This window comes from Adiantum capillus-veneris, chromosome 7 (assembly GCF_014529385.1).
Source record: "Adiantum capillus-veneris isolate H3 chromosome 7, ASM1452938v2, whole genome shotgun sequence".
Taxonomy (NCBI): Eukaryota; Viridiplantae; Streptophyta; class Polypodiopsida; order Polypodiales; family Pteridaceae; genus Adiantum; species Adiantum capillus-veneris.
The window spans coordinates 45,156,025-45,228,113 of record NC_140937.1 but is presented as its reverse complement, the minus strand read 5'-3'; positions in this window follow the sequence as shown (position 1 = coordinate 45,228,113).

Below are 72,089 nucleotides of genomic sequence, written 5' to 3'. Positions count from 1 at the left end.
GTTCCTCGCTCACCAAGAAGATAAATGTTGCGAGCCGAGAAAGGTACTCCACCCCCAACTTGCGCTTCTTGAGCGCTGACACCCCAGGGGCTTGCTCGTCCAAGTAATGGCCTGCATTGGTTGCAATTTCTTGGAATCGTTGCAACCGCTTGGAGAATGGGCGATCACCTTTGTGTATATAGTGCAAAAGATCGCAAGGCACCCAGATCCCTGCATGTGGGGGGATAGATACAGAATATATTATGATGTGCTCCTCCATGAACGCAAAAATCTCCTCAAATGCATCCATGTGAAGGGCAACTGTGGCGTCAAGGTCAGGGAGACGAGTAAAAAAGGTGTGGAGGTCCAACTTCCCTTTGTATTTGGTGTCCTCGAGGAAGAGGATGAAGCGTGACAAAGGGGTGGATGTGGGTACAGATGCAGAGGCTATGGCAGCATCCATGTTTAGCCTGGGGTGTGGATAGAGAGTGGAGGAGCTCAGGAGTTGCAAAAGTGAAAATAGTGAATGAGTTAGGTGGCCCCCCTTTTATAATGTACCCTTTTTTTAAGACATTAAAAAAAAGGCACTTTCACCAAAAAATGATATCTCATCCCAATGCAAAAAATTATATTCAAAGGCATGATTTGCCGAAGCAAATCATGTTGATTACATCGGGGATCAATATGAAAATTGCAAGAGTTACAAAGTTATAAGATCGATAGCATAGTTCCATCTATCTCCCAGTCCTCCTCGACCTTCAATTTGTCTTCCATTCTCTTCCCAATCTGCGGACATTCATTACAATAAGCATCTAATGATCGACAAACCATGATGTATTGAAAATGTGGTGGAAGGATTCTCACCTTGTGACCTTGTAAACGAAATTGTGCTTGTTGAAGGGCCTCAAAACCCATAATAACCAAATGTTCTCGAACATTACTGAGAGTCCAATGCTTGTTCACTTGGACTGCCTCCAAAGCATCGTTGGGCATCTTCACTGCAATGTCAAAGCTTGCAATAGCGCCGCCTACACTCTGTAAGGGAGTCCACACTCCAAGCTTGCACATCCAACGATCATAGTGAAATCGTATGTACAAGGAGGTGCGGGATTTCAAATAGCGCATTCCAATACCTGAAGCTCCATATATACAACGGTACTGGTCCCCGTTGTGCATGCCCTCCACAAAACCCCAGTCCTCTTCTAAAAGCCTTCCTAATTCCTCGTAATACGCATCTTTACATACGAGCATTGTGGTAGTCTCCACAAATCCAAACTCTTTAAAAATGTGCACAAAACAATGAATAGGCAAACACCAGCTCAAGCCCACAGATCTAGAAGCTTTAGAGTATTTCAAAGAGTTTTGGACATCCATTATTATCTTTTGCTTCAAAGATGCTACCGACCACAAATCTGGGACCGGCCACTCCATACTTAATAAGGAAGTTACTTTGATGGGTTCAAGCGTTCCAAATGCTTGTGTAGAAGTAGGGACAATATAGGAGTGAGAATAGAAGAAAATCCTTCTTTGAACCAGTTTGGTTGGGCAAAGATGCGGGAACATTATTGCTCCAATATCCGCATGTATAGCATTGAATGTGCCGGAGAGACTATGTAGTGGCTGCTCCTCCACCAACGTGGATGGAAATATGACTATAAATGCATGACAAATGTTAAGTATAAATCCATAATAACATTACACTGTGATTTCACACCTAGCTTTGTATTCTCAAAACATGTACTTACAATGTGTTGGAAATCGAAGTGGTTGTTGCAAGTGCATGGTTGACATTGAGAAAACATGTTGCACAATGGCTATGGTCCCCTTGTCTTTGCGGTTCTTGAAGCCAAGGAGCTTTCCTTTCCAATGAAGATCCAAGTTTGCACGATTCCGCACACGATGAGGGCCAACAACAGATGGTTGCATGTATACCCAAGCACCTTTGGTGAACTCTTGTGGCACCCACTCATCATCTACACCTCTAGTGTTGTGGCATGCAAGTGCTGTGACCTCATCCTTTGGTCGCCTTTGCGAAGTAGAGTTGGCCATGGTTGAGCAAAGCAAACTAGGAGGAGGAGAAGAACCTTGCTTGTTGCTACAATGTAGGTGTGATATGAGAAAATGGTCAACCCTTGTGGCAATGGGAGGAGAAGGTGGACAACCCTTGCTTGGTGTGGCACTGGGAGGAGAAGGTGGATAAGCCTTGCTTGGTGTGGCAATGGAAGGTGGTAGGGGAGGAGAGAGGAGCTTCCTTGCTATAGCAATGGAGATGGTGTAAAGAGAGAGAGTGTTGGAGTAGAGGATGAGTGTGATGGTTGCAACCAAGGAGGGGTTGGAAAAGGGGTTCTAGAGAGAGAAAATCTCTTTTTGCCTAATAACTAATTTTGGGGGAGCTCTGGATAGCAAAAAAAGATTTTTTAAATTTTTTAAAAAAATTTTGAATTTTAGGGTTTTTGGATGCACGTTTTGACTTTTTGAGATTAAAAAATGCTTTTTTGACCATAAAATAGTTTTAGGGGGGTTTTCAGAAGATGAAATTTGAGTTTTGAAATTTTTGAAAAATTTCAAATTTTTGGGATTTTTTCAAAACCGGATAAAAAAAGAGGGAAGTTGGAGGTTCCATATGGCCCACCCACCCCCCACCCCCCCCCCCCCCCCCCCCCCCCCCCACCCCACCTTCTCACTAGGTAAGAGCCCATTTAAAAAGTGTAAGACTACTTTGTCCCCCTACATTTTTGAGGGCATAGAGTGTGTCCACCACCCTCTTCTCATTGGCTGGCCTCTAATTAACCTTAATCCCAAAGGGCCCCTAGAGGGTTCATATTTTTCCTAATGGCATGTGTTTATACATGTATAAGTATATAAACAAACTTTCACGCGCATAGAGGTGGAGTTCTACATCGCCTACAGCTTATCACTCCGTGCGCGAGCCGCTTGGACGCTGAAAGCTTCCAATGCTATGGTTATCGCGCACGGGGTGTCACCATCCATTGCCAACACGGCCAGAGCCTTTTCTATTGTTATTTGTGAAAGTATATACTATGAGGTTTTCTTTTCCTACATTCCCATCATCTATGTATGTACATATACATTTATGTATGTATACATATATGTATGTATACATAAAGTTATGTGTACATATGTATGTATATTCAAATATATGTATGTCTGTATATATGTTTGTATATTCAATAGATTTTCTCATAATAGGAAAAATTATATATACATCTTTTACTTTTATTACTAATGTTTGTTGTTTGTTGTGCAACAATCATTTCTATTCCTTTTGAAGATGGCAAGGACCAAGAAGACTGCAAGGAAGGTGGTTGTTGATGAGCCTCTATCCAAAGATGAAGAAGAAGTTCCTCAGCCTAGCAAAGCTTCAGCTAGTACTTTACCAAACCAACCATCCACTTCCAAAGTTCCTGGCAAACCAACCTCTGCTGGCACAAAGAAGAGCACATCTCAGAGGAAGGATTCTTCTCTACCTGACCAAGGACAGGAGACTTTTCCAGACATGGGCTCCACCAAGGATGACAAGAAAGAAAGTCTTAAAGAGGAGCCACAAAGAGAACAACCAAGCAAAAGGAAAGCTACACATCAGAGGAAAGCTTCCAAGCCTGTGCAGCTTAAGCCTCTCCTTACAAAGAGAAAGTTCAAGCAGGGGGTCAAATGTCTAAGAGAGATAAGGAAGGCCATGAAGGCCATCCAGCTTGCAATTCCCAAACTGCCCTTCCAGAGACTGTGCAGACAAGTTGCAGAGGAGTACAAGATTTCCATGAGGTGGACTAGAACTGCATTGGCATGTATCCAGGAGGCTTCTGAGGACTTTATGATTGAGATTTTCCAAGATGCCTATATCTGTGCAGCTCATGCCCATAGGGTTACTTTGATGGACAAAGACATGATCACTCTCAGGAGGCTGAGATACAGGTTTTCAAAAATTTTGGAGCCTGTCCCTATGCATGATATAAAGGCATTCAATATTCTCAACATTCCTCCATGGAGGAAGCCCAAGGAGCCTGAAGTAGGAGTTGTTGATATTACTGAAGAAGAGGAAAGGAAAGGAAAAAGAGAGCCAAGGAAGACAAGGAAATTGCAGAGAGAAAGGAGCTTGACCTGTTGGAACCTCAGCTAGTGCCCCTCTTGAGGAGTGTCAATCCTATTGGTTTTGTTGTCACTCTATTCAGTGAGGAGGATCCTAGGGAGGATTACAATTCACTTGACTCTGAGACCTTGGAAATTCTCAAGGGCTGGACCAAGGAGATCAATTCTCCACTCCTTATCACATGCCTCAGGTTGTTTTTGTTTTCCTCTGTATTTTTGTTTATAGCAAGAACTCTTTATATAACAATATCCTGTACCAGGTTAATGATGCATACATATGAGCCAGCAGACCTTCAACAAAAGGTGGACTTTTTAGACCCTTCTATCTCCCACTTTCTCAGGACAGAGACAAACATTAGAGAGCTCACAAAGTGGTTGACTCATGTGGACTTGGAAATCTGTGAATTTTTCTTGATTCCTTATCATGAGAGATAAGTTTCCTACCTACACCTTGTGAAGAGAATTTGCTAATTCATGTTAGAAGGCTAACTGAGGCTTGTTTTTATAGCTCACATTGGAGTTTAATTGCAATTGATATTGTGAAAAGAAAATGCTACTTTGTCAATTCTCTTGCTGGAGTACATGGTCAAGCAAAATTGTAAGTATAGCAGTAGACACATTTTGTAAACCACAAGCACATACTTTTAGTAAAGCAGAACCTCATTTATAAAGAATTTTGGACAGTGCTGCTACAAGATTTATAGAGACACTGGAGAATTGTCCACCCATGCCACAAATGCTGAATGAAATCCAATTTGCAGTTGTGAAGGTTGGAATTCTTTATGCTTTGTTCACTTCAATGGATTATCCTCAAAGATTTTTTCCCATAAATACATGTAATGAATTGCAGGTTCCAATCCAGCCTGAAAGCCATTCATGTGGATGGAGGGTAGTGACAAATGCCAAGCTCCTCTTGGACTTCATATACTGCAATGACAATCAGGATATAGAAGTATAGCATATTTCATATTTGCCAACTGTATTTTTTCTCATTTTATTGTTCCTAAAACTTGCTTTCTATTGCCTTGTATAGATCAACAAAGAGTGCTATAGTGAGAACCATGTATGGTTGACAAGAGCAAGGATTATCAAGTATATGATTGAAGCAAATGGACAACTGCAAGAGGTATTTAAAGATGATGATGTTGAAGAGAAGGGGAAAGCAAAGCTGGAAGAGGAAGAAGAGAGTGGTGAGCAGGAAAAGGCAAGTGAAGAGATGGATGATAAGAGAAAGAGGAAGTAGCCTTCAAGCACTCCTTCCAAAGAGCCCACTTCAAAAAGAAAATCTCCTGCAAAAGCACCAACCCCATTAAGGAAGTCCCCTAGGGACAGGAAAACTCCTGGCAGAAAACTATTCTAGCTTATTGTAGCCCACTTGTATCAAGCTTCCCAGTTCTCTAGTGTATCCAATTGTCTATTCTATAGCCCACTTGTAACCAATTGTCCCTTGTATGGACCCTTGTATTTTAGTGCAAATATTTGAAATTGAATACATTTTGATCACCTTGTTTTAAGACTCTGTTACAAAATCAAATCATTGAAGTAAAATCAAATCATTGGATGTTTAAAAAAGTTGCATTTCAATAACAAAATAAAGATCCTTTTAGATCATGTGATACAAAATAAGATCCTTGCAGGGCATGTGTTACAAAATTGCCTTGAAGGATGTTTAAGGCACCAAATGTACAATGCCATCCAAGATGTCCTTGCACTGTAGCCTCTTTTCATTCCTTTTTGATACCTACAAAAACAATCCAAGTTAAATAAAGAACCAATAAGAGAACAAGAGACTTTTAGGCATAACAGTTACCTTTCCACCATTTACTTGAAAGAAAAATGTTGTGGGCAGTTCAATTTCATCATTTTGCAGGTCCAATCTCAATTGCTGTAAGCTACACATGCCTCTTATCTTTACAATTGAGAGATGCTCATTGTTTACCCATATATCAATGTCTTCTATTGGGCTGTCAATGAAGTCCTCCATGTCTTGATCAAGTGGAGTTAGCTGACCACCAACATAGTGCCATCTTCTGTAATAAAATGACATAATGAAGTTTTGTGTCCCTATCATGTATTTGCAAGCAATTGAGCCAGCTTGCACATTACAAGTGATTCCATTCACTGTTTTGGTGTTCCAACCCTCATCCACAAATTCAAGTACATTTGCTGAGTCTAAAGTCTTCACTGAAAACATTGTTCTAGATTTTCTGACTTCAGCATTAGAGAAGAAGTGTACAAAAACTGTAATGGGCATGAATATAGAAATTCTAATCTGTTTGCTTGCTATGTTTGCTTTCAAACACTTTTGAATCTCACAAAACAGTTTGCACCTGTAGCCCTCACTTGTATTTGAGCTAGGGAGTGACCATTCTCCACTTTTGAAATCAGGCAAGTCTAGATTGGTTGTGGCTCCAAGTTGTCCAGTCCTTCTAGGTGGAACATAATAATGGTCAAAGAAGAATATTCCATTCTCTGCCAGTGAACCCTTAGTCCTTCCCTTGTATATTTCTTTACCAATTGATCCATGACACACATCCAGAATATTTATAACACATTCTACTGGCTGCCATTCCATAATGTTTGAAGGATACAAATCTGTACAACAAATAACATTATACAACATGCATTACAAATAAGAATTTAAGTTAAGAGACTTACAGCTTGGTCTATGTAATGGCAAAGCAGAACTCTCTGAGTCAATATGCAGATCTTTATGCATGTACACATGCTGCACCAGCACCTCTTTGATTGATTTTTTGTTGTCGCCAAAGCTGAAATCTTTAACAATACCCTTCCATCCCGCCAAGAAAGAGTTTTTGGTGGAAGACTTTATTCTCTTGTTCTGTTGCATCAGTATCCACGTTCCTTTGTGTATAGTTATTGGAATCCATTGTCCATTTTGATCAGTCATGTTGTAAGTGACAATGGCTTCAATGGAAGTTCTTGGTCGTTTTGATCGTGATGAAGATTCCATGGTGAAAAAAGAAATGAGCAGAGAAGTCTAGTCTGAGTTCAAGAGAAGAATAAGCAGAATGTGCAAAAAACGGTTCAAAAGTGGAAAAGATCATGAGATAGAATCCGAACGTTGTTTTATGATGGCGACGTGCAAAATGAAAACAATATAATATGAGAAGTACGTCTTTCTAAAAGCGACAGCTATTGAATGCCTTTGCACTTTTACTTGTTTACATTGCTATTTACCAGCTCAAAGTTGCAGTAAAGATAGAATATTTGCTTTTTTTGTGAGTTTTCAAAAATAGAGGTTCCGTAACGGAAGCTCTTCAACCATTGGTTGAGACCACTCTCTCTCTACACGCTAAAAGGCACAAAAATGACCTCAAAAATTCCCCTAATGGATAATCCACACAGACTCTGAGCTTTCCATTCTTCTTTGGTACTACCACAATAGGGAGTAGCCAGTCACTACTAGCAACTTCTGTGACGAATCCGGCCTTCAGAAGGTTGTCAATTTCCTCTTTGACCTTCTTATTATAGTTTAGATTCATTCTGTACCTTTGCAGATGCGCTGGTCTGGCATCTGGCTTCAGAGGTATTCTGTGTTGGCAAAGCTGTGGATCTACACCTTTTAAATCAGTATGTTCCTATTCAAATACGTCTGTATTTTTGGAACATAAGTCGGGCTTTTTCTTTCATTCCTTGATTCAGATGCTTATTTACTTTGATCAATCGAGGACTTTCCTCAGAACCTAGATTCCATTCTTCAATTTCTTGATCATCTGGAAGCAACCAATTTGGCCCACCTCCCTTCCTTTTGGTTGACTCCTTCGCATAATCCCAAGACGGCGGACCTGTTAGTTCTGGACTGTCATTCTGAACTCTAGTAACTTCTTTAGAGTGCACCTCTTCAGTGGGCGTTGGTGTACAGGAATCTGAGAATTCTTCTTTAGAGTCAGCTGGTTTCTCTGGCCGTCCAGTTAATTGAACTGGTCTTTTTCCAGGATTCAGTTCAGTGAACTGATTTGGAAATTGCTTCCTCTGCTTTTTGGCCCGATCCTTGTCAAATAATAATGCATTTAAGTCTATCTCAGTCAATGGAAAAATATTCATTGTTGCCAGCATCCTCTCAATCTTCTTTACCCTATACTTCTAGCAAAGCTCTTCTGGTTGTAGTCTTCTTCCAGCTTCTGGTGTTTTTTGTTTGGATCTAAATCCTCCTACTGGTGCCCTATATTATCAGAGTCTGATCGGCATAATCATGAATAGCCTGTGCCGTCCACAGCCATGGACGTCCAAGTAGTATCCTATATGCTCCTTGAACATCCAATACTAGAAAGATGGTTTTGAATTTTTCTTTCCCCACCCTTATCTACATACTCTCGATCATACCAATTGCTTGAACAACTTTATGATTGTCCATTCGAACCTGAAAGGGTGCTGGTTTCATATTTGTGATGCCCAGCCTTTGCTGAAGATGTGCCCCCATGATATTCACACCTGCTCCTCCATCCAATATAACACCGGATAGCGGCTCCCATTGTTTCTCGACTTTGTAGTCTACTTGGATTACTAGCACTTCATCATCTCTGACAGCTGCCAAGTCAACTGCTCTGGCATCGGCTTCAACCTTTCTTCACCGTGTCTAATGAATTTTGGAAACAATCAGCAATTAGTTTAGTAGTATTTTGTGTGGGATATGTAACATTTTATGGTCTAAAAATTTATGTGTAGCGGAAATTAGCATGAACATAGTGGGAATTTCATTAGAATAGATTCCTAATGAGAATTACAAGAGTGCTTGGGTGGAGAGAGCAACAAAAAACATAACACCTAATTAGATAGCATCAACAATACTTTCAAAAGAGAGAGAAATTAAGCTATTGACAACAGTTGAGGACCGGATTTTCATGGAGCCGGTCCCCCCTCCAAAAGGCTTTGTACATCCTCCATTTCTACACCCTATGTGTCCCCCTTTCTCTCTACATATATGTCCATATTACCATACTCTCTTTGTAAAGAACTTCAAAAAAACAGCAAAAATCCAAGGATAACCTCTGCAAATGAAGGCTTTTATCATTAATTTTCCAAGGTTTGAAGATAACATAGCTTCATCGACACGCGCTACTTCGCCATGCTGACCGCTTCTTCTACCGGTGCTGTAAAGAGGTGAATGTCAACTTCTCCAAGCTTCAACCTTGCTTTACAAGCTTATCCCTTCTCTAACTTTTCTCATCATATATCTCACCATTTGGTGAATGATTTTGTAAATATTTTGTAGTGATAATTACTAACTACTAACCACTAACCTTATTGTAAAATGCACCCTCTACTAGAGTAGGCACTCCCAAATTATTCACTCAATCCTCTCTCCTTTCATCCTCAATAATTCTCTTCCCTTGAGCCCACATCTATGTGACTCAAAGGACAAGAGAGGCCCACCCTCATTAAAAAAAATAAAAATATGCATAATCTTTTATTCCTTCAAATAAACTTGATTAGGCCTAATCCAAATCGGGGCTTCTAAAACCTATAAATAGAGCCCTTCTCTCCCTTGTAAATCATCACATGATCACACTACACCACACCATTCTCAACACATAACACACCACTCTTCAAGCCTAGTTGTGTAGAGTGTGTGCATCGTGAGTGCTCTATTCCATCATTACACATAGGTGCATGGAGAAGCTTGAAGTTAGTTATGCCATCTAGAGGAGTGGAGTGTATGCCATACTCTTCACCACACTTGTAGCCTACTCTTGTGCATAAATAAGATTTATAGTTTTGGGTGCAATTGTATGCTGCAACTACGACTCTTCTCTCCAAATTGACTTGATAAGTTGGCTCATCATGTGGTTGAAGGTATATTGTCCTTGAAGTTTGTTGTTCCATTTCATGCTTGGTGGTTTGAGGGCTTGTTGAATTGTTTGCCTAAAAGGTGAATTGTAAGAGGGTGCTCGGTGAGAGGGCTCCCATGACCCTAAGACAATTTGTGTATTGGCGACAAGGTCAAGTTTTGTGTTGTCTCTCTATTTCTCATCAAGCTTTGTGTGTATCTAGTCTTTAAGGCTAAGACTGAGTTGCTCAAGTTGATTTGTGCTCTTTACCTCTCTCTGGCGTGGTGAATGTTTGTGTTTGGTGTGTGTGGCTATCTTGTATTCCCCTCTCTTTGTGCGTTTGAGTACAAGGAGATATCACGTGCGTCCTAGTTTGCATCTACAAGTAGGTGGTGCCCCTTTTCTTGTTTGGTTTCTGACTGTGGGTTGTTGTTGTCTCTGATTGTGCTTGCCCCAGCCCCAATTGAGCAGCACGGGAGCCTCGAAGGGTGTTTAGAGGCCGCTCTTCTTGTTGCCCGCCCCGGACCGCCCCAGTAGCATAATTGATAGCCTTCTGACATGTGTCCCCCTTTCCCCTTTTGTGAGAGCTTTAGGTAATTTAATAATTAAACTAAACTCTCATTGGACCCCTTTGCCTCCTGGCCAATAGGAATCAGGAAAGCCATTGGGATCCTGAATGCTCATTGGACCCCTTGGGAGACTGTCCAATAGTCTTCTAGGAGACTTAATTCTCATTGGTTCTTTTATTGAGTGTTTTTAAATTAATTAAACTAGATTTACTCTAGACTAATTCTCATTGGTCCACCTCCAAGGCCATCCAGTAGGAATTGGGCACACCTTGTGGGCATCTGGGCTTGGGAGATGACATGTGTCCCTAATTCCCTTTGTGTAAAGGGAGCATGTGTGTGTGTGTGTGTGTGTGTGTGTGTGTGTGTGTGTGTGACTTTCTCTCTCATCCCCTAGAAGAAGGGCTCTCCCCCTCCCTTGTAGGGATATGCAAAGACTTTTTAGTTACACACAAAGCATCCAATTTCCCCTAAGGTTGACCTTTGGACACAACCTTTGAATTTTGGAACCTTAGCATTTTGGAAGTCTTAATGGGCTGAACCTTAGGGTCTTTTTAGCCCATTGTTGCACATGGATCTTTTGTAGATGGCCCCCCCTTTGGATGCCTATTTTCCCTCCTTTGGATCCCTACTGTGGCCGGTCTGCTAGCTTAACCAATATTCTAGCTTTTTCTCCCCTGGCACTTCCCCACATTAAATGATCATTTTAATATGAGAAAATCATTTAGGAGAATTAGATATTGATTATTATGACATTATCTCTCTCTTGAAATCATAGTCGTCCTCGACTATGGTGTAGGGAAGATAAAGCATATTCATGAGTCCTTTTCTTAGCGGGTAGAGGATCCCTATGTTACCCTACGACATCATTCCACAATGGATGACTAGTCCATTTGGCGCTTGAGAGCCTGAGGCTGCCACAAGCATGTCTGCACATTAGTCCTATCAGTCTTCCATAGTAGAGTGACAAGCTCTACTGGGTGTTTGGGAGACGTCGTCTCCACAAACTTGATCTAAGCATGCATACTACTTCATTTTTGTGCACAATAAAGAAAAAGAGAGTCTTATAAGACAAAAAAACTTTGTTCATTTTTAACATTTTGTACATTTGCTTACTCTTGGGAAGCATTGTAAGCATTGAAAAGGTTTAGGTTATCCTGTAATTGTATGCCTTGCATCCATCTAGCATCTTCAAAAGGATAATTCTTAAACTTAATAAGATATCGTCGGATAGTCTTACAGCCTCTTAATACCTTGTCTTCATGTCAGAGAATGGAATCGGGCTGCAGCACCTCCTCTTGGTCCTCGATCTCCGGTGGGTCTTCAATAGTTGGTTCTTGAGGTGGCTCTCCTTTGTAAGACTTTAATAGGCTCACATGGAAAGCATTGTGTATGAGCCAATGATTGGGCAACTTGAGTTGATAGGCCATCTCATTGATTGGTCTAAGAATCTGGAAGGGACCATAGTACCTTTTTGCTAGTTTAGCATAGTACTTTTGGTGGCCCGTAGGATTCTTGCCCATCATGTGCCTTAATCGAGCCTTGGGAAACTTTAACAAGACCCAATCGTTTTCTTTAAAGGCTTGGGCTCTTCTGTGCTTGTCAGCAGCAGCCTTTTGCCTTTGCTGTGAGATAGAGATAGAATCCTTAATCTTTTGAAAAGATTCTTGTAGGTCTCGGCTATACTCATCTGCAGCGAAGATCTTCCCATGTACCTTAAGTAGCAAGGGACTTTTTGATCTTCCCTCAATTACCTCGAAAGGTGCTTTTCCCGTGGAAGTATGTACAGTGTTATTGTAAGCATACTCCACTAAGGGTAAGTACTTCTCCCATTGGGATCTTTGATCTACTTCCGTTACATATGCTTTTAGTAGATCGAGAATTGTTAGGTTAGCTATTTCACTTTGGCCATCCGTTTGTGGATGATAGGCCGAAGAGAAGTTTAGCCTTGTTCCTAAATTCTCAAAGAGACCCTTCCAAAAATTACTGGTCATTCTAGGATCTCTATCCGACACTATAGACATTGGCAAGCCATGGTACTTGAAAATTTGTGAAATGAAGAGGGTTGCCATTTGATGGGCTTTGATAGTCTTTTTGACAGGTATAAAATGAGCTTGTTTATTGAGCCTTTCTACTATCGTCCATATTCCCGTATTCCCATGGATAGACTTAGGTAATCCAAAGATAAAATCCATGGATATGCTCTCCCATGGTGAATTAGGAATTGGCAAGGGTTGAAGCAATCCAAGTTGCTTCCCTCTATCAAATTTTGTCTTTTGGCAAACCACACATTTAGAAACATACTCTTGTATGTTCACTCTCATGGTAGGCCAATAGAAATATGTTTCAATTCCCTTTAAGGTAGACTGAATCCCTCTATGCCCCGCATACGGTGGAGCATGAGATTCATACATTACTTTCTCACGTAGTGAGTTAGTAACGCATAGTCTATTGCCATAGAGAAGATAACCATCTTGTAAAGTAAACGGTTCTTCTTTCTTCCCTAATGCAAGGGTTGAAATCACATCTCTAAAATCAGGATCAATAGCATACTCATCTATCATTGAAGATAGATCATTGTGAGTTGCTATGGAAACCGCATTCACTCTCGGCCGTCTTGAGAGTGCATCAACTACTTGATTATGCTTGCCAGCAATGGGAGCAATATGAAAATGAAATTGCGAAAGGAAATTTGCCCACCTCATTTGTTTGTCGGAGAGCTTGGTCTGCATCATGAAGTCCCGCAATTTGTGAGAACTTTTCTATGAAGCGTCTATAGTATGCACACATACCTATAAAGCTTCTTAGTTCATGAAGATTCCTTGGTTTAGGCCATCCTTTTATTACCTGTAACTTTGATGGATCCATTTGGATGCCATCTTGAGAGATAATGTGACCTAAATATTGAATCTCTTGCAAGAAAAATTCACTTTTCTTTCGATTAACATAAATTTTATTCTCTCTCAAAACTTGAAATATTACCTGGATGTGTTGCTTGTGTTCGTCTAATGAATTAGAGTAGATGATAATAGCATCAAAGAACACTCCAGTGAAGGTTTGATGAGGCCTGAACAGCTTCTCCATCAAGCGGTTGAATGTGGCTGGTGCATTGGTCAAGCCAAAAGGCATGACAATGTATTCGTAAAGACCAAATGTGGTGCGAAATGCGGTCTTTACAATATCTTGATCAACTATCCTTATTTGATGATAGCCAATTTTTAGGTCAATCCTACTGAAGTAGGTCGATCCTTGTAGCTTATCAAATAGGTCTTCTACCCGTGGAACGGGAAACCTATTCTTGATAGTGATCCTATTTAGTGCTCTATAGTCGACACACATACGATATGTGCCGTCTTTCTTTTGCACTAATAGCACAGGTGAGCAAAATGGAGACGAACTAGGCCTAACCATGCCCTTCTCAACTAACTCATGCACTTGCCGCATAATCTCCTCTTGTTGAGCTTGAGAAACTCTATAAGGAGGTTTGTTAGGCGGTGAACTTCAAGGAAGAAGTTCAATTGCATGGTCATCATTACCTCGTTTAGGAGGTAGCTCACAAGGGATGTCGTCAATAAAAACATCTTGAAACCCCTTGAGAAAATTGGATAACTCTAATTCCTTTTGGTTGCTTGTATTTTCTTTTGTTAAAGCATTAGGTTCATTTTGAGAATCTTTAACAAAAATCATGTACACGGAAATAGAGCTCTTTATTGGCTTGTTGAAAGCTGGTGTATGTACAATGGGGATAGTGTTACCCATTTCCTTAGCATCTATATACATGTCTTTTTCCCTGAACTTAAAGGAGATTCTCCTTTCAGAAAATTTAACATCGGCAGCCAGGTGGTCAAACCATGGTGCCCCTAGGATTACATCCTCATGCTTGAGAGGAGAGATAAAGAAGTCCTCTTTGTCCACATAGCCTTGGACATAAAGCCTTAATTTCCCGATTAAGGGAGTGACTGAAGCTTCTTGCCCCTTGAAGGCACTGTCTACGGGTAGGACATCTCCCATCTCGTAGAATTGTATACCTAGCTTGGTGGCCAACTCTATAGATATAAAATTGTGAGTAGAACCAGGGTCAAAGAGAATAAAAGCATCATGTTCTCTTACCTTTCCCCAAGCATGGCATAGAGGAGATCCTTTGTGATGAGTTTGGTGAGTCTCCTCCTCTTGGATTTCAACCAAGGAAGCTCTAGGAGGATCTTGACGGTTATTCTTTTGGGGACAAGCGCGGTACGCATGCCCTTGTTCGCCGCACTTGAAACATCGGTTATCCTTGCGATAACGCTCAAGCTCTTCAGGAGAGAGTTTGTTCTTACCTTTGTAAACTCCCTTCTCTTTAGCTTTGTTGGAGTTGCCCTTAGGAGACTTTTGGACATTGTCCTTCCCCTTAGGCTCATTGGAACCCTTGTTTTCCGGGGGCTTATTATTTCTTTTAGCCCCCGTTTGGAGTATTACCGCCGATATGGTACGTGGCCTTTGGGAGTTGACATACTCCTCTATTTCTTCGGTTAAGCCCGCACAAAATTGTTGCTTTTGCTCTCCAAAATCCAACTTTTTAAAGACAGTGGATTTGAGTTGTAGGTCCCAAAACTTGTCTACATATTTTTGGATGGATTCATTGGGAGAGAGCTTTAAGCTTCGCCATTTGGTGAGTACTTTGTCTTTGGCATCGGTGGCCAAAAACTGCTTCATAATGGAAGCTCTTAAAGCTTTCCATGTTCGTGGAGCTTCACCGTTGGCTCGTAGGCTAGACCACCATTGCCCGACGGACTTTTGAAAGTGCATAGCTACATGGCGTAGCTTAGAGGACTCCGTGAAGCCCTCATCTCCAAACGCCGCATCAAATTGTTGGATAAAGGCCAAGACTTTGTCCGTAGCACCAAAGGTACCATCATAGGTAAGGAAAGGGATGCTCTTCCCTCCCTCTTTGAATTTCTTCAGCTTGGATGACCTCTTCCATGCGGCATAGGATTTCCTATGGCCTCTTCTTTTTGATGGTTCAAAGGTTGCACCATCACTTTCTTCAGAAGGTGAAGAATTTGAAGAAGGTGGAGAAGAGGGTGACCTCTTTCTCGCCTTTTTCTTGTCTTGATCTTCGTTGTCTTCACCATCACTTTCATAAGAGGAAGAGGATGAAGAAGATGGAGAAGAGGGTGTCCTCTTTCTTGCCTTTTTCTTCTCTTGCTTTTTATCATCCCTCTTTGAATTATGGCGTGGAGAAGAGTGTGATGGTCTTCTCCGCTTTGGTGGTGATGGAGAGCGTTTAGCCCACCATCTTCGTGGAGCCATCTCCGCCGAGGTGGCGGGAGATTCGCTTCTTTCTCGTTCCTTCGATGGAGGCTTTTGAGTTCTCCTTTGGGAAGGAGATGCATCATCAAGAAGTAAATTCTTGAGCCCTTTGTACGGATTCTCTTCTTCTTCCCGAATCGGAGAGAGACCTCTTTTGGGAGTCTCACAAGAAGGCTTACTAGGTGTTCTCTCATCATGGTGATGAGCTTGGAGAATCCCATGAGCACGGAGCTGCCATTGCACTTCACTTTGGACAGATGGATTGCCCATGGCTTGTTGAAGCCTAGAAACAAGATAGTTAACAAGCATTGAAGCATCATTAGTAGCTTGCTCATGACAAAATCAAAGTTATCAACATTAATTTCACTCTCTTTACTATTGTCAGCCATTCTAGCAACTTTTAGGTGTAAACTTTTTAGGTGTACTTTGGCACTTCAAGCCCTAGTTGCTACTCCTCTTTACCCCTTTAGAAAAAGCACTCAAGCTACTGTACCCGCGGCTCGAATACCATTAATTGCAAGGAATAGAAGAGAGGGTCTTTCGACACCAAAACAACACCGGATCCTGTCAAGCTTCTAATAGCTCAATAGTGGTTAAGCCGTAGGCAAGCCCTGTAGGACTCCACTATTAAGACCATAGCTCTCGACGGTGATGCCCCGTTAACTGCACAAAGGCAGGCGCACTGCAAGGATGAAAATTCGCTATTCTACTTACTCACAGGCAATTAATAATACCAACCATTTATAGCTAGCTTGAGGACATCCCTTCTTGAGCAAGAAAAGAGAAACCTTGTGCTCTGATACCAATGTAACATTTTATGGTCTAAAAATTTATGTGTAGCGGAAATTAGCATGAACATAGTGGGCATTTCATTAGAATAGATTCCTAATGAGAATTACAAGAGTGCTTGGGTGGAGAGAGCAACAAAAAACATAACACCTAATTAGATAGCATCAACAATACTTTCAAAAGAGAGAGAAATTAAGCTATTGACAACAGTTGAGGACCGGATTTTCATGGAGCCGGTCCCCCCTCCAAAAGGCTTTGTATTATGGTTTCTCCCATCAAGAGAGACATTGTACAATACAATTCTTTGTGTTCCTTCAAGACTAGCTAGTGCAATGAAGATGAAAGCTTCATGCACTAAGCAAAACACTTAGTAAACACAACTTTAATTATCCCCGTTCTCAGACCCAAGACCTCACACACCTTCGAAGATGGTGAGAGCTAGCAGGGTATGAGAGTAGATTGAGAGGAAGAAGGAGTATCTTACGAGAAAGATGTACATCTCCTCACATAATCACTCATATTAGCATAGCTTTAGCTTAGTAATTAGCTTGGTAGAGGAGATGAGCATGCATTGAAGCTTGGCTCTTGGTTGGATTTGCATCCACAAGCCAAGAGTGTGTCGATGTAGGCTTCTATCTCACAAGCTTGGAGTAGGTGATGAGCTCTCCATTAAAGCTTGGGAAGAGATAGTCTTCTCTTTCTTCACACATGAGATTGTGTGAGTGTGATAATTCCTTGCAAAAATCAGCCCCCTCTCTCTCGTGGGCGAGCCCTCTTGCTATTTGCTCATGCAGGTTCCCCATTGGACCTCCCCAAGTCAAGCCAATGGCTATTAAGCAGCATAAGTGATAGCCTTCTGACATGTGTCCCCCTTTCCCCTTTTGTGAGAGATTTAGGTAATTTAATAGTTAAACTAAACTCTCATTGGACCCCTTTGCCTCCTGGCCAATAGGAATCAGGCAAGCCATTGGGCTCTTGAATGCTCATTGGACCCCTTGGGAGACTGTCCAATAGTCTTCTAGGAGACTTAATTCTCATTGGTTCTTTTATTGAGTGTTTTTAAATTAATTAAACTAGATTTACTCTAGCGTAATTCTCATTGGTCCACCTCCAAGGTCATCCAATAGGAATTGGGCACACCTTGTGGGCATGTGGGCTAGGGAGCTGACATGTGTCCCTAATTCCCTTTGTGTAAAGGGAGCCTCTGTGTGTGTGTGTGTGTGTGTGTGTGTGTGTGTGTGTGTGTGTGTGTGTGTGTGACTTTCTCTCTCATCCCCTAGAAGAAGGGCTCGCCCCCTCCCATGTAGGGATATGCAAAGACGTTTTAGTTACACACAAAGCATCCAATTTCCCCTAGGGTTGACCTTTGGATACAACCTTTGAATTTTGGAACCTTAGCATTTTGGAAGTCTTAATGGGCTGAACCTTAGGGTCTTTTTAGCCCATTGTTGCACATGGCTCTTTTGCATATGGCCCCCCCTTTGGATGCCTATTTTCCCTCCTTTGGATCCCTATTGTGGCCAGTCTGCTAGCTTAACCAATATTCTAGCTTTTTCTCCCGTGGCACTTTCCCACATTAAATGATTAGTTTAATATGGGAAAATCATTTAGGAGAATTAGATATTGATTATTATGACAGGATACATCTTAGAGTGTCCACATAACTATGTACTTGGGTTCCAAAAACAATCAATTGTGTCTCTAGTAGTAGCCCATCTGGGATATGCATCTAGAAGTGGCAACACAGCTACATACTTAGATTTTAGTAGCTATAGTTTTTGCTTCTAATAGTACTTTGTATGGATCTAAGAGGGGAGACTTAGCTATAAGCATAAGGCTAGGGCCTAGTCGTGTACATAGGGTGATTAGATATCACATAGAAAGAGTCAAGCATGCATTGAGATCTCACATTGATCTATACATAGCAATAGAGAAGCCATGTCAATTTGATGTACAAAGAATGCAATGGGATGCCTCAAGTTGCAATGTGTTGATAACACTATTGAGGTGTAAATTTTACCAAACGGATACTAATAGAGACCACAAAAAGTGTGTTGCTTGTAATGTATATATGGTGCCTTTGTTTGTTTTTAGTGCTAAACACCCAAGGGAGCAAGCACAACATGTGGTTGTTTGTCTATAACCCAAGGGGGCTTGCTTAGCTGGTTAGAAGGTTGGACTTGCATCACCATGGTGGTGGGTTCAACCCCCACTAACACCCTTGGAGGTATCTAAAGCAAAAAAGGAAGGTCCGGGTGGCGCGGCCTGTGTTGATTGAATAGCAAACAAAGTCAACATTAAAAAGAAAACATGTGGTTGTCTATTCGAGCAAAGAGTTAGCCCTTGTTTTCATTCTTGTCTTTTGAGAGTGATGAGTTGGAAAACACTTTTGGTAGTGTACTCTAAATATTGCCTCACAATTTATTGTGTAAACAACATAAAATTTGTGGATCTTTGAGTCTTCATCATGCCTTTTATCAAAGCATTTGGAAACGCTACTTCTTTTATCAAAGCATTTGGAAACGCTACTTCTTTTATCAAAGCATTTGGAAACGCTACTTGGAAGGCTTCACCAAGCCTTATCACAAAGCGTTTCCATACGTTTTTGTTAAAACCATGGTGAGAGAGAGTCTTCACCAAAGTATTTGTAAATGCTACTCTTAAAGCCATGATGAGCAAGTGGAGGCTGACAGAGGAATGTTATGTCTTCATTTTTGTCCTATGAGAGTAATGAGTTGGAAACCACTTGGTAGTGCACTCTAAATACTGCCTCTAGTGTCTAAACATCACAAAGTTTGTGGCTTTTTTAATCTTCTCACCAAGCCTTATTTTGAAGCGTTTGGAAACGCTACTTAGAAAGCCTTGGTGAGCCAAAGTCTTCACTAAGCCTTATAATAGAGCGTTTTTAAATGTTGTTCCAAAAGCCAAGGTTAGAAAGTCTTCACCAAGCCTTTTCATGGAGAATTTCCAAACACTTTTCTAAAGGCCATGGTGAATGGGAGACTTCACCAAGACTTTTTGAAAAGAGTTTGTTAAGGCTATTCTGAACTTCTTGGTGAAGGAGTGGAGTATGAAAGAAGATTTTACTTTTTTCATTTTTGCCTTGTAAGAGTAATGAGTTGGACAACACTTGGTAGCGGAGTCTAAATATTGCCTCATAATTTCGTGTCTAAACATCACAAACTTTGTCGCTTTTTCAGTCTTCACAAGGCCTTTTCTTAAATCTTTTGGAAAAGCGACGTTGAAAGTCTTGTCGAGCACGAGTCTTCACCAAGTTTGATCAAAGGGCATTTCCAAACGTTGTCCTAAACCCCATGGTGAGAAGGAGTCTTCACCGAGCCTTTTTTTTTTTATAAATAACCATCAGGGTGAAAGGAGAAGTAGAAAGCCAAACAATTGGCGTTTTCACAAAGCGTTTCCAAACGCTATGCTTAACGCTACGGTGAGCATTTATTGGAGGCTGGTAGAGAAATGGCATCTATTTAAAGCACCTACAAAAATGTAAATAGCAAATTGATCAGATTGAAGGTGCGTACTCCCTCTCTCCCTCTCTCTCTCTCTCTCTCAGCAAACCCATTCGCGACTGTTCTCCATGTGCGCATTTTGTATATTGAGCCTTGTAAGGAGTGCACACCCATGTCATAACTTGCACAAGAAGTTATCAAGAAGACCAATCCTTTGCCAAGAAAAAAAGGGTTGCATTAGATTTGCATATGCCACCCCTTGCCCCTATCAGAATCTAGTTGGGGTGTAGACCTTTTTGGTTTTCAACGGCTTATGATGGGTACTTGTGCTGGCTTGCTACCGTGGCCCCTATAAGACCTATCACTTGATTCAAATTCCATATCAAGCTGCATTGTTTGGTGGTGGTGGACTTGATATAGAAATGCAAATGTTGCGTTCAAGGCCACCAGGCAGCAATTGAAGGTAACTTATTCATCGCTTGGTCTCAAAGAGGCTAGATTCAAAATTGTGGTTGCCATTTTTAGAGGCCTCATGCCTCTACACATTGAAACTTTGAGAGTGATAAAAGTAGAGGGAGAGATCCACACATCATACACTATAAATCCTGATTGATAGGAATGTAGATACATAGCTAGAGGAAAGTCTCTCATAACCTAGGAAATTATCACATACCCCTGCAACCCTCCTCACCCACTTGTGTGCAAGTTTGGTTATTTGTGGCCTATTAAAGTGGTGTGAGCTCCCACCTTGTTGTATGGTGAATTCCTAGAGAGAGAGAGAGAGAGAGAGAGAGAGAGAAACAAAGTCGGCCTCCATGTACAACACAGTATTCTTGTTGCAATGTGCTATTCTTTTCCTTGTCTCAATGCTATCATTGCACACACAGGTATCTTCTAGAAGAATCTTCTAGTTGGCCTTTCTATCCTACCACCTTGAATCTCTATGCTTCTTGTTTGATGCACAATCCGAAACTCAACTATAAGAAATTGTGTTGCTTACCTTAAACTTGTTGCTACCAACTCTCATGGTCCTTAACTCATATTAGCCATCAAGTGATTGATACGTCCTTTTACCAACCTCCTCTAAGATTTAACATGTTGGAACTCGTCCAAGTATAGGAAGCAAGCACTATGTCGGAATTGAACCAATTAAAATGTCTTAGAGTTCAAGACACAAAGGAGGTGCTACATGAAAAGAAACAGGAAAGCATAGGAGAATATTATGAGGCTAGATACTTTTGATTAGCAATATATCTAGAGAGTTTCTATTGGATGTTGCTCTATTTTTGGAAAAAATAGAATGTACTTGTTTTCCAAATTGAAAGTTTATATATCATGCCAAGGCAAGATACACTAACAAGACGTGTCCACTTTAATGGCCTTCACCAATTAAAATCATATACCAAAGAAGGATATATATTGATTTCACTCACCTTTACAAATGATGAGTTAGTGAGCACACGATATTAGAGCTTCTTTGGACCTACCATAAGTTGGATACCCTATTTGATAAGTGTTGTCAATTAAAGAGTTTATTAAAATTAGTGAAACTTTTTTAGGGGGATTTCTATCATATAAACCATGCTTGTATGGATCCTATATATAGATTGTTTCAAGATAGTTTGCTTGATGCTCTGCAGAATGAGAGCCAAGGCTCACATGCTACATTGAAGAAGCTTTAAATAGAAACAAAAAGAGAGTTGAACTTGCATGGAGAACACACTAATACCATTCTTCCTTCCTACATGTAGACAATGGAGGTTGAAAAACTAAGGCATATAATGAGTCATTCAATGATGGTTTTGAAGGCATAAAGAGCAATCAATATGATTTTATAGTTGATATTGATGAAGCTAAACATTTATAAAAAAATATTACAAACTTTTGCAAAAACTCACCTTCTTTGCCAATTCCAAAATCAATTGTGTTACTTTTGCTTCTAAAAGGATAAAGGGGGCTAGTTTGTTTCTTGTCTTGGCATGACTTCTTCTACATCATTGTCGTGTGTAGAGTAAGATAGTCCTTCTAAAGTAATAACATTAACACAACCTTTTGCAATAATGACAAAATGAGATGCCAATGTTGGTGTTGCAAGCAAATTGCAAAAAGGAAGGTCTGGGTGACTCGGCCTGTGTTGGTTGAATGATAAAACAAAAAGTTGACAAAGTCAGCACTTTCAAACAAAAAGTAGTCCTTCTAACTAATAGCATTAACACAACCTTTGCAATAATGAAACAATGAGATGCAATTTTGGTGTTGCAAAAAAATTGCACCCCTTACCTACTATGCACTGCATTATAAATTTTGTTACTTTTTATCAATATCTCCTTTTGAGGATGCATAACACATATTGAAAGTTAGTGATTGTGTTAAAAACATGACTATTTTTCAATGTAGCTCAATATAAATTGATTAGGTGTTAGACATGGTTTTGTATATAAGCAAGTGCACATGTGTTTTGACATGTCTTGAGATGAAATATTGCTAATATGGTTGCATCAAGAAAAACACAGACTCTGTACATAGATTGGGCTTATAGCATGTGGTGTTTGTATGTATAAGGTAGATTATTCTGGATACATGTAAACATAGAGCACAAGGGAGAGACATTGCCACAAACGGTCCATCGATAGAGTCAATTTTTTCACACAATGCCCATGCATAGGGAAATTAAATTTTGTCTTATATGATCAATATTATTTCAAAGTATTTTGTTGTTTACATCTCTTTGCTCGCTTTTTGTCCCTCGCTCGCTTTTCATCGCTCGTTAAATGATAGCACCCATTTTTGCAAATGTAGCAAACTAGTAAAATTTAGATGCCCAAAACATGCATGCTAAAGTTTTCATCTGAAATAGCCTTAGAATCTACAATTGCATTTGCAGAATTCTACCCACACTTGTCGTACAAAGTGAGCTTATACAATTCACGACATAAAATGCTGGATGCAACAATTTAATCACCAAAACTAAGATCATGTACTGTACATATGTCATCCACAAGTTTGACTACAAGAACAAGTCTAGCAAGTGCAGATATAGACAAAATATTCTTCTTGATCCGAGACCTACATACAATGCATTAACAAGTGTGAAAGAACTACAATTTGCAGCAATAAGCATAATCTTTCCAACTCCTCGAACCGGATAAGAGGCAGTGTTGGCACAAGTGACTGAGTTCCCATGAGAGATAGACTCAAGAGACATAAAGAAATCACAAAGTGAGTTAATTTTCTTTGTAGCACCACTGTCAAAATACCACACATGTGAATATGCAGTAACCCACTTGTGTGCATCATGTACAGAAGGATCGTAAGTGCACTTTGTACAAAAAGTCCATTTTGCATCGACATCAACATCAACATCAACATCAACATCACTGTCTCCTTTTATAGAAGACTCAACAATAGCTACATTTGTAGTGGAACTAGCATTTATAGTGGAACCATCTCTTTCTTCTTAGCCTCTTTGGCCTTCAACTTAGGACACTACTTGATCAAGTGATCATTAGCTTTACAATAATGGAAACACGTCTTCTTTTTTCCCTTTTCATTAGAATTCCCAAACAAATTGCTACCAACAAAAGCATTAGGAACAGGTAATTTACCACTCGTAGAAGAACCATGAGAAGTGCGTACATTGTTGTTTACCACCTTTTCTTTGAGCAGCAATAAAGGCATGTTCAACTGCACACTGTCTAGTCCTATTTTTTATTGGAAAGTGACTTTTGCAACAGCAATGTGCATAATGCATCAAGCTTGACAACTTCTAGATTTCCTTGGCTTATAAGTCTCAAAGAACTAGCAAAAGTCTCGTAAGAATCTGGCAAAGCATCAAGGACAGTCTGCACAAGGGAACTGTCAGAAATGACTTCGCATGCAGAAATAAGTTTCTCATTGATATCCTTGACACCAGCAAGCAAAGTTTCCATATCATCTTCCTCATGCATAATCTTTGACTCCAGCTCTTTACGCAACAATGCTATTTTTTCCTCATTGCGACTTGCATAAAGACTAGCCAAAATATCCCAAGCTTGTTTTGCAAATTTTGTTGAAAAATTGTGAGGAGTAGTGCACTTCACAAACAACTCAATCAATTCATGAGCATGTGCATCTTTTACATCCCTAAACATGCTTGCTCACCCATAGGCAAAACAGCTCTGGCAACAGCAATCCTACCACCAAAACTTGCAACATCCTCAACATCGCCTACATCCTCAGAACCAAGATGTACATCAATGCCCTGCACAATATTCCAAATTCCTTTTGACACAAGGACATGTTGCATCATATAAGCCCACATAGGGTAAATGTCCCCATCCAATCTATCCTCAGTAGTAGAGCAAACATCTTGAACACATCTATGTTGTTGTCAGCCACGGCGGCAAATACTGCACGTGATATGAGAACTGCCCAAAAAGAGGAGATAGAAAGCGAGAACAACACGTGCTATATAGCACAAACCGTAGAATACTGTAAGGGACCTTTTATGCAAAAAATGACATTGATAGAAATTTTGCACAAAATGATGAAATAGCATGCACAACACTGCCTGTAGTGGAAACGGAGGTCGAAATGAGCCCGAGATCGGAGAAAGTGAGCAGGCGAGTGCTGGAGCTACTGGCAATTAACCTTGGGATGGTGTAACCTGCTCTAGTACCAATTGTTGGAATTAGAAAACATACACAACTTGGAGAAGACGAAGGAAGCTCAAGGCACACAACAAAGAGTGTATTACTTAGTGTGCAATGGAAAGATATATATCCCTAGAGTGATGGCGTATATACAATGTATGGGGGGGAAAACCTCCTAGTGAGGGAAAAAATGCCTTGGTGGTCCTAAGTGTGTTCACACACATCACTACCACATGTATATGGTAACATTTAATACTAATAAAAACCTGACCTGTCCAAATAACAATCGTTATCTTACCAAAATATGCCATAGTGAAAACATGGTTTTGTACAATTAAATATTGTTGTCAAGAGTTGAAACCGCGTTCACCCAAAAACTTTGAGCTAATATAGATTGAATAAACACACATCTCATTAGATCAAGAATAATACAATTCTTAATCTCAACAACTCTGTGATGCTGAGGAGAATATGACATAATATAATCATGATGAATACCCATAAAAGTGAAATAGTCATTAAGGAATTTGATATTCACCATAATTATTGACTATAGAGAGACTTATTTCTTTAAGTAGTATAAAGATACACTAATTTTGGATATTATTTAAATATTGACAAGGACTCAAATTTATTCTACAAAAGAGAGGCCATTGTATAGCATAAGAGAACATCAATGAAAGTGATGAAGTAATGATAATGAGATCCTAAAGGAGGGAAAGGTCCAAAAGTGTAGCCAGAGGAGCAAGTTGATATAGAAAAAGGAAATGGTTTACAATGATCATTGATGTTTTGGTGAAAGTATGTATTGATGGCACCACTTTTAAAACCATTTGAAAGTGGGGAATGGTAAATTTGTACAAACTGAATCTCAAAACTTGTTCAGCTTTATAGCTTCAAATTCTACCTTTAATAATCTATCCGTGATATATAAAATGCTAGTTTATTACATGTAGATCATAAAATGGGGTTTGTTAAGTGCTACCAAAGGAAGACAAGTTCCAAGATCTATATCACTAACACCTATTACTTGGCAACTAATGTCATCAACTACATAAACCACCTTCTTAATATGACATTAAATAGAGGATGGGGTCTAGGAGGGTCTCTTTATTTGTCATGAGATCATGGAGAGGAGAACATCTTGACATATAGGTACATACACTCCATGTGTGAAAGAATGGTGGGTGCATACGAGAGGTGTAAGAGTGATTAATGGATGCACTTTCCCCCCAAAAAAGAAGGTGGACAATTTTACGATTTCCAACATTCCATAACTCTTACGTAGAACCTACAACTTGAGTGGAGATTATAGATCTATGATCTGCATGCCAAAATTTTTCCATAGATATACTACATGATATGGTTTTACTCGCTAAATTTTAAATGTGATTTTGGAGGAAAATTTGAATTCATATAAATATTATGACCATTTCTAGCTTATTGAATTCAAAAGTTATCCATTGATCTCTTTCTTAATACTAAAGGTTTGAATCCCTTAAATTTCCAAATAAAAATGCACTCCTAGACCCATGTTCTCTTCCTAGTGAGGAAGTGATAGTTGTATAGCCACTAAGAGTCTTGTGCCTTATTGCTGATAGCACCAAAATTGATACAAAAAAGAGAGCCATCGCAAACATGAAATACCTTTTCAAGAGAAAACTCGTAGCAAACATATAAAGGCTCTTGAGAGGTATGTTCATCTTCAAAAATGGTACATTGAGTATCATAATCACGATAACAAACTTGATCATAATATTTTTTAGCAAAAATTAAAAGAATGACCTGTGATTACACAATAATCACAAGAAGAAGAAGAAACATGGCTATTTAGTTATTATACCACTCTCTTCATCATATGGATGTGCCCAAAAATTGATTACAATATTCCCATTATTATCACAGTAGCAATAGTGTTTGTAAGGATAAAAAATCTAAAAAGAATCACCACTTCTTTGGCTACCACAAACATAAAGGGATGAGCTTCACTTGTGTAGAAAACAACTTTGATTTACAAATTATATGGACACGATTCAAGATAAGTATAATACCCTTTGCTTCTATATCTAAATGTGAAAAATGTATGGTACTTGGAAATGAATTATCAATATTAGCACCAAAAGAAACATATTTACACAACAAGAATCACATGTCCAGACATATGTTAGTACAATCAAGTCACTTGTACACAACATAATTCTTGATCATGATTATATTCCATTGGGTTGATACCATATTGAGCACATGATATGAGGGGTAGAGGTTGGTGTGTGTGTGTGTGTGTGTGTGTGAGAGAGAGAGAGAGAGAGTGTGACAAAGAGAGAGAGAGAGAGAGAGAGAGAGAGAGAGAGAGAGAGAGAGGGGACATCGCATATGCTCCCAATGAGCTAAATTATGTTGATCATAGGTCACATAGATATAGGTGAGACCTAACTCAGACTAGGTTTAGCTCTCCTAAACATGCAAGGGCCTATTCTACAACTCCACCCATGACCCTTACCTCCCATGCATCAAAATTGGAGTCCACAAATAATTTGTATACTATTTTTAGTATGCTAAATTCATCTTTCACTATGTCCTTTTGCAAGTCTTTAATCCTTTTCACTTGGTTTTCTCTCCTTTCTCCATGATATGGATTTGTGAGAGATGAGAGGATAAAAAATTAATGAGGGATGAGAGGTACTATTTTCAGGTCCTAGGGTGTGTGTGTGTGTGTGTGTGTCTAGTGTGCATGCACACCTATAATGTGTAGTGCTAAAAATACTCATGGAGAAGGCCTCCTTATATAGATGTAAGGGAGCCTCTAAACGCCCATGTGCAGCAACCCTTAGAGAGTAAAGTCCAGGTAGGAATCTCCCATGCACCCATGTGTAGCCATTTTTCAATAGACAAATATAGCTTGGCCATCAATCATTGAAATCTGACCACTAGCCAGCTATTGGCCATCGGCTAAAGACCACGGACCACCGGCTTAGACGATCGTTTTCCAATTGTCTTTCGACCCCGCCGTTCGGCCAGTATATTTTGGCAAAACTGAATATTCCGGTGAATATTCTTCATACCATCCACAATCAAAAATAAATATTTCATCAGCATGCAAAGGTGGAATCCACAAGATAGCATATATTGTGGTGGCAAAACTGCGAGAGGTGAGCATTGCAAGTATACTAACAGAGTCGCTTTATTGAATTGAAAAATAAATATATAAATAAATTTATTTACATCTAAAAAATACCACATTTAGGAAACTAAGAACAAATTTTATCGTATCTGTCAAGTGAAATCGGAGAAACAAGGAATCAAGTCTACAAGAACCAAGATCTTAATATACGACAAGCTTGTTAAGAGGTAAAACAAAGATAGAATATTTCTACAGGTCAATAAGCCCATCCATCACATGATAAAAAAAAACAACTATCACAAGCAAGGAGCATATTAGGTAGCTCATTTAGTGGAATAATTTGGTGTATTTTCATAACACCCACCTCATAAGCATGAGGTAATATGTCAAAAGGACCTCTACAAGGCAAGTTAAAATGGGGATAAAGGCAAACTTGTGGTGAGAAAATAGCTATGCAAGAAAAATGACTTGCTCATAGAACCCAAGATGCATTGACCTCAACACACAGTAATATAAAGGGCCCAAAACCATACCTTCAATAACCATAGCCAAGCAAACATTGTTGTGAAAGTGATACTGACCCGAAAGTTTCACCCTTGTTATGCCACAAAACATCTGTGAGGTCCCCACCCCGTCGTATCGAACAACGGATCTGATGGTAAACCTGGTGGCCACTAGATCTATTGCGGAAGCAAAAAAAATGGTTCAGGATTCGACTAGCGGACGATCTCTCATCACAAAGTGAGTCGAGTTCGAGCCTACTAGCAGGGAGATCTAGCTCCACCTCGCAGGGGAAGCGTACTCGAACTATCTAGCGATCCTAAGACCCACCTACCAAGAGGAGAGAAACCCCAAGTGCCTTTTTCCCCATGTTTCAGAGGCACGTGATCTCGAGGATTCGCCGCTCTAGGGGCAATGAGTAATACCAATATCGAGTAAGCACTATTGGGACAGAGAGTTCCCGACCAATCGGGACCACCCATCTCGTAGGCATTGGCAACCTGAGCCAAGCCCCCACTTTCCACCCCCACACTCACACTTCCTTGTGTGACCTAATTACTACCACAAAGGTTGTTCAACATAAATATTCCTTGTTTAATTCCGAATCACATGGTTCGTTAAAACAGCCCTTCAACCAGTATTGCAAACAACACCAAGACAGAATTCTAGTAAAAATTCTACTCAAACTTATTCATAAAAATTCCAATGTTCTGGAGGTACAACATCCCCCCTCCAGCGAGAGTTTACTCCTCCCGTTGTCGCCTAGCTGCCCATACAACTAGGTATGTCCACCGCATAGAAAGCACGACATGGACATTCCCACCGCATAGAAAGCAAGACGTGGGTTCCCACCGCTTAACCAGCAGTCGTGGGTATCCACCGCTTAACCAGCAGTCGTGGATTCAAGAGCCCTTAACCAGGAACTCTGCCCCTGTGATCAGGAGGGGGTTCATGACTAATTCAACATTGGAAATAGAATGAACATGCCGAGCTAAATTTTCCCTAGCAGACATTCTTTCCTATTGCAAACAACATTCCCATCAATCATTTCCTTCCTACTTTAGAACTTAATGTACAATGCTTTCAATGTCGAGGTTTTCGTCGGATTTCTCCAACATGTTTGGGGATATGAGCATTCCTAACTAGTGTATGTAATGTTAGTTTAAACAACTTGAATAAAAATATGATCTACCTCTTCCCCTTCTTCATCGATGGCCCGTGAGATGGCCGGTATTTGCTCGTCCATGGGAGCCTTTCCTTTTCTGTTGACATTGCTTGTTCCCGCCTCGCGATCGTGGGAACCATCGAAGCGAGTCCTCTTAACCGGGGCCATTTCTCACTACTTTAAATGATTAGCTTGGAGAAAGAGCTAAGGTTTGCAAGCATCATAACATTCCAATGGGTAGATTAGTGACATTAATTAATCCCTCCTATATGATAGATCTAGATTTTTCATAAAGCAATCATTAAGGATGGCACATAATCCTATGGGAACCGACTCTAAGGATAATTACTCGGCTTACATGATTAAGAATAATAGGATTTCACTAATGGAATTATCAGAGAGATGAATTAAGTATGATTAATCTCTTTCCTAGCAATTAGAGGGTGCAGAGTCACCGCATGCATAGGTGTAAGAAAAACCATCTCTTAGAGACTTAATGACAGATTAATCTTACCTTAATTATATCTTAATGCATAACAGAGATGAATCTAAATCAGCTACAATATTAATGCGTGATAGAAAGAGTGGTTCTCATCAATCTACACAATTACTAGCTTACCGATTAATTACTATACTGCCTAGAGAGAGAAAATTCTGGTAATTATTCTCTAATCATTAATTGAGAGTGATGAATGGCTGATAATTCAGCTATGGGATGATGATTACATAATAGAATATGGTTAATGAGAATTTAGAGAGTAATTATAGAGAATTACGACTAGGAATAAGCATAATAGACGAGAAATTTAGGCGGTAATGAAAAGGATTTGCAGAAATCATTAATTAAACCGTGGTTACCGTGATTAAGGGATGATAATCCTCTCGATTCTCTGATCTAATCGAGCTTCTTGAGGAGAGAATTCGACAGCACCTCCCTCCTTGCTTCTCCTTCAAAAGGTGTGTGTTCCGACAGCACCTTCCCAGAGTGTGTGTAGGTGTGTGTGTGTGTGTGTGTGCACTGTGTGTGTGAGCATATGTGTGTGTGTGTGTGTGCAGGTCTTTAAATAGGCCTCCTCAAGCTGAAAATCAATCTGGGTTGCTAAATGCATCTGGGAGCTTCTCCAGTTAAGCATGGCAAGTCCAGTTCTCTGCCCACCAAGTGTCAGGTTGGCTTGGTTAACTGGTTCTGAGACTGAGTTGCAGGCTTGGTAGCTTTCCCAAGACTCCCACAAGGTAAGAGGGCGCCCCCTAGCTGCTAAATCTGATCTGGAGTGGCCTGGGACCTGTTCCCACACAGTCCCGGGCCCCCGGTGCCTCCCCGGACAATTTTTTTGGAAAATTGGTTCTAGGCTAAAACGAGTCATACGAATCGGATTTTGATGCCGTAAATTTCCATACGAAGCTCTAACTAAGACGTACTGGCCCGAGTACCTGCCATATTTAGCAGCCCCTGGGGTCCGAAAAATGCATTTTTTTCAAATTCGGGATACAGGTGCAGATTTTCGAGACGGTCAAAACTAAACGGGTCGGGTGACCAAAAACTTACTATATTTAGAAAATTTTCACAAAAATTATTTTAATTCACATTTCGAAGCTTTATGACATTTTAAACATCATGGCACGGACAGAATTCGGAAAACTGCTAAAAATAGTAACTTTTTCCATTATATTCATTTCAAGGTACAATGGTGCTCTTTTTGGTTGGGATCAGAGACCTTACAACATCCACCATTTGGTTTGTGCTACTAAAGTTCCCAAGTAAAGTAAGAGCAGGCACTCGTGTCACTCCGCAAAATCTCTCCTTACTATAGATGCACTTGCTTGTTAAAGATGAGAAATAGCCATAGAGAAAACCAACTCCTACCACCAATCCATAAAGTAAAATAATGAAAATGAGCAAAGAGACACCCCAAGGGATTAAAAGAGATAATCCTAAGAAGTTCTTGACAAGAGGATGGAAAGGAAAGAGAAAGATGGACGTAAGATTGCTGTGAGAGACAAAGATATATTGCACCTTTTATAGATGAGCAAACTAGCAAAGAATGAATTAGCATAGCATAGAAGTTAAATGTGTAACTTGCACTTGAAGATTTACCACCTTTCTTTATTGTTTTAGAGATGAGGACAACTCTTTCTTTATGTTGGGGAGTTTGTATGGGCCTCCTCCTAACCTTTACTGTTGACCAACACATCTAACCTATCTACTTTAAAAATAAAAACAAAAAAATGTTCGGGTAAATTCAGGCTTAATCCAAGCACCAAAGTTTACTCATGAGACACTTTAGGTTTACACCATGGGAAAATAGGCATAACCAATGCATGAGAAATTAGCTTTTCATTTCAAGAAAATTAGCATAAGAAAAAGAAAGATAAGATAAGGATAAGGTTGATAAGTAGCTTGTCAAAAGGAAGATAAGTTATCAAGATAAGTGAAAATAACTTATTCAAAAGGAAGAAAATCTATCAAGATAAGTTAAGGCCCTTATAAAACATATGCATAAAAGAGGGCTTCTCCTCTCCTTCAACACTTCTCTCCTCCACTTTCAAGGTGCAAACTAGAGAATACGTTTTAGAGAAAGCTTGTGAAAGCCATAGCTAAGCCTCTTTCACACACGCCTCCTACACACCTCCTCTCTCCAAGAGAAGCCATGATGACCAAAACTGTAATCAAGCTTGCCACAAGTTGATCTTCTTCTTCTCGTTATACTTTTCCTCTCCTCTCTCCGAACTCCCAAGATTTTCATAGCTTTAATCTCCTTTTTCTCATTCCAAGTAGCACAATTGGTGGTCTTCAAGTGAAGGTGAAGGGAGAGAGAGAGAGAGAGAGAGAGAGAGAGAGAGAGAGAGAGAGAGTAACATTTAATGGCCTAGTAACTTGTGTGTAGCGAAAAATAGCATGAACATAGTGAGCATTTCATTAGAATAGACTCCTAATGAGATGAACAAGAGTGCTTGGGTGGAGAGAGAGCAACAAAAAGCATAATGTTCACCTAGTTAGATAGCATGAACAATACTTCAAAAGAGAGAGAAATTAAGCAATTGACAACAGTTGAGGACCGGATTTTCATGGAGCCGGTCCCCCCTCGAAAAGGCTTTGTATTATGGTTTCTCCCATCAAGAGAGACACTTTACAATACAATTTCTTGTGTTCCTTCAATACTAGCTAGTGCAATGAAGATGGAAACTACTTGCAAGGCTTGCCCCCTTTACAATACAATACAATACAAGAGAGACACTTTACAATACAATTTCTTGTGTTCCTTCAATACTAGCTAGTGCAATGAAGATGGAAACTACTTGCAAGGCGCCCCTCCTATGTAGGCATTGCCAAATACTTTTGGGACACACACAAAGCATCCAATTCCCCAATGTTTGACCTTTGGACACAACCATTGAATTTTGGAACCTTAGCATTTTGGAAGTCTTAATGGGCTGAACCTTAGGGTCTTTTAAGCCCATTGTTGCACATGGATCTTTTACAGATGGCCCCCCCTTTGGATCCCTATTTTCCCTCCTTTGGATCCCTATTGTGACCGGTTTGCTAGCTTAACCAATGTTCTAGATTTTTCTCCTCTAGCACTTCCCCATATTAAATGATCAGTTTAACATGAGAAAATCATTTAGCAGAATTAGATATTGATTATTATGACATTACCTCTCTCTTGAAATCATAGTCGTCCTCGACTATGTGGTAGAGAAGATAAAGCATATTCATTAGTCTTTTTCTTAGCGGGTAGAGCATCTTTAGGTTACCCTATGACATCATTCCACAATGGATGACTAGTCCATTTGGCGCTTGAGAGCCTGAGGCTGTCGCAAGCATGTCTGCACATTAGTCCTATCATCTTCCATAGTAGAGTGACAAGCTCTACTTGGTGTTTGGGAGACGTCATCTCCGCAAACTTGATCTAAGCATGCATACTACATTTTTGTGCACAATAAAGAAAAAGAGATTCTTATAAGACAAAAACTTTGTTCATTTTTAACATTTGTACATTTGCTTACTCTAGGGAAGCATTGTAAGCATTGACAAGGTTTAGGTTATCCTTTAATTGTATGCCTTGCGTCCATCTAGCATCTTCAAAAGGATAATTCTTAAACTTAATAAGATATTGTCAGATAAAGCTTGAAGATGATGAGCACATGTTTGACATGAGTTATTGACTCATGAAGGCAACATGTGAGAGGAGGATTGTAGACCATGCAGTCAACGCAACAACAGAGAATAGGTTGCACAAACACCTCTTTATAATGGGCACAGTACTTGGTGCTCTAGGCATTGTTAAAAGTCCTCAACATGCAAGAAAAATTTGGTTAGAGCAACAAAAGTGTGGATGCACTCCTTGGGTAAGTTCTATGTATGGATTTTTATACATAGCACCCTCTTCTTGGCCTCCCCTTGCAATTGTATTAATACTCTTTTTTGTTGTAGTTTGATGGAAAAAATGCTTCGTAAAGATCACCACATGCCTTCGGATCACCAACAAGAAATATCTTATGTCACTATACTTGGCATGGAGTATGAGTGCACCCAAGCGTGCATCAACAATGATATACTATACCGTAATGAGCATGCACATGCTACCTCCTATCGTGTGCAGGGAAGCATGCTACAAGATTGGAGTGACCGAGGTGCACCTACCATGCAAGGTATTGAGGTCTTATCCTTGGCATTCAACACATGTTTAAAATTAGGTTTACGGTGGAACTTCTCACATGGTATGCCAACCACCTCTCAAATGATGGAATGATGCGTATCCTTGGAAATTCACCTAAATGGAGGCACATAGAGACTCCATGGATAGAGTTTTAGCTAGAGCCTCAACACTTGAGGCTTGGGCTGGCAAGCGACGGTGTCAATCCCTTTGGCACCAAGTCCACATCATGGAGTACTTGGCCTATGGTGATCATCAACTACAATATTTCACCATGGGAGACAACCACGAAGGAAAATATACTTCTTTCTTTGCTTGTGCCAGGGAAGTATAAAATGGAGAATATTGATGTCCTCAATCCCCTCATCGAGGAGCTGGAGAAATTATGGAAGGGCATCCCCGTTGTCAATGTTTCACTTTCAAAGGACAGAAGAAAGGTGAAGTGCGCATGAGAGAGAGCGCGTGCGTGTGTGTGTGTGTGTGAGTGTGTGTGTGTGTGTGTGTGTGTGTGTGTGTGTGTGTGTGTGTGTGTGAAGCAATGGAGAAGAGAGAAGAAGAGACGAGACATAGGTTTGGGTGGACTCCAAACACACTAGTGTTAGGGTTATAAGTCCTTCTTTGTTTTATGTAGAATGAATGGTCAGTGTTAGTTTGTGGTCGCCCAACACTTAGGCGTGGCACATTGGGCTTTACCACCCCAACAACCTCCCACTTAAAGGACAATGTGCCTTTAAGCTGGTCTGACAGTGTATATATACATACAATACAGGTAGACATTGACCATGATCATCTACCCAATGCCCATGATTGCCCAACAATGTGCAAACCGCTCTGAAGGTAAGTCCTTTGTTAAAAGATCATCAAGATTCTCAGTGGTGTGAATCTTGGAAAGCTGCAATCGTTTGTCCTCAAGCACCTCACGAATGAAGTGATACTTCACATCCACATGATTTTTCTTTGCATGAAACACTAGATTCTTTGCCAATTGTATAGCACTTTGGCTATCACAATGTAACGCATCTCAACATTGATTCCCAAGTCTCCCACCAGTCGATTAAGCCATATATCTTCCTTGCAAGCTTCTGAAGCTGCAACATATTCAGTCTCTGTAGTAGACAAGGTAGCACAATCTTGAAAACGAGATCGCCATGAAATTGCACCTCTAGTGAATTCAAAAGCATACCCTGAAGTGGACCTTCTCTTGTCCAAGTCTCCTCATAATCTACATCCATGTAACCCATTACACATGCTTCCTTTCTTCCAAATCAAATGCACATGTCTTTTGTACCATTCAAATATCACATAACCCCTTTCACTACCTCCTAATGTATCTTGCCTGGATTTGACATATATCTAACAACTCCCATTGCAAAAGAAATATTAGGACGTGTAGCAATCATAGCATATATCAAACTCTCAATTGCAGATGAATAAGGAACTTGTGCTATTTCATACTTTTCCTCTTCAGACTTAGGGAAATCATTTTTAGAAAGTTTCACATATGGAGGCAATGGAGTACTCAATGCCTTCCCCCTCTCCATATTGAAACGCTTGAGCACTTTACCAATGTACTCAAATTGAGACAAATAGAGCAATTTCTTAAATCTTTCTCACCCAATGCGCATCCCAAGGATATGGCTTGATTCAGCCATGTCTTTCATTTCAAATTTTGCATGTAACTCTGACTTCAAGACTAAAATCTCATCCCTGCATTTCTCGGCAATTAACATATCATCCGGATAAAGTACAAAAATCAATAAACTACCATCTTTAGCTCGCTTAATGTAGAGGCAATGGTCCATATCACTATTTTTGTAGCCATGAGAGAGCATGAATGAGTAAAATTTATGATACCACTCCCTTGATGATTGTTTTAGACTATAAAGAGTCTTTTCTGATTGACACACCAAGTCTTCCTTGCCCTTCTCAACAAAACCTTCTGGTTGCTGCATATAAACTTCTTCTTGAAGATCACCATGCAAGAAGCCATCTTGACATCCATCTGATCAAGTACCATGTCCTCTTTAGCAACCAACGCAAGTACACACCACAACGTAGTCATCTTCACAACCCGAGAAAAGATCTCATCAAATTCGATACCCTATTGCTACTTAAATTCTTTAGCAACAAGTTGTGCCTTGTACTTGGGTTTATTATCATAAGGTGTAATTTTTTGTTTATACACCCACTTGCATGGTAGTGCCTTTTTACCTTTAGGCAACCGAACCAACTTCCAAGTTTGATCCTTATGCAACGAGTCCATTTTTTATTGCATAGCTTTCTCCCACTTCACCTTGTCATCCATTGGCATGGCTTCCTTATAGCAGGAAGGCTCTTTGCAATCTGTCAACATAATGTAGTCCAATGAGGGAGTAAATTTATCAGGAGGCCTTGAAACTCTTGTAGACATTCTAATAATTACTTGAGCCGGTTGTCCCTCAGCATTATCTTGTATTATAGGAGGATTATGTCCTTGTTGTCTAGCATTAGGCACTTTAGCCCTACCGTGAACAACTCCATCTTCTTGGAAGATAACTCTCTTGACTTCCATTGTATGTATAGGCTTCTTATGTAATGGAAATGGCCTATGAACTTAGAGAATAGCGGAATTAAGAGAATTAAAGTGAGCAACTTTGAGAGCAAAGAGGGTGAACTTAGTTGGTAGTAGCAACTTAATCATAACACTTAATTAACTAGGCATGAGCAATACTTTTGCGAGAGAGAGAGAGAGAGAGAGAGAGTTTAGAGAATTTGACAACAGTTGAGGACCGGATTTATGTGGAGCCGGTCCCCCCTCCAAAAGGCATTTGTATTATAGGTTCTCTCATTAAGAGATACTTGGTACAATACAATCTTTGTGTTCCTTGAGACCTCTTTGGCAGTATGAAGGTGGAATCTTCATATACCAAGCTTTTGCATAATATCAATAATCAATCTTAGCTTGAAAACAATCAAGAACTTGTGAACATCATTAGTATTTGTGTTCCATAAATCATTTGAGTGCATGAAGATGTATATTTTTATGCATCAACTTGTGCCTAAAGCAACAATTAATCTACCTTGCAATACAATTAATCTACTTGCATTAAGTAACTAATCTACTTGCAATAAACCATTAGCCTTCTTGCAATAAGCATAACATGCACTTTGTAGAAAGCATTAACTATCCCAAGCCTCAGTCCCAAGACCTCAAACACCTTCGAAGGTGGAGAGAGCTAGCAGGGAATGAGGGTAGGGAAGAGGAAGAAGAAGTATTCCATAGGAGAAAGAAATAATTCCTCACTTATCACCCATCACTCTTCTTGCTTAGCATACATAATAGCATAGTAATGAAGATGGAGAGGATGGAAAGCTTAAGCATTGAAGCATAGCTCTTGGTTGGATTTGCATTCCATAGCCAAGAGTGTTGGTGTAGGCTCTCAACTTCTCAAGGAGCTTGGAGAAGGAGATGGAGCTCTTGCACCTTGCCTAGCACACAATGAGAGTGTTTGTGAGTGTGTGTGGGTGAGTCTACCCCCTAAGCAACCCCCTAGCTTGCTTGGGTCGACCCCCCCTTGTAGCTCATGCTTGAAGCTCATTGGACCCCTCCAGGCCTAGCCAATCATAAGCAGAAGGCATTGCAAGCAGCAAGGGTAGCCTTGAGACAAGTGTCCCCCTTTCCCCTTTGAGAGAGAGGGCTAGATAAATGCTAAATCAATTAATTAAATCTCCTAAATTATTATTGGACCCCTTGGGTGGCCAACCAATAGGCTTCAGGCACACAATGAGGGCAACATGAGGAGGAACTTGACAAGTGTCCCTTTTGCTTTCTTTGTACCATGCATGCCTTGTGTGAGTGTGTGGGTATTCTCTCTCATCCCCCCTCATGTAGGGCTCACCCCCTCCTTGTAGGGATTGAATCTTTGACTTTTTGACACCTCAAGCCCTCATGCATAGGCCCAGATCCCACCACAAGCTTGGCCCTTAGGCACTTTAAGCTTGGGCTGGGTTCTCACCTCAAGTGCAACCCTAACATCTCAAGCATGTCAAGCACCTCAAGCATCTCAATCATTAAGCACCTCAAGCACCTTATTCATCATCAATCATGACAAGCACCTCGAGCTGGGTCGGGTTCCCGCGCCTCAAGCTCAGCCCTAGCTTACCTAAGGTCAAAGGAATTTTACACACATTATTGGAGGTCTTCAATGAAGCTAACCCTAAGGTCTTATGCTCCATTGGTTAGTCTTGCTCTTTGATAGACCATCTCTCATTTGGGCTCCTTTACCATTGGCCCCGTGTTGAGATAGATCTATAAGCACATGTCTATATCTTAACCCTTGTTCCCGTTTATTCTCCCACATTAAGTGATCAGTTTAATGTGAGAAAATCATTTGGGTTGGTTAGATATTAGTTTTTATGACATTACCTCTCTCTTGAAATCATAGTCGTCCTCGACTATGAGGTAGATATGGTAAAGTCTCACCCATTAGTCCATTGGTCTTAGCGGGTAGAGGATCCATTTTTACCCTACGACATCATTCCAGAGTGGATGACTAATCCACTTGGTGCTTGAGAGACATTGTTTTCTGCAATCATGTCTGCTCTTTTTAGTCCATATCATACATCCAAAGTAGAGTGACAAGTTCTACTTGGTGTTTGGGAGACGTAGTCACCACACACATGATCCTAAGTATGCATACTTCTTGAAATTTGTGCACGAAACATAAAAAGAGAGTCTTATAAGACAAAAACATGGATCATTTAAAATGCATTTCTTTTACATTTGCTTACTCTTTTGCGTCACTGTAAGCATCATTAACAAGGTTCATATTATCCGTAAGCTATGTTCTTTGCATGCATCTAGCATCTTTGAAAGGATAATTCTTAACTTAAATAAGATACTGTCAGTAATCTTACCATTTCTTAATACCTTGTGTTCCTATCGAAGGATGAACTTGGGTTGGAGCTCGTTTGCGTCATCCTCGATCTCTAATGGGTCTACATTTATAGCCTCTATTGGTGTCTCTCCTTAATAAGGCTCGAATAGGCTCTCATGAAAAATGATATATATGAGCCAATAGTTGGGCAACTTTAATTGTTTAGTAAGACCCAAAGAAAGATTTCTTTTTCTTTAAAGGATAAGGCTCTCTTATGCCTAATGGCAAGAGCCTCTTTTGCCTAGTTAAAAGATGGATATAGCTTGTTTAATCTTCTAAAAAGATTCGTTTTGATCTCGGCTATACTCCTTTTCAATGAAGATCTTCCCAGGTACCTTAAGCTACAAGGGACATTTGGATCTTCCGTCTTTAGCCTCGAAAGGTACTTTCTCCTTAGAAGTATGTTCATGTTATTAGAGACATACTGTTGTTAGGGTAAGTACTTCTCCCATTTTGAGCATTGATCTACCTCGAATCACAAGCTTTTAGTAGATCAAGGATCATTAGTTTTGTGATTTTCCTTTTGGCCATCCATTGGAATAGTAGGCCAACATAAGAGGGTTACTCTAGTTCTGATAGAGACTCTATCAGAAATTAGTGGTCATGGTAGGATTTCTATCCGACACAATTAGATGCTGGCAAGCCATGGTCCTTCTATCATACTTCATCTTTTGGTATACCATACATTTTGAAACATACTCTTGTATGTTCTTGTTTCTTGGTAAGCCAATACAAGTATGCTTTTATTCCTAAAAGAATAAATTCGAATTCCTCTTTGCCCCACATATGGGAGGAGCATGGGAAGTGAGGAAGATATAGCCTATTGAGGTACAGAAGATAACTAACGTGAGTGGTTCTTCTTCTTCCATTTGTAAAGGCTATTATTATATCCCTAAAGCCTGGGTTAGAAGCATATTTAACTATCATAAAAAATAGTTCATTGTAAGTTGCTATTGATACCCTATCTACCCTTGGCCATCAGGAAAGTGCATCGGCTACATGTTTGTGCTTGCCAGCAATGTGAGCAATGTAAAATTTAAATTGCAAAAAGAAATTTTCCCACCTCGTTTGATTGTCGAAGAGCTTGGTTTGTATCATGGATGGAGTCTGCAAGAAGTACTTCCATGTGTCAACGGCATGTAAAACAGCTCGTAGTTCCTTTTGTATATGTCTTGCATTCGCTCATTGGATTTGAGTCTTTGAATCTTGTATTCTATGGTATTCCCTTCTTGAAGAAAATTTTTGCTTGAAGGCATGCATCTAGGCCTTACATTGGACCTCAAATAGCTTTGAGAGATCCCGTAGTGTAAGCATAAGTTGAGAGATAAGTTTCTCTTTGAACTTTTCAAAAGTATTTTTCTCTCTTTGTAGTCCATGTACACTTAACGTTCTTTTTTTTTAAGTCATGTATTGGACCTGCTATAAGAATGAATTTTTCCTATGAAGCATTTCTAGTATGCACTCATACCTTTAGAGCTTTGCAACTCATGTAGACTCCTTGGATTAGGCCATCTTTTTATTACCTCTACCTTTTGTGGATCCATACAAATACCACCTTTAGAGATAATGTGACCTAATTATTGAATCTCTTTTTTTTTTTTAAAAATCCACTTTTCTTTTGGTTAGAGGAAAGCCTAATCTCTCTCAAAACTTACCAGTTCATGCTATTGCCTTTTGAACTCCTCTTGTGGAGCTTATAAAGCTCAATAAGGAGGCTTATTAGGCAGTGAGCTTCGTGGTAAAAGCTCCATTGCATGGTCATTGTCCCCTCATTGTGGAGATAGCTCACAGGGGTATCATCAATAAAAACATTTTGGAATCCATTTAGGAATGTAGAAAATTCTAATTCCTCTTGATTCCCGTCTTTTTTTTATTGTTATTGGTTGAAACATTGAATTCATTTACAGACTTTCTAACAAAAATCATGTTTATGAATATATAGATTTTCATTAACTTGCGAAAAGCATGCATATTTACAAGGGATAGGATGCTACCCGACTGAAAAACATGTATGTACATATCCCTAGCATAGGAAAAACAAAAGCCTTTTGCTATGAGCATCCTCTTTGGGAGTTTCCAACATAGAAACTCAAGGCAGCTTGTTGCATGCATTTCTTTGGGGACAAGCACGATAGACATTCCCTTGTTGTCCACACTTGTAGCATTTTTTATCCTTACGATAACACTCTAGCTCTGTTGGAGAGAATCTATTCTTACCTTTCTAGACTCCTTTCTCCTTAGCTTTGTTATCAGTGTTGCTAGAGTTGCCTTTGGAGGAAGTTTGAGCATTATTACTCCCTCTAGGCTCATTTTGATCCTTCACTTCCATGGGCTTAGAGTTTCTCTTAACCCCTTGTTGGAAATTCATTTGAGAGGCGACCATAGTATGGTGTATGACCACCAATATGGTATTAGGCCTTTGTGAGTTAATATACTCGGCCATATCTTCAGAAAGACCCGCACAAAATTGTTGCTTTTGCTCCTCAAAGCCTATCTTTTTGTAGACACTGGCTTTGAGAAGTAAATCCAAAAACTTATCTACATACTTCTGGATAGACTCGTAGGGAGAGAGTTTCAAGCTTTTCCATTCTGTGAGGACATTGTCTTTAGTGTTGCTTGCCAGAAATTGTTTCATGATGGAGGCTCTTAAAACTTTCCATGCCCTTGGAGGTTTCCTTTGAGCTCGTAGGCTAGCCCACCATTGACGAGCGGAGCTCTGGAAATGCATAGATACCTGACGCAGTTTAGAGGACTCCATGAAGCCCTCTTCACCAAAGGCCACATCAAACTGTTGGATGAAGGCCAAGATCTTGTCCGTAGCACCAAAGGTGCCATCATAGGTAAGAAAAGTGGTGTCCTTTCCTCCCTCCTTGAACTTCTTCAGCTTCTTGGACCTTCTCCATACCGGATAGGACTTGCGATGGCCTTTCCTTTTGGGCTCTTTGTGAGAAGAGCTGCTACCTTCATTGGAATATGAGGAAGGTGTTGAAGATGGAGAAGAGTGTGACCTCTTTCTCTCCTTTTCCTTCTTTTGGTACTTCTCTTCCTTTTTGTGATAACGAGGAGGAGGACTTTGCGGAAATCTTTCCCTCTTGGGGGGAGTTGGAGATCGTTGAGGCTGCCGTCTTCTTGGAGCCACATCTTCGAAAGTATTGGGAGACTCACTTCTTTCTCCTTTCCTTGGTGAAGGATCTATAGTAGAGACTTCACCTCTCTTCTTGGATGGAGGTAAGCCCGCTAGTAAACATTTAAACGCTTTGTATGGGTTCTCCTCTACTCTCACCGTAGAGAGCCCTCTCTTGGAAATCTCTCGAAGAGACTTCTCAGGTGCTCTCTATTTTGGGGGAGTTTGGAGAATCCCATAACTATGAAGTTGTTGGAAAACTTCACCTTGTAGGGATGGGTTTCCCATAGCTTGTTGCAGCTTAGACATAAGACAATTGATAAACATGGGAGCATCATCATTAGCACCTTCATGTGCAAAATCAAAGCTATCAATGTTCATTCTACTCTCTTGATTATTGTCAGCCATGTTAACAAGATTTATGTATGTACTTAGTGTATGCTTTGGCAATTCAAAACCTTAGTTGCCACTCCTCTTAGCCTTTGAAAATCGGATCTTAAGTATCTACACCCACAGCTCAAAGTGGTTAATTATAGAGAGTAGAGGAATAGGTCTAACATAGCAGAGTTGCCGAGGGCTAGCTCCTTTTGGACTTCTTATGGCTCAGTAATGGTAAAGCCGTAGGAAAGTCTAAAAAGACTCCATTATTAAGTCCAAAGCTCCCAAGGTGTGCACCATCCCCCACATAGTGGGCTCGACAAAACCGATAATAGATCCCAGTTCCACTTACCATAATATAATTAACAACATCAACCATTTATAGGCTACTTAAGGACCTCTCTTCTTAAGCAAGAAAAGAGAAACCAAATGCTCTGATACCAATGTAATGGAAATGGCCTATGAACTTAGAGAATAGCGGAATTAAGAGAATTAAATTGAGCAACTTTGAGAGCAAAGAGGGTGAACTTAGTTGATAGTAGCAAGTTAATCATAACACTTAATTAACTAGGCATGAGCAATACTTTTGCGAGAGAGAGAGAGAGAGAGAGAGAGAGAGAGAGAGAGAGAGAGAGAGAGAGAGAGAGAGAGAAAGAGTTTAGAGAATTTGACAACAGTTGAGGACCGGATTTATGTGGAGCCGGTCCCCCCTCCAAAAGGCATTTGTATTATAGGTTCTCTCATTAAGAGAGACTTGGTACAATACAATCTTTGTGTTCCTTGAGATCTCTTTGGCAGTATGAAGGTGGAAGCTTCATATACCAAGCTTTTGCATAATATCAATAATCAATCTTAGCTTGAAAACAATCAAGAACTTGTGAACATCATTAGTATTTGTGTTCCATAAATCATTTGAGTGCATGAAGATGTATATTTTTATGCATCAACTTGTGCCTAAAGCAACAATTAATCTACCTTGCAATACAATTAATCTACTTGCATTAAGTAACTAATCTACTTGCAATAAACCATTAGCCTTCTTGCAATAAGCATAACATGCACTTTGTAGAAAGCATTAACTATCCCAAGCCTCAGTCCCAAGACCTCAAACACCTTCGAAGGTGGAGAGAGCTAGCAGGGAATGAGGGTAGGGAAGAGGAAGAAGAAGTATTCCATAGGAGAAAGAAATAATTCCTCACTTATCACCCATCACTCTTCTTGCTTAGCATACATAATAGCATAGTAATGAAGATGGAGAAGATGGAAAGCTTAAGCATTGAAGCATAGCTCTTGGTTGGATTTGCATTCCATAGCCAAGAGTGTTGGTGTAGGCTCTCAACTTCTCAAGGAGCTTGGAGAAGGAGATGGAGCTCTTGCACCTTGCCTAGCACACAATGAGAGTGTTTGTGAGTGTGTGTGGGTGAGTATACCCCCTAAGCAACCCCCTAGCTTGCTTGGGTCGACCCTCCCTTGTAGCTCATGCTTGAAGCTCATTGGACCCCTCCAGGCCTAGCCAATCATAAGCAGAAGGCATTACAAGTAGCAAGGGTAGCCTTGAGACAAGTGTCCCCCTTTCCCCTTTGAGAGAGAGGGCTAGATAAATGCTAAATCAATTAATTAAATCTCCTAAATTATTATTGGACCCCTTGGGTGGCCAACCAATAGGCTTCAGGCACACAATGAGGGCAACATGAGGAGGAACTTGACAAGTGTCCCTTTTACTTTCTTTGTACCATGCATGCCTTGTGTGAGTGTGTGGGTGTTCTCTCTCATCCCCTGTTGAGCCAGCAGAGGATCACACCCACATTTTTGCTCACACTCATCATTTTATAACCATTGATTGTAATAAATGTCTTTTCGACATTTTGTAACCATTGATTGTAATAAATGTCTTTCCGACATTAATTTTGATTTGAGCCATTCATTAAGTAACGGGACTCAATTGAGTTTCCAGCTTGTAATCCCGAAGTAATTTCACTTGCTGATGTAATTAGTTAGAGATGTTCTCACCTCCAAGGCTGAGGTATATAAGCCAAAGTTTTTGTAACCTAAGGGGGGGGCAGATTATTAATAAAAGTGAGTTTTTTGAGCGCCGTGACTGTGTCTGAGAGAGAGAGAGAGAGAGTGAGAGTCTTATCTACTTGCTACGCGAGCTACGGAGCCGCCATTGGAGAAGCGACACCGCCATTGTGTTAGCAACGGCGAGAGCTACGCACATATACCAAGAGTGCGCGCTATCGGCTTCTATGTATGGTAAGTTCCTACGAGCTTTGGTGTGAGTTTTATTCCAACTCGTGTGTCGGAATGGAGCGTGCAGCATATCTATAGAACCACAACGAGTAGAGCTACACATTAGTACCATCGGGGTCAAGTTTCGATCACCTGTATTTTTCGGCATGTCTTCATACGCGTTTACCGCACGGAGTGGTTATAGGTTGATTTTGTAGTTCAAGTCTTTAGGGTGTTGTTCTTACCTAGTGTATAGACTTCCCCTTGAGTTTGAGATCGATTCAATGAATCTAGATCTTGTTTCGTATAGCATTCATTCGTAGTACGGATTTCAGTCACTTGCGTATTTTAGAACTTACATTTGATTTCCTTAGTAGTGATTGTCATTAGAAGGTCGAGTAGGTGATTTGACACCCACCTAGTTGTTTCCATGCGCCTGCGGGTCAAGCTCCGTCCTCGTCTGACAAATTCTGTTGTTGGTTGAGTTCTCGCTATTTAGCTTCCGCTAGCGGCGTAACCGCCTTAACATTTGGCGCCGCTGCCGGGGACGAGAGCCCTAAGTAGGTGACCTTAGACTAATCCTACGAGGTGAGTCGTATAAACTACTTTGTATACTTTAGTTAGAAAAGATCTAGGAGGGGTGGACTCCGAAGATCTCGAGAGATACTAGGAAGTGGGGTATTCCTGGGTCTTCCGTGTTGACAGTATTTTTAGTTTAGCTTAGATTTGTTTGTTGTTTTGTTGGTGTTGAGTAGTTGTTGATAGAAGAAGAATTTGCTAGTCCGTGAGTGGCAGTGGATCTCTTTAAAATCACAATTACCAAACCCATTTTATGATTAGGAATAGCTTAGGTAGGACTCCATTTGATCCTGATCTAGAGCTAGTAATCATTGGAGTATTTGCTTGATATGGTTGATTGCATGTTAGATCACTAAACCGTCTAGTTAGTAGTGAAAATTGCAATAAACAAAAGTCAGAGAAATTTTCTGTGTATCTGGGAGTTGCTGAGCACTTGAGAAAGCTTTAGGAAGGATTCTGTGCCAAAAATCTGGAAATATGCAACTTTAGACATCATACGCGTATGATGTCTAAATGACCAAACAGAGACCAAAACAGAAATTTTGACTTTACCAGAGTGTTCAAAAGGGGGGTTATACCCTAATTTCAACTTAAAACAAGAACATTAACACTCAAAGAAACCCAAAAAGACAAGTCGGAGTCCAAGAAACACAAAGAATAGGAAATTTTGGATTCTGATCTTGTTTTTACATTCAAACCTGACAAAAACACTTGAAACTCAATTATAAACATTGGAGAAGGCTTAAAACCAAGAATAGTCAAAATCTGGGACAAAAAACATCATACGCGTATAATGTCTTTTAGCACATCCACTGCTTATTTTTGATATCTGACCTGACAAGATTGTTACAAACACTGTAGAAAGCATAAATATCAAGTCTTGACCCAAATTGATAAAAAAGACATCATACGCGTATGATGTTTTTGACCTAATTTTGGACATATTTTGATACTTTGCCAACACAGATCCATTGTAATAGCTGTCTAGAGGTTATATTTCAAGTTTCATCCCATTTGGATCACAATTGACCCAAAACAAGTCAAAAGCGGAAAATTGCCAAGAAAAGCCTAAATTAGCCATAACTTGCTCAAACAGAGTTCAAACTGAATTTTGTGAGTGGACAGAGCATAAGGGGGCTACTGAGAGTGAGCATAACCAAAATAGTCCAAATCTGTGAAAAAAAACATCATACGCGTATAATGTCTTTTTCAACATAACTGCAACAAAATTCTCACTTGATGTTGTCCGACTGACAAGATTAAACAATTGACCAAGTATCAATCAGTTTGGATCAATTCTGACCACAAAAACTTGGGAAAACAAATTTCCGAGACGGAAAAGTTAAAGTCTTTTAGGGAAATTGATGAATTTGAGATCGGGCAGGAATCTCCAGAATAACCAACCAAAACAAGGGGAACAAGCAAGTGTCATATTAACCGAGGGAAGTGTAAACCAAAGTTGGGTGCAACCATTAGAGCCGATCTTTGAAGGAAGTGTTTCTGATACTTCTTCGGAGAGATCTTACGAGACTTTCACCGAACACTTGGAACACTTGAACCTGAACAACAGAGAAAATATGGCAGCAGGATCATCAAACCCTTCCGCCACAATGAAGCTATTGTTCATAAAATACCAGTACGACAATGAGCAAGGTGCCAAGATCTACAAAGATGGAATGGACCGCTATTGTGTAAAGATAGAAGATAGACCTAGTGAGTTCAAGGACTTAGTGCCTGTGAGCTATAGCGGAGATAGATATCTAGATGACGAGGGTACCATGTACTTGGTAGTCCTAAACCCTAACATTGTGGACAAGTGGGGATTTATTGGCACCAAAGCCAAAGTAGATTAAGAACTTGAGGAGAAAGCACCAATAATGAACTTCCCTGATGCGAGGTTAAGAAGAGAGAATGAAACTACAAGGATCAACACTGATAACATCTATGTGGGGCTATACAAATATAATAATGGGGAGCAAGATCTCTATTATAGATGTGAAGAACCCTACACCGGAGAGTTGACAGACCAAAAAAGACTTTATGTCTTTACCTACACAGAGGGATCAGAAGTGAAAATTGTCGCTTACGACAAGTATGGGAGGCAATACTCAACAATGGGCAAGAAAGAATTAGAAGGATATACATACTTTGGGGGACCACTACATCAGTATTGTGTTACTTCTAGCTCACAAAGACCAGCACCAACAAATGGAGTGCAAAACCCAATGACAACAGGAGGACAAAGAACTCAGGCTGCTGACTCTTTCAGTCAACCTCAGTACTCAAAGCCCGGACCAATGGGATCGTTACATTCCAGAGAGTCAATGGATACGAATCGAGGTAGTGCGGTTCCAATCCCCACGTATACCACTCCAGGTCCAAGGTTCGAAGCGGAACCATCACGTTTACTTCCTAGTAGTAGACTCAGGGCAGGGGAACCGACAAGGGTAACCCATGAAGTCCATGATGCTAGAGAAAGCTCTAGCCGGGACACAGGAGCAATGAGATTGATAGCAGACCATAGACGTATGAGACCATCTCAAGTAGCCAAGTGTATGCCAAAGAAGTATGGTGGTTCAGGAGATCCGTATGCACATGTGTCACTCTTTAAGCAAGTCTTAAGAGCTGAGCAGATAACAGATTTCCATACACAATACGAGGGATTTGGTCTTACTCTAGAAGGTACGGCATTGACATGGTTTCAACCACTGAACAGAGGGGGATTCCATGACATTGACCATTTGCTAAGAGAGTTTGCTGAGAAATTCTCAAAACGAGGGATTAAGCACAATACGGTCTCACAAATATATGCTTTTAAACAGAGAGAACACGAAAAAGTGAAGGAAGCTTCACTTCGCTTCAAACAATACATTGAGAGATGTCCAGTACGTGAACGACCACAAGATGACAGACTATCTGTTCTCTTTATTGAAGGATTGAGAAACAACACTCTCAAGAAGGACTTGCACTTGAAAGCTTGTACAAGTTTCGAGCAAGTAACGAGAGAAGCATTGTACTTAGTGGATAAATGTACGGTTTATGGAGAGGTGTCAGTGGATACAGATTTTGCATCCAGTAGCTCTTCCTCCATAGCGAGCGAGACTACCACTAAAAAGAATGTTCAAACAACAACCATGCCAAATGTAGAGCAAATGATAGAAGATGCTCTAAAAAGGATGGCACCATACCAAAAACCATTGCCAAAACCACTGAAATGGTGTGCTATTGAACAAAAATGGACAAACCATCCAACAAAGGAGTGCTATTACAACAAAGGGTATGTAAGGGAGCGTCAGTATGCACCTCCTGCTCAATTAGCACCACCTCAGGTACATCCAGTACCTCGATACCCAACGGGAAATGTACCAGGACCTATGGGGATAGAAAGACCGCAACCGATATTGGGACAACAACCACCTTTACCAGGAGCAAGACCAGTGGGCATTAGATATGCACCAACCTTAGAGAATCAGGAAGAACAAGCCTTAGTGCCTGTTCAAGCCTATTATGAAGAATCTAATGCACACATGTCTCCAACAGTGTATTACCCACCAGAAGAACCCAAACAACCAGAACCATGGGGCATGATTGGGAATGTTGGAACACCAACAGTTACAAGTGCTTCTGATGAAGAGAGATACAATTTGGACGCAAGAACATTGATGTTCATAGCTCATGGAGGGTTAACAGGACAAAGACCATCCTATCCACAAAGGACGAATCAAGTGGGACCAAGACCAGCACTAGGACCCTGTTACAAGTGTGGAGGTGACCGTCTGATGAATGTTTGTCCACATACCGAAATCATTAGAATTAACGCTTATTGCACTGAGTGTGGGGTTACTCACTTCATTGAGGATTGTTCAAAGAATCCAAACAAAGTGCAAAAGACGACATTGAATATGCTAGAAACTATTCCTACCAGTAGTGGATCTAAAAATGAAACTCTAATACCAACGCAAGTTGTTACTAGAGCTCAAGCTAAGAAAACCACTAGAGAACCTGAGAATGGAAAGTTAGCGACTGAAGTGGTTAGTCAAGGACCGCGGAGTCAGAGAAACACATGGAAAGCTAGAAAAGCACGCATGAAGTTGAGAAAAGAACGTGAAGACTCTATTCTAGCTGAGGAACTAAAGCAAACTAAAGATAGATTAGAAAAACTTGAGAGTCAAAACGGGAAACGAGAGATGAGCCCGGAAAGAACGAAACAAAAGAGTATCAAAGAGACAACGAGCTTAAGCTCAGGGGGATCAGTGCTAGTCGACAAAGTACACGAACCATTGGACGCACTGATGAGAGCTTACGACGCTAGGTTAAAGAACAACCAAACACAAGAACAGAGGTGGATGACATACCCAAACGCGGAATTGGAAAAGCAGAGACTTGAAATGTGCCAGAGAATGATCGAGACTGCACAAGCCTTATTAGAACCACCAAGAGAAACAATTAATTGTGGAACGGAGAACCCAATTCAGCAAGAGACTATCATTTCACGGGTAGCTGAAAAGACTCCCAGTGCACAAAAGCCTGAAAATACACACAAGGATGACCGCATAGTATTGAACACAACCGATCAGGAGATAGAGATTTTTCATCCAGTCATACAGAGGTCTTACGGAAGAGATGAGGATTACAATGAATTTTGGAAACAAGTGAGAGAGGCAAACTTTGCAAACGAGCTAAGTTGCCAAGCTAATCAGACAAATTGGGAAAAGGACATCAGGAATCCTCCCATAGTGGAATTTGAGGCAGGATCTCAAGTGGACTTGGATCTGCAATCTTACTGGGGAGATGGGGGCTCTGTTAGAACAATGGACAGCAAACCTCATTCACTGAATACCTTACCTTCATACTTAGGAGAGTATGAAGCAAAATCCGAGATTAGAGCACTTCCCTCACGAAGAATTTCATCAGAAAAAGTCATGGACTCGCAAGGATTGATAGAGATCTTATCAACACCAGTGACATGCACTATCACTCTAGCTGAGCTTTTGAGGCTAAGACCACATATGTGGACCACTGTAGGAAAATGCTTGGAGAAATTTGGGATAAAAGACCCAACATCGAGACTGCAAGAGGGTATACAAGAGCTGAGAAAACCACAAAAGAACGCTAAGCCTGTACCCTTAAACAAGGTCGGAGAGTATTGCGAAGGTGAAGAGGGGAATACAACCTTACCAGTTGAATTCCAAGGAGTGAACACGATGGCAATACTAGACAGCGGAGCTGGGGTAGCCATTGCTACAAAAGAAATCTGGAAAAAATGGGGGAAACCAGCAATAATGAAGACTAGGTTGAAACTCCAATTAGCAGATGGACACATGGAGAAACCTATGGGGTTATTAGAGAAAGTCGTAGTAACTTCTTGCGGCATTGAATACGAACATACTTTTGCTATTGTCGATTTTGGCAAGGAGAATAACTATGATATCATACTGGGAAGACCATTCATGAGACAGTTGAAAATGGTCCAGGATTGGGGCTACGATCACATATACCTGAGAAATATGGAAACCACTACACGTGTGAACCTGAAAGACCAAAGCTACAAAGATGTGAACCGAACACCGGTAGAGGAGTTTGATTCAACTACTTTGGCGGGATCCGAATTTCCAGCTTGGTTAGGTAAGCCCAAGGAGTTATGGATGTGTGGAGCCTCGAAATGTGGAAGTCTGAGGCGAGAAGAATATGTTTTAGAAAGGGCTATCGAAGACGAAACTTATATAGGAGAACCCTTTCCAGAGGACACACTTGAACCATTAGAATGGACACACATTCTAGCAACACTAGATGTTTGTGCAATTCCGGATGGTCCCACAACAAAATTTTGCGACAAGGACGGGTACGACGTGGTTCCGTACTTCATGTTGAGAATTGTACTCGAAAAAGAAACTGAAAATAACGATACACTAGAAAAGGAAGATGAAGAAGAGGTGTTTCACGACATTCCCGATCATCCAGAGTGGGGAAATGAAGCAGACAACGAGTCAACAGACAATTCAAGCGGAAACGAAAAAACTATAACAGATGTCAGATTTTATGATTTTCCAAACCAAACTAAAGAACGCCAGAAACGCTATAGAGCAAAGAGAAAAACAAAGGGGGTTAGAACCAATCCGATGCCTAGAATAAGAGGAAAAAATCAATTCCTAATGCTGATAGCCGTTTTTCGGCTCTCTGTAATTGCCATAGTGAGTTATCTCACCCTATCAAATCACTCAAACAATGTGGTTACCCTCAGCCCTTTCACTGTATATAGGTGCGTGTGAGTTAGGGGACTTTTCCCATATCTCCTTACTGAAATAAAAAACCCTCAATTAGCTAGTCATTGGGCTAGTTGAGCCAAAAAAATAAAAAAAATAAAAAATATAAGTATATTATGGCCCATGTGTATGTAAATATTTCTTTGTATATAGGGCCTAAATAAAATATTTTTTCATAATTATTTTGGTATTTATTTAAATATTTCTACCTAGGTGTGTGTTATTTATGCTCTGTACATTGCCTCACCATTACCACAATTTTTCTTACCATTTTTCATACTCTTTATTCCATATAGAAATATTTTCATGTAAGCTTCTCTTATATTTGGTGTAACTCCACCCCAACAAAAATCCAAAAATCTCTCTCTCTCTCTCTCTCTCTCTCTCTCTCTCACTCGCTTTACGCGTCCTAGTTCGCATCCAAAACTAGGTGGTGCCCCAAATTTGTGTAGGGTTAGGTTGCAGGTTTGTGTGTGTGTTTGTTGTTTTTTCCAACCCCAACCCAATTGAGCAGCACGGGAGCCTTGAAGGGTGTCTAGAGGTTGCTCTTCTTGTTGCCCGCCCCGGACCGCTTCAAATTGGTGCCCCCACTGAGGAAAGGCTTGTGTATGTTTTGTGAAGGCTCAACCTTTAGCATAATCAAGTAGCTTGCATGAATCACGAGAATTTGTATGATCCCTTCATTCCCATTGCAAGGCAAAAGGTACACATAATTGTTAGTACTAAGTTGCAATTTCAGCGAGTAATTCGTAGAATTTTAGGTCCTCTTAGGTTGGTAGAGATAAACGCATCAGTAAATCCTTTTATTTTGCCTCTCATTAGGTACGACCTTAGTTTGGACGTCTATATTTTTGTTTTGTTTTAAGAATTAGGTCATGCATAGACCATGGATAATGGCCCAGGAATACAGGTTTTTCCCTTTCATTTCACTCCACACATTAGAGTAAACATTGCAATTAGTAGAAAAATCCATTTTCAACAACATATGGTATTCATGTTTGGTGCCCAAAGAGTAGAAGAAATTCTCGCATCACCAAACCCTGTCATTCTACCTCTTATTGATTATCATAGGTCATTTGATGTGAATATTTTTATTTTGTTGTAGAATAGATTGCAATTTAGAAAATATTATTGTGTAAATCTTTTAAAGAAAGAAAAAACAAAAACGCGTCACTTTGAAATCAATTCAATGGAGAGCCAACGCCAAATGTCTGGATATCCTCTTTTCTTTGGAGAGCCTGGAGAGGATGCAGAATTATTTCTAGCGAATTTCAAGATGTCTTGCCGTATCAAGAGGATAGTAACTGATCAAGAATGTGTAGAAATGTTTGAGGTGGTCCTTAGGAAAGATGCTAGCACTTGGTTTGACTCTTTGCCTGAGGAAGTTAAAGGGAATTACACGGAAGTTTTGAATCATTTCAAGAAATACTTCTTTGATCCCCAAAACACTCAGAAATTATGGCAAGACATTGTTTCTCATAAGCAAAAAGACTTAGATGACTACTACTTGTACAAGCAAGAGTTTCTACGTCTTTGGGCTCTATGGATACGAAATGTTGCTAACCCTGGTGATGGTGCAGAATTTTTAAAGAAGGAGAGGTTCATAGCCGGACTCTTTCCTGACCTTAAGGTAAAAGTTGAGGCGGGTGCACCTGCTACTTTTGATGCAGCGGAAACTAGGGCTGCTGAGAAGTATAGGAAACTCAAGTGCTTAAGGGGAGAGGTTCCAATAGAAGGTCTTAGACCCAAAGGTAAGTCACAAGCATCAACATGTAAGGAGCTTCCTGAGGTAACGGCGGAAGTGATTGAGAAGTTAAATGAATCTTTAAGCAGCTTGTCAATTCACCTTGCACAAGCTGTAGGTCCAAAGGGACAAGCAAAGAAGTCTGAAGAGCGAGACCCACGACCTAGGAGAGTCTTGCAATGTTGGAATTGCGGTGAGTCTGGACATGGGATGTATAACTGTCCTTGGCCCCGTGGGGAGCCAGGGAGACCTAACTTGAATTACCCAGTGATGAATGCATGTGAAGGAACTAGTCAGCAACCACGGCTTATACAAAGGCCAAATGGAGCAAGACCACCTCCACAAGGAGTGGAAGGAGTTCCACCTTTGCCAGACCCAAACGTGCATGTGGTAGAGGTGACAAATTCAAAAGAGGTTGACATGGAAGCAAATGGCATTAAGCGTGGCCGAGGGAAAGGTAAGGAGAAAGAAGGAGTTACATCACAAAGTGACCATGGACGAGAAAAGAAGGCAAAGGAGACCAAGGAAGCTAAGAGGACTCGACGTCATATCAACCTCCAAGACTTTCCTCTTGGACATGGAATGGCTCCATACAACCTGTTGGAAGACATGAGAGGTAAGGGTCCTGATATCTCATGGCCTCAATTTCTTGCATTATGTCCACAAGTTAGGAGGGATTTAACAAGGGCAGTTAGCACTAGGAGAAAGGTAAAAGAGAGTGTGCCTGTTGTAAAAATTGCACAAGCTGAAATGAATGAGGACATTACACCTGTGCTAGATTGTTACATAAAAGGGAGATTGGTTAGGAAAGGTCTAGTGGATGGGGGTGCACAAATTTGCATCATGACAGAGGGACTCATGCAAAAACTAGGCATGCACATCCATGAGACACCTGAAATTAAGGTCAAGATGGAAAACAATAGCAAGGCTAGGTGCGTAGGCATTTGTAAAAATGTTTTTGTGGAGGCCTTTGGCATTAAAAAGGCAGTGGATTTCTATGTCATGTCTACCAAAGGAAATGGTTACCCATTTATCCTAGGGAGACCATGGCTAATGAAAATGCGAGCTTTGCAGGATTGGGAGAGTGGAAAGCTAATTTGCAGGAACGACAATCATAAGAAGGTTGTCTTTGACATGAAGGAGCAACGCCAAGAGGAGCTCCATGAAGAATCATCTCAAAGTGAGACGGAAGAAGGTTGGACCGATAACACTTCAGAAGAAGAAAGTAGCGGCAGCATTACTGAAGAGGAGTCTTCCATCGAAGTCATGGGGGTAAGGTTTAAGCCAACCAACCAAGAGACCTCTTGTCAAGGTTTGGAGGAGGTAGGTTCCCAAGAGAACCAAAAAGTGGAAGATGAAAGAATGCTAGAAGGTATGCTATCTACAACACTTACAAAGGATGAAAGAGAGGAGTTCAAATATGTGCTAAGGAAGTTTCCTAGGCTTTTTGCTAAAGACTACACCGACGTGCGTGGCATAGATGTTGTTCAACACAAGATTGAGTTAAAGCCTAAGGCTACACCTAAAGCTCAGAAGCTACGAAGGCTAGGAGTTATAAAGGAGCAAGCTTTACTCTAGGAGGTAAGAAAGCTTCTAGCAGCAGGTTTCATTTATCCAGTGGAGAATTCAGAGTGGGTCTCTCCCGTTGTTGTCACTCCTAAGAAAAACGGAAAGTGGAGGGTGTGTGTGGATTACCGTCCACTCAATGAGGCAACAAAAAGAGATCACTTTCCCCTCCCATTTCAGGATGAGATACTAAATGAGGTAGCTGGTCATGAGAAGTACACTGTGTGTGATGGTTACTCAGGTTACTTTCAAATAGGGATTGCATTGAAGGATCAATTGAAAACAACCTTTATCACTCCTTGGGGTTGTTATGCTTTTAGAGTCATGCCATTTGGTCTGACAAATGCTCCTGCAACATTCCAACGTTTCATGAATATGGTGTTTCAAGCATTCTTTGGAAAGTCAATTAGGGTGTTCATTGATGATTTTTGTATTTATAGCTCAAAATCATTGCATCTACAAAGGGTAGAAGAAGGTTTAAAGAAGCTCTACGACATGGGAGGTCAACTCAACCCCGACAAGTGCCATATAGGTGAGGATGAAGTAATCTTGCTTGGTCATAAAGTTTCTTACAAAGGCATTGAAGTGGATCCTTCAAAGGCAAAGGCTCTTATTGAGCTACCATCACCGAAGAGTCTTAAGGAGGTCATCTCTTTCATTCAGAAGGTGAAGTATATGTCACGCTTCATTCACTTAGCCTCGGAGTTGCTTCATCCTTTGCAAAAGTTGACACAACAAGTAGAATTTGCATGGTCTGATGAGCTTGAAGAGTATTTTTGTAACATTAAAGTCATTTTGTCAGAGCTACCAACACTCATGCCTCCTTGTTGGGAGTACGCATTCTTTGTTAGCTCTAGTGCTGGGAAAGAAACAATTGGTGCAGTTTTGTTACAACAAGATCCCTATAGTACCAGGATGCGGCCCATCTACTTTGCTAGTAGGGTCATGAATGCTTTAGAGAGAGGCTACACGGAGGCAGAACTCATGATGCTTTCTCTCATGTTTGCGATAAGGAAGTTTAGATCCTACTTGCTCCCAAAACCTTTTGTAATCCTCACCGCAGAGAATTTGTTCCCTTGGGTGTCATCTCAAATGAATCTTAGTACTAGGATCTCAAAGTGGATTATGGAGTTGCAAGAGTTTCAATACTCTTTCAAGGTAGAAGATAGTGTGCGTGCACAATTGGCAGGGATTCTCACTTATAGGGTGCATGAAAAGGAGATTAAGGTGCCTGAAGTAAAGACCCTACCATTGCCACCACCAAAAAGTATTCCTAATGCTTTTACCTTGTTCTTTGATGGAGCTTTTTGTCGAGCCACAGGAAAAGCAGGGGGAGGGCTAGTGTTGCTCAACCCAAGTGGAGAGGTGGTCATGAAAGAGAAGTTCAATCTACCAAGTTCAGCTAGCAACAATGAAGCAGAATATGACACACTACTTCATGGTTTAAAAATATGCATTGGCCATGGTATACAACGTCTCATGGTAAAAGGGGATGCACTTCTCATTGTGAAGCAGATTTTAGGCATTTGGGCATGCAAAAATGAAAGACTAAGGGCCAAAGTTCATACCATCCGTAGGCTATTTAATCAATTTGAGGAGGTGCAATTATATCATATTCCTAGGAAACAAAATGAAGATGCTGATTTACTTGCACAACAAGCCATTGCATGTGTAAAGAAAGAAGTGCAGGTCATCATGGTGGCGGCTGCTGTGAAGCAACCGAGATACCAGGGATTGGAGTCATTGGCTCCCATTATTGGCTACATTTTGGAGGGTGATTTTCCACAAGACTTCACGAAGGCTCAGAAGAGGAGACTCATGAAGAAGGCAAGCATGTATCTCTTCCTAGAAGTCTCCCTCTATCAAAGAGGGAAGGATAAAGTGTGCAGAAGAGTACCAACTATCGCGAAAATTCCAGCCATTCTAAAAGGTTTGCATGAAGAGGCATGTGGTGGTCATTTTTCCCAAGAATTAACTGTGAAGAAGATTTTGCTTGCGGGGTATGTTTGGCCAAGTCTGCATGTGGATGTCCAACATTGGTGTAAAAGTTGTCACAATTGTCAGGTAAATGGGAATAGAAGATTGATTTATGGTCCAAGGCAAATTGTGCTTGCAAATGGACCCTTTGAAAAGTGGGGCATTGATGCTATGGGTCCTCTGCCTAGGACAAAAAATGGTAAACTCTACATTCTAGTGGTTGTAGACTATATGACTAGGTGGGTGGAAGCACAAAGTGTGGCAAAGGTAAATGAGAGGACACTGAGCAAATTCGTCTACACTCACATTTGTTGTAGATTTGGCACACCTTTGGAGATTGTTTCTGATAATGGTCCAGGGTTTAGAAAGGGATTGCTCACAGAAGTCTGTGAAGAACTTCACATTCTACATCGTCACAGTACACCCTACTATCCCCAATCAAATGGTTTGGTAGAAAAAGCTAATGGTGTCATTGCAGGCATCATTAGAAAGATGGTGAAAAACAAGACAAAGTTGTGGGATGACTTCTTGGATGGTGCCTTGTGGGCGTATCGAACCACATATAGGGAAGCCACGAAGTTCACACCATTTCACTTGGTCTATGGTCAAGAGGCTTTACAGCCAATTGAGCTAAACATTCCAACAATGCGACTTCATGGCAAATCAGCACAAGATGATCAAGAAGCATGGATGGATCGACTTCTTACCTTAGCTGAGCTTGAGTGGAAAAGAGAAGCAGCATACGAGTGCTATAAGAGGAAAGCCACACAGACAAAGGAGAAGCTTGACAAGAAACTGAAGGACAAAGGCATCAATGAAGGAGATCTTGTGCTAAGGTATGACAATCAACTCGATAATCCTTTTGGTGCCAAATTTGAAACAAGATAGCAGGGGCCATACATAGTCAAGAAGGCTTTCAATTCAAGTTACTATCAACTTATGGACTTGAATGGGAAAGAGCACTCCAGGAAGGTAAACGGCTATCGCTTGAAGCCTTACTTGAGTCGCCTTCTACCAAAGGATCTACCAAAGATCTGTCCAAAGGCCGCTGTCTCCTGTAAGTATTGTTACATAAAGCATGAGTGTAACTCCAGCCAAAATTCTGAGGGGCCAAACAATGAAGATCTCGTCAAGGACTCTGAAGCACTCTCTTTGGAAAAGATGCTCTATGATGGTACATGAATATACCATCATCCTGGGGGAGGGCTAATGATAGCCGTTTTTCTGCTCTCTGTAATTGCCATAGTGACTTATCTCACCCTATCAAATCACTCAAACAATGTGGTTACCCTCACCCTTTCACTGTATATAGGTGCGTGTGAGTTAGGGAACTTTTCCCATATCTCCTTACTGAAATAAAAAACCCTCAATTAGCTAGTCATTGGGCTAGTTGAGCCAAAAAAATAAAAAATATAAAAAATATAAGTATATTATGGCCCATAGGTATGTAAATATTTCTTTGTATATAGGGCCTAAATAAAATATTTTTTCATAATTATTTTGGTATTTATTTAAATATTTCTACCTAGGTGTGTGTTATTTATGCTCTGTACATTGCCTCACCATTACCACAATTTTTCTTACCATTTTTCATACTCTTTATTCCATATAGAAATATTTTCATGTAAGCTTCTCTTATATTTGGTGTAACTCCACCCCAACAAAAATCCAAAAAAACTAGTTTTATTTATGTGTATATTTTTTCACTATTGTGATTTTTCCCTTCCTACATCTATTTTGTTTTTTTTTCTAAAAAATTAGAACACCAAAAATATTTATCTTTTTATGGTAGCCTCATAATGAGAGAGATTTCTTTTGACCCCTTTATATTTTTTCCACTTATATTATTTATATTGGACATGTACATATTTTTTAGACCCCTCAATATTTGATTTTCTTAGTTGTACTATTCACTTATATCATGTTCTCAACAATATCTTCAATTATAGACCTACCAAATAAGGTCAAGGGTAGGTGGCATGCATACATGCACTATGGAGGGCTCACTCTTGGAGGTATTCAAAAGAATCATCCAAAGAAGGACCCCACAAGGACCTTGTGCAGTGGAAAAAAACGGTCGGTTTTGCTGAATTTTGAAAGTTCACTTGCTCTCCGAATTTGAAAAGGTGATACAAACAAAAGTTGTAGCTCGTGGGCTGAACTTTTGCCTCATATTTTTTTGAGCTACGAGCTGTGAGCTATGATTTTATTAGTGGACCCCAGTTTTCCCATGCTATGCAGCCACACTCTCTCTTCCACTTTATCATTTTCCTCTTTCACACACACTTCTCCACTCATCATCCCCACCTCTCTCACCACTCCTATCTGCACCCTACTCACCTTCTCCTCAACCTTGAAGAATAAGAGAAACCATGGTGAACTCATACCTCCCACACACAATTCCATTCCAAAATTGACCACCTAGTCTCATTTTTCCTCCTCCAATTTACCCATATCTATCAAAAAAACCACAAAATTCAGCCTCTTCTCTTAAAAGACAGCATCATGGTGGTTGATTACTCAGCTTCAATTACCTTGTCTCTCAAGGAAGGTCAAGAGTGGAGAAAAAATGTAATGTCAAAGCTAGTGGACCGTCAACAAGCGTCAAAATTGGCCCTACTCAAGACACTTGGAGCATCAACCTTGTAAGAAATCCACCTTTTCTTACCTCTTAAGAGTTTTTCTTCCTTATTTGTATCCTACATGGATACTCCCATTGTAAATATCCAATTCCATTTGTAAATTAATACTAAATCTACTAACACTAACCCACTATGAAAAGTCCTATCACCTCCATTTCTCTCCTCTCTCTTTCCCCACCAACTTCTTGATAATTCCAAGCAAAAGAAATTAGATAAATTGCTGAAAATCTAACCCAACCATGGTTAGAGGAGTAACCCTAGCCTTCAAAATTGCTATAAAAGGAGGGTGTAGCTAGCACAAAAAGGGGGAGCCATAAGCAAGAGCACTATGCTATAGCTTGAGAAGCCAAGCTCAACCTCTCTAGAAGGAACTCTTGAGTGGAAGCTCATTGTCTTATGCATGTGCATGTGTTGTAATAGGAGATTAGCAAGGGAACTCTATGCCATTGTAAGAGAGAGAGTGATCACTCAATTGAGAGTAGGAAATCTATCATTTCTCCTACTAGTGTAAGCCCCACATTTGCTGAATCAAGGAGGGTGGATTTGGACTAAGCTTGGATACTTTGTCTCTCTTCCCACGTGAAGTAATGGACAACAATGATGTGTAAGTGTCTTGGTGTTTTTTTTGTTAAGTTCTTGATAGCTTGTCTCTAGTGTTGTCATCAATTTAGCCATAAATCCCACATACTCTCTCTCTCTCTCTCTCTCTCTCTCTCTCTCTCTCTCTCTCTCTCTCTCTCTCTCTCTCTCTCTCTCTCTCTCTTTACGCGTCCTAGTTCGCATCCAAAACTAGGTGGTGCCCCAAATTTGTGTAGGGTTAGGTTGCGGGTTTGTGTGTGTGTTTGTTGTTTTTTCTAACCCCAACCCAATTGAGCAGCACAGGAGCCTTGAAGGGTGTCTAGAGGTTGCTCTTCTTGTTGCCCGCCCCGGACCGCTTCAATGCTAGTAAAGGCGGAAGATTGTGTTAAGGACAAGATTTCTGGAAGAATGAGAGGCAATGATCAAAAGAGCTTACGAAAAGACAAAAGAATCTCAAGAAATCAAGTTCAAAGGAATGAAACGAAAACTGAAACAGAAAAATCAGAAAAGAACAAGCGCAACAGAGAACACACGGAGTCCAAGTTAGAACGTAGAAACAAGTACAGAGAGCTCAAGAAAACTCTGAAAGAAGTTTGGACGACAGAAATTGAGAGTGGAGAGGACAAAAACGCCAAAATCAAGGAAAACATGGATGTTCCCTCTCACTACAGGAAATTCACAATAGAGGATAGGAAGGTGGTATTAACCCAACCTATTCGAGAGAGAAAGGCGAACGAATCTTATGACGGACCGGAGGATGCAAAAAAAGTTGATTTAGCAGCTCCAAGTGAGACACCTAGACCGGTGTACATAGCCACAGATTTGTCTCCAGGCGAGGAAGAGAGACTTTTGAGTCTTCTCAGAGAGTACAGGGATGTGTTTGCATGGTCTTATAAGGACTTAAAGGGAGTTGACCCATCGATATGCCAACACACAATCCCACTAAAACAAGATGCAAAGCCTAGCAGACAGAGACCATACACATATAATGATACGTTTGCTAAGCGAATCAAAGAAGAGATAGATAAGCTAAGGGAAGCTGAATTCATATACGAGATTGAACACACCGATTGGGTATCTCCAATTGTGGTGGTACCCAACAAGAACGGAAAACTCCGAGTGTGTGTCAACTTAAAGAAAGTGAATGCTGCAACAATCAGGGACAATTATCCCCTGCCGATAACTGATCATGTTCTAGAGCGTGTATCAGGGAAAACAGTGAAGGAGTACGAGCGGAAGTGCGACGCGAGAGAGAGTGCAAGAAGAAGAGCACGACGATATGGTGAACTCGCTCTACTGTAATGTGTAGAGCATAGTGAGTTCTTATTAGGTTTTTCAAAATAATATGTGTACATACCTGGCGGCCCGCCCACTTACCTGGGCGACCACATTGGGCTTTATACCCCAACAACCTCCCACTTAAAGTCCAATGTGGTACTTTAAGTGTGAGAGAAGCTACTATACAAGCTAATATACAAGAGATGTAGAGAAGTGATGTACTACCCTACACCTAACTGCTTGCGACAATGCGCAAAGCTCTCTAAGGGAAGTCCTTTTGTAAGTAGATCAGCAGGATTTTCTGTGGTGTGAACTTTGACAAGCTGAAGTTGCTTATCCTCGAGCATTTCCCTGATGAAATGATACTTCACATCCACATGCTTTGTCTTTGAGTGATAAACTGGATTGCGAGCCAATTGTATAGCACTTTGACTATCACAATATAACACAGGCATCTCTTCTTTGATTCCCAAATCTGTTACTAGTCGATTAAGCCAAATTGATTCTTTGCATGCCTCTGATACTGCAACATATTCAGCCTCTGTAGTAGACTGAGTAACACAATCTTGTAATCTAGAACGCCATGATACTGCTCCACCAGCCAATGTAAAGACATACCCTGACGTAGACCTTCGGTTGTCTAAGTCACCTGCATAATCTGAGTCTGTAAAACCCTTTACACTTATCTCCTGACTCCCATAGCATATACGCATACTCTTTGTAGCTTTCCGGTATTTCAATATTCCTTTCACTGCCTCCCAATGTTTCTTGCGTGGGTTTGACATGTATCGACTTACTACTCCCACTGCAAATGCAATGTCTGGGCGAGTAGCAATCATTGCATACATCAAACTACCCACTGCAGACGCACATGGAATCTTATCCATTTCAGCCCGTTCTTCCTCAGACATAGGACAATCTTGTTTGCTAAGTTTCACATATGGTGGCAATAGAACACTCAGTGCCTTACCCTTCTCCATATTGAAACGTTGCAAAACCTTGTCAATATACTCTGTTTGAGATAACCAAATCAACTTCTTTGATCTGTCTCTCTCAATGCGCATACCAAGTATATGACTTGCCTCACCCATGTCTTTCATGTCAAACGATTTTTCCATCTTTGACTTCAAAGCTGAAATTTCTTCCAAGTGCTTGCCAGCAATCAACATGTCATCCACATACAAAATAAGGATCAGCCAACTACCATCCTTAGCCTTCTTTGTATATAGACAGTGATCAAACTCACTACGTTTGTAGCCTTGAGAAAGCATAAACTTGTGGCATTTATGGTACCATGCCCTCGGTGATTGTTTTAAGCCATAAAGACTCTTTAACAACTGGCATACCCAATCTTCCTTGCCTTTCTCAACAAACCCTTCTGGCTGCTGCATGTAAATTTCCACATCTAAATCACCATGCAAGAACGCTGTCTTGACATCCATTTGGTGCAACACCAAATCTAATATGTCAACCAATGCAAGAAAGCATCTCAATGTAGTCATTTTGACCACCGGAGAGAAGACTTCATCAAAGTCAATGCCTTGTTCTTGCTTAAAGCCCTTGGCAACAAGCCTTGCTTTGTACTTTGGTTGACTATCATGAGCGGTGATCTTATACATGTAAACCCATTTACAGGGTAGAGCCTTTTTGCCCCATGGTAATTTAACTAGCTTCCATGTCTGGTTTTTATGCAGAGCTGTCATCTCTGACTGCATGGCCAATTGCCAATTCCCGGAGTCCTTCATTTGCACTGCTTCCTTGTAACATGAAGGCTCATTGCAATCAGTCAATATGACATAGTTCATAGATGGAACAAACCTATCAGGAGGTCGCGTGACACGTCCAGATCTACGCACAATAGGTGGCTCAGGTTCAGCCACAACCTGTGGTTCCACTCTATCCTGTCCTTGCTCCTCTTGAGCCCTGACATTTTGTCTTGCACGTGCAGGTCCATCTTCTTGGAAGACAACTCTTCTAATCTCCTCAACCCTCTCTGGTTTAGAATGATATTTGGATTCATTAAAGTGAACATCATTGCTGCGGACAACCTTTCTGGATTCGGGATCCCAAATTCTGTACCCCATCTCACCAGAATTACCATAGCCTAGAAAGATGCACTTTCTACTCTTTGGCTCAAGTTTGTTCCTAAATTCCTTTGGAACGTGAGTATATGCCTCACAGCCAAAGACTCTGAGATGCTTGTATGAGGGCATTTTGCCTGACCATACCATCTCTGGCACTGAATCCTTCTGCAAAACCTTGCTAGGAGATCTATTTACAAGATGAACATCTGTTGATACAGCTTTAGCCCAAAACCCATTTGGCAGCTGTGCATTAGACAACATACTTCTGACCTTCTCTTGTATGGTCCTATTCATCCTCTCAACAACACCATTTTGAGGAGGATTGTAAGGAGCAGTAAGTTCACGTTTTATACCTTTTGACTCACAAAAGTTCTGAAAGGCCTTTGAAACAAACTCTCCACCATTGTCAGTGCGTAAGCATTTAAGCTTCTTGCCACTCTGATTCTCCACAAGTGTCACAAACGTTTTGAAAACACTAAACGCTTCATCCTTGTGCTTGAGAAAGTAAACCCATACTTTCCTCGAGTAATCATCTATAAATGTCATAAAGTAAGAAGCTCCCCCTAGAGATAGGTTAGGCATAGGTCCACACAAATCACTATGAACAAGTGCCAACTGTGTATCTCTTCTACTGCTTCTATGCTTATGTGGCTACTGTGTTTGCTTACCATACAGACAATGTTCACAGAATTCAAAATCATTACATGAAAAGCCAGGCAAATAACCAGAATGAGACAAGATTTCCATTCCCTTCTTGGACATATGTCCTAACCGGCTATGCCACAAAGAAACGTTCGGCTGCTCGGTTACATTGATTACATTTTTAGAGACATTTGGTACATAAATCATGTAAAGTCCTCCAGACTTTACTCCATGTGCTGCTGTCATAGAACCCTTGGATATCTTCCACATGTTCTATCCAAAAGTGGTGACGTAGCCAGCATCATCAAGTAAACCTGTGTTGATCAAGCTCTTTGTAATTGCGGGAACATGTCTCACATTCTTCAGCGTGAAAGAAGAGCCATTATGAAACTTCAATTGAACATCTCCAACACCTAAGATCTCACATGTCTGCCCATTGCCTAGCCGAACATGATCTTTAGTGGTCACATAAGAAGTAAACCACTCCTTGTTTGAAGACACATGAAGTGATGCCCCTGAGTCTATAATCCAGTCACTCAGTGCATTTCCATCAGATGTTGTAAGAAGAGCTGAGTCCATTGTATTCTTCAAGAAGTAGATGTCTCCTGACACTAGACTGTCATCCTCTGCAACAGTGTTTGTCACATTTATTTCCTGAATCTTCACTGAGGACTTGTTCTTCTCACCATGGTCTTCAGCTTTCTCTTTGCCTTTTTCTGCTTTCCATTCTCTGCAGTCTCTTTTCATGTGACCCTTCTTGCCACAATGGTAGCATTCTATGTCACTCTTGCCTTTAGCACTGCGGGACTTGCTACGAGACTGATTCCTCTTTCCACCTTTGTACTTTTCTTTGGTCCTTCCCCTGACAACTAAGGTTGTTCCTTTGCCTTTGTCCATTGTCTTTCTATTGGTTTCTTCAGTAAGCAGACTTCCTTCTACACTTGCTATGTTCAAACCATCTGGAGGTGCAGAATTACTCAAAGCTGTGCGAAAAGTGTCCCAACTTTCTGGCAATGTGATCAACAGGAACATAGCTCTAACAGGTTCATCAAACTTGACACCTTGAGCTGACAACTGACTATAGATTGTGTTGAATTCATTCAGATGATTGGACATAGGTGTCCCTTATTTCATCTTCAAGTCAACAAGCTTCTTAAGCCAGTATACCTGTGAAGCTGCACTCTGCTTCTCATAAAGATCACTCAGCTTTAACCATGCTTGACAAGCCGACATCTCGTCTGCTACATTGAAGTAAACGCTTTCTACCAAAGTCAGCATAATGGTAGAAAGTGCCAATTCATCCATTTCGCTCCATTCATCTTCGTCCATATCTTCTGGTTTTATCCCTTTGAGCTTTATATGTTTTATCTGCTTCTTTTGTACCAACACGTGCCAAATCTTCTTCTTCCACAATGGGAAATTGGTTCCATCCAGCTTCTTGATATTGTAAAGAGCAGTGTCCTGTGATCCAGCCATAGCTACGCTTCACAGTGGTTTACTTTCCTGGGAAAAATTCGGCAGAGTTTCCCCTGTAAACTGACCTCTGAACCAATATCAACCTGTCAAATGAACCAAAAAGGCTTCAGATTCTGCATAAATTTCGGCAGAGTCTCCTTTGTAAAATGGCTCTGGTGTACTCAAAAAACAACTCAAAAACACTGTCTCTCTGACACTGTAAGCTGCGGGTAAACCTGTCCTGCACCTGTACTGTCTCTGAGTGTCCTGTCATTGTCCTGTAAGCATAGACTGCGACAATGCCTCAACAGCAGTAAAGCAAAGATGCAATCCCAACTATCTAACTCACAGTCAATGCATCCTAGCTGCCTATCTAAGGGTGCTCGAGGGATCACTCCAAGACCTGTATCACCGAAAGGATGTCAACATTCGAGAATCCCCCAGCTCAATAAAACCTCACTCGACCCTCAACAAAGGCTGCAGTAAATCTGACAGTACATAGACTTCCCACAAAGTCATACATCCACAAATTTCCCACTGTATGTTGTAACCGCTGCGGCGGTTGTTTGCTGCGTGACTCACAGCCAACAAACCCTCAACAGACATACATCATCTCTGACAATACATCCCATGTGGAAGTACCTGCAATGTCAGGATGAAATCTGGAATATCAAGCAGCAAACACTACCTGATGAACTAGTGGATGTCGCCTACAGTTTGTGTGTAGATGCGCCCGTGTCGTATATGACACGCCTCCAAGAACTGTGAGCTGTCCTTCGATGTGTAGACAGCCACAAATAAACACTCTGGGAGTGTCGATATCCTCAACACCTGCAGTCGTAGGCCGAAAACCCCAAATTTGCAGAGTCGGATCTGCACCCGCCGAGACCACGTAGTCGAAAATGGCCTGCGCAGACCTTTGTCGAAGCCGAACAGTGACCGAGATGACTTCAGAATGAAATTCTGAGTACATCGAGGCCTTCGGGCTCTCCCACGAGATTTGGGGCCGTGTCTTCGCCTGTCGAAGTTCACTCTAATCTGAGCTGGTGACTCTAGCCTTCTGCAGTGCTGCCTCGAGCCTCGATCTGAGCTCTAATACCAGTTGAAGGAGTACGAGCGGAAGTGCGATGCGAGAGAGAGTGCGAGAAGAAGAGCACGACGATATGGTGAACTAGCTCTACTGTAATGTGTAGAGCATAGTGAGTTCTTATTAGGTTTTTACAAAAGAATATGTGTACATACCTGGCGGCCCGCCCACTTACCTGGGCGACCACATTGGGCTTTATACCCCAACAAACAGCATACTCCTTTCTTGATGGTTTTTCAGGATATAACCAGCTAGCCATAGCACCGGCAGATCAACATAAAACAGATTTTTCAACGGAGTGGGGAATTTATGCTTACCGGGTTATGCCTTTTGGTCTAACCAATGCTCCCGCAACCTTCCAGAGGCTGATGACGCATGCTTTCAAAGAATACTTAAGGTTGTTTCTAGAAATATACATGGATGACTTATGTGTACATTCTCTTCTGAGAGATGAGCATCTAGAGCACCTAAGAAAAGTATTTGAGAAATGTAGGACATATCGCATTTGTCTCAATCCTGAGAAATGTGTGTTTATGGTCCGACAGGGCAGAATTCTAGGACATATTGTCTCACAAAACGGAATATCCACGGATTTAGAGAAGATAAAAGTTATAGTGGATATGCCTAGACCAACCAATGCGAAACAAGTACAGAGCTTTATGGGACATTGCGGATATTATAGACAATTCAATTACATGTACGTTATAATAGGCCAACCACTTTACAGGCTAATAGTGAACTTTGAATGGACAGAGGAGTGTGAGGAATCATTCAAGAAATTGAAAGAGGCACTCATTACTGCTCCAGTCTTGAAATCACCAGATTGGGAGAAGATATTCCATGTGCATATAGATGCTTCGGCATATGCAATAGGATGCATTCTGGCTCAGCCAGAAGAAGGAAACATGGATTTTCCTATCTGTTACGCCAGTCGACAGCTCAACAATGCAGAGAAGAATTACACCACAACAGAGAGAGAAGGATTAGGAATGATATATGCTGTGAAGAAATTTCGGCATTATCTTCTAGCCAACAAGTTTTTGTTTTTTACGGATCACCAAGCCTTGCTCTACCTAGTGAATAAACCATGCAATACCGGGAGAATAGTGAGATGGTTCATTATCTTACTGGAATTCGACTTCACGGTAGTAGTAAAGAAAGGAAAAACACATCTTAGAGTTGATCATCTTTTGCGATTGACGAATGTAGAAGACCCTATAGGAGTAGTTGACGTACTTGTTCAACATAGAAATGATACCGAAGTGGTCTCAAAATGTCGTTAGCCTATTAACCTATGGAGGAGAGTTTGATAGAAGAGAATAAAACCAGAAACATATTGTTATTCAACAATCCAAGAATCTTCAATTGGTTGCAGGAAGGTTGTATCAATTGGGAAATGATCATGTTTTACGACTATGCATCAATCCTGAGGAATATAATATATATCTGTGCGAAGCACATGTTCAGGAATGTGCATTTCATTGTTCAAGAAGGAACACATATAGGAATTTGTTACAATTGGGAGTCTATTGGCCAGGAATGAAAGAAAGCGTACATGAATATGTCACTGTATGTATTGTATGTTCATCAAAACCGCCAGCAAAGTATTCGACATTATATCAGATAATGATCGCTCCGGAATGGAGTCAGTATATTATTGAATATCTCACAAATAGAACTTTCCCAAAAGGAACGTCAAAAGCTCGTCAGAAATCTGTAGAGACAGAAGCTAGAGATTACTCTTTAATAGGAGATCAACTCTATAAGAGAGGTAAAGACAACCAGCTTAGGATTTGCGCATCAGAGTCTGAGTATGTGATAATCCTGGAGCAAGCTCATGGAGGAGTAGGTGGAGGCCATTTCTCAGGTGATAAGACAGCAAAACTTGTCTTAGCCGCAGGAATATGGTGGACAACATTACATATGGACACTGAGGAATACGTTAAATGGTGTGATGACTGTCAGCGGACCAAAGTACCACTTAAAAGAGATGATATGCCGCTTAGACCAATGATGGGGGCAAGAGCTTTTGCAAAATGGGGGATTGATTATGTCGGACCCATTTCACCTCCTGCATATAAGACTCATGCACAATACATCGTTGTGGCTACAGACTATCTAACAAAGTGGGTCGAAGCAAAGGCAACTCAAAAAGCAAATGCCAGGACCACGGCACAATTTCTATATGAATACGTCTTTGTACGATATGGATTGCCAATAGAAATTGTGAGTGATCGCGGCACACATTTTATAAATGAAGTGATAGAGATCCTTCTAGATGAATTCATGGTAATCCATAGGAAATCAACCCCGTATCATCCACAAGCAAACGGACAAGCTGAAGCAACGAACAAAACCATATGCACGGTCCTTACAAAGATTGTATCTGAGTCGAGAACTGACTGGGACCTGAAGTTGCATTCAACATTATGCGCATATAGGGTAGCATATAAAACATCAATAGGAGAGACCCCATATAACATGGTTTTTGGGCTAAATGCTATCTTACCAATAGAATTCTTGATTTCAACCTTAAGGGTGGCTAAGGATCTAGAGTGGACAGGGCATGAGCTTTCTGATAGAATAGATGACCTGGAAAATCTAGACGAGCTTCGCCTAAAAGCAATAGCTTCTATCTACGCTCAAAAAAGACGACAAAAGGAATTTTTTGATAAGCATGTGCAGACTAAAGAGTTTAAGGTTGGGGACTATGTCCTAGTTTACACTCTGAAACAGCATGCTAAGAAGCTTAAAAAGTGAGGGATGGGACCTCTGGTGATTAAAGATCTATCACCAAGTGGAGCCGTCAAGCTTGCTACATTAGACGAAGAAGAAATGCCCAATTGGATTAGTGGCTGCAAAGTGAAAAAGTATCTTTTGCCGCTAACCCAAGACATGCTTCTCAAAATACATCAAGAAAAGCTGCGTGTCCAGAAAAAGAAAAAGATTGTGGAGGAAGCGCAAGCCGAGGCGAAGGAAAGAATGGAGAAAAAAAGACTACTACGTCAGAAACAGCGCAATGAAGGAGCAATACGAATAAACGCAGTCAGTATAACAGAAATGGATAATGACAAAGAAGAACCCATCATTGAATGCAAAGTAGGAACCAACCAAATCAAAGCCAGAGCACTATTGGATTCAGGAGCTCAAACTAACCTACTTTCACTCAGTTTGTATAGACAATTGACAAATGACACTAAATTACAAATTGCCAAGCAAGAGTTAAAGAGTTACTCTGAGAATTCAATCAAAACTGTCGGATGCACAATTTTACATATACAGATTAACCAGTATGTGTATCCTCATATGTTTTACGTGGTTGAAGACCAAGCTACACAACATCCATTATTGCTAGGAAAACCATGGCAGAAGCAATACAATGCAATGATTGACTGGAGTTCTAAATCAGTGCTTATCAAATACGAAAGTGAAAGTCAATCAGTTAAGTTCACCAAAGGAGCAGAGCCATCTCCAAAGGAAGAATCCAAGAACAAAGGTAAACAACAACCAGAGAAAAAGAAGAAGCAATGGCAACCAAAAGTTTCTATACAACTGGATTGCTCTTCGACGAGGAACTCTCAACATTGGATAAGGAAGACAAGCAATAATATAACAGCTCAACCTTGGGAAAAAACGGAGTCAAAGTTGGTATGGAGACCAAAAAAGGTTGTGCCAGAGAACACAAAGGTGGAAAACAGAGTCTTCAATACCAGACAACAAAGTGATTCCAGACAATCAAGGACAGTGAAACAGATCTGGATTCCAAAGAAGTTCATGACGGCACAAAGCTATAGCAAGCAAATTTGGATCCCAAGGATTTGTAAACAGGAACTCCCTTCAGTACAATCCACGAAAACTCCTAGGTATTTCAAGGCGAGGAAATCAACACAAAGAACAAAGCAGGTTTGGGTCGCAAAGAGTTTGTGGCAAGCACAAGCGAAGCGGAAGCAGATTTGGATTGTGAAAAATAATAACAAGGTAAAGAAGAATCCATCTACTGATTCTACTACTGAAGTGCAAAAACCAACCCAAAACCCGACCACCAATCCTTCAATCAAACAAAGAGCAGCTTTATTGGAAAGACTGTTGTATCATCGCTCTATAATTGCATTGGGAGCTTATGACCAAAACAACTACAATGCTTCGCCCACAGACACTTCATAGTCGTCCAGGAGGACTCAGACTAGGAGGGGGGGAGGTATACAGGTATACAGGAGCTACAAAGCAGCTACAAGCGACAAAAACAAAGAAAAATAAAAATTATATTACAAGGGCAGTGTCTTACATGATTTCGTAATTTTTATGTTTGATTGCGGATATTGATAATATTTATGCCCTTATATACCTTTTTTTGCAACAAGAAGAGATCAAATGATGAATTTGGGTCTCTAGACGTGTAAATATCACTAAATAAGAGTGTTTTTGGAGCTAAAAAGTGGAAAAAAATGGTAATCCAAGTCCAGAAATCACAAATAAGTGTATATTCATATACACAGGGTTGCCAGCTATTTATTGTGTATGTTTGGAATTTTTTGGCTTCAATTTGCTATTTTCCTTTATTTTTTATGATTTTCTTGATAAAAGTAAAAGAAAAATAAAAAAGCAGGTGAAACGAGATCAGAAAAAAGAAAAGAATAGATGGTGATGATCCTAATGACAAGGGCAACCCATGGTAAAAATTGAGTACAATTCGGGAAAAGTTGCGGAAAGCCCGAAATGACAGAATTTTGGCAAAGTGGACAGATTTCTCAGAAAAAGGTCAAACGGAGTCCAAATTGAGAAATTTCAAATCCTAAAGTGCATTTCACGACGAGATAGGATCACATGTCAAATTTGGTAACAAGTGATCCAGGAAGTCCAAAGTTAAGTATTTTTTACTTCACTTATAGGCTCATTTGCACTATTACCCACTTGGAGAGAGCAAAGAGCACACAGGAGCATCCAACCTTCTACAGCCTTCTACGACTGCTACGAGAGCTCAGAGGACACCAGACATGAGAGGTAGACTCGTTGCCATAAGCTTTTGATGCTTATCATTAACTTTTGTCGCGAAAACTGAGCAAAACCAAGAAACAAGAGCAGACGGGGAATGCGGTAGAATGCTAGGTAGTGGCACAACCGCCTAATCAAACCTTGCAAGAACTTATAGGTGGGTTACCCTAGTATAGAAGATGGGTTTCTAACACTCAAAGCTCGAGAAAGAACGACTGGAAAAACCCTAGGTCAACAGAGCCTGCAAGAGGCAAACAGGAAAAAGTTGTCGAAACGACACAAAACTTCTCAGGAAGCTTAACAACATCGAGGGCAATGCAACCATGGAGTATCTCCAGGTTTGGACCACCAAAAGTGGGTCAAAACAACCGATTCGACGACAGACACACAAAGCGTCATTTTGGCATAACGGCTGAAATTGACGACCGAATGAAATGAAACTTCACAAGCAGCTTCAAGTAACTATTGATGACTTATGTTTGCAAGCAAAAC